Source organism: Medicago sativa, chromosome 5 (genome assembly GCF_051527215.1).
Source record: "Medicago sativa cultivar Bolivia chromosome 5, Bolivia_mono, whole genome shotgun sequence".
Lineage (NCBI taxonomy): Eukaryota > Viridiplantae > Streptophyta > Magnoliopsida > Fabales > Fabaceae > Medicago > Medicago sativa.
In genome coordinates, this window is record NC_140753.1 from 33,863,404 (window position 1) to 33,932,208 (window position 68,805).

At 37.4% G+C, this 68,805-nt stretch overlaps 1 protein-coding gene, 1 non-coding gene and 1 pseudogene across 3 annotated transcripts; 1 reads left to right on the forward strand and 2 right to left on the reverse strand.

Annotated features, from left to right (window-relative positions):
- Positions 1-31,574: 31,574 nt before the first annotated feature.
- On the reverse strand, positions 31,575-34,558 carry LOC146921936 (receptor-like protein kinase FERONIA pseudogene; annotated as a pseudogene). The gene has a single exon (XR_015012281.1). The product of XR_015012281.1 is annotated as a receptor-like protein kinase FERONIA pseudogene (transcript).
- Positions 34,559-36,165: 1,607 nt separating this feature from the next.
- On the reverse strand, positions 36,166-36,750 carry LOC146921937 (secreted RxLR effector protein 161-like). The gene has a single exon (XM_085711411.1). The coding sequence runs from the start codon at positions 36,748-36,750 to the stop codon at positions 36,166-36,168; it is 585 nt and encodes a 194-aa protein (XP_085567537.1).
- Positions 36,751-46,519: 9,769 nt separating this feature from the next.
- On the forward strand, positions 46,520-46,626 carry LOC146921938 (small nucleolar RNA R71). The gene has a single exon (XR_015012956.1). It is a non-coding gene; the product is annotated as a small nucleolar RNA R71 (small nucleolar RNA).
- Positions 46,627-68,805: the final 22,179 nt, after the last annotated feature.

A 68,805-nucleotide genomic window follows, 5' to 3' on the forward strand; every position in this document is an offset into this window, starting at 1 on the left:
CCGTCTTGTAGTCTCAAAATCGCACTTTTGTAACACCCCGTTTTCCCAACATAAAAATTTCACATATAAATCAGAGTCATTCAACCTAAACGGAATGCTTCACTTCTTAAAAATCATAAATGTAATAAATAACAATTCATCCTTCATAAATTGGTCAACATAAATATTCAAAAACTTCGCAGCGGATTTTAATTCAACAACATAATTAGTCTTGGCACGAAAGCCTCAATAAAACATTTTGTAATAATCTAAAAACTAAATCATAGTCATGTAAAATCATAAGCAGTGCGTAAGGAATAGAAAATAGCCACAAAAGTTCTCATCCCGTTACGTATCAGAGCACCTAAAGACACAGTGAGAGATAGCCACTCACGACAGCAATCAACAGCTACTTATTCTCGATCACCTGCAAGTTACTCATACGAAGAGCAACATTTCCAAGCAGAACGGGTGAGATTCACAAACAATAATGTTAAACATATAATTCAACAATTATATTTAACAACATAAACATCATCAACATATCATAACAATGGTCATGTAGCATCATTATCATCATCATAATCAACTTCATAATCAACATCAATATCAACTTCATAAATCAACTTAACAACTTGACTCGACAATGCAACTTAACTCGACTATGCAACTCTATCATTTTACTCATGCATGTGGTATCATTCTAGGGCATAAGCCCTCGTCGCTTTTGAGCATAAATATACTCCTAGGGCATGAGCCCTCGTCGCTATTGAGCAAAAGCTCCTAGGGCATGAGCCCTCGTCGCTATTGAGCAAAAGCTCCTAGGGCGTGAGCCCTCGTCTTTATTGAGCAAAAGCTCCTAGAGCATGAGCCCTCATATTTAAATGAGTATGCATGGACTCAACATGTAACACCCATACCAGACGTATCTAGAAAGTCTAGCACGTGCGTTAATATTAGTACTGGATACATTAAGAATTTACAACATAAAAACTTCGAATGAATTTATATACAACAAAACATGTTCGTACAAAAACATTACATCATATCTTATCTTAATTAAACATAAATACATCCTTGAGATCCATAATCTTCGTGCTTCGGGTATGAACGAGCTCTTGCTGAAAAATCCATCCGGCTACTACCTTGACGTCCAACCTGATATCTGAAACAAATAAGGATTGGGATGAGACATAATGTCTCAGTGAGTTCCCCTAAATCCTAGGCTATAGGTAACCTCAGGGGAAACCTACGGTCACCACGTGTCTACATTACAACCTGGCGGTTGATTATACGTGTGTGGGGACTTGCATGCTTAGACAGTAGTGCATACTATAGCCGTCATAATCTTATCTTAACTTGTTATAGGCTTCACTTCCTATACGTGTCATAGCGGTCGAGGGGGAACCTAAAACCGCATTGCCGAGAATACACTTTATGTATCGAGGCCTAAACCTAACATAATCATGGCACGATTCTAAACCGGACGATAAGGGGAAACCTAAGATCGTCATCGGTATCATATTCTTTACTTGCTCTTTTCCATGCCTTATACTTGTCATGTAGCATCTAGTGCTCTTGTTCTTAAACATAAACGTGCATGAGTTCATTCTTGCATAATCATGAAAAACATAATCATATTCATATCGTGCATAACGTATCTAAGTTCATTCATAGGTTAGCGTTGAACAAACAGTTATTATCTTGATTCATTTTACGGATAGTCCCGGGTGGAGTAACCCCGAGATCAATCCCATACATGACCGATGTACGTACATCAGACTCCCTCGGTGTCGTGCGGGTCCCTTGCGACTTGAACCGTTCCCCTTAGGTCGAGAACCTCCCGTATCCCCCTGGCGTGGATAACAAGAGACACGAGCACCTACGTCTTGTTTACTCAGTGACATGCGGGTCCCTTACGGCTTGAATCGTTCTCATAATGAGAACCCCTTGTATCCCCCTAATGTGGATAGCAAGAGACATGCCACCTACACTTATTAATCATGGTCTTGTCGTGCATATATGTTAAACTTAATCATACTTACATGTTTACCTCGGAACCTTGATCGATCCGATTAGCGGTAATATTATTCTAGGTCATGCTTGCACTATCTTAATCATGGTGGAGAGATAACTACCCTATCCACATCTTAACATATTTGTTCTATCATTCTTAATCATGTGCGAATATAATATACTTCGCGTCTTAACATCCTAGGAATTCCTGCTAAACTTGCTAGTTCTCGACTACTATGTCGAGGCTCTAGTTTTTCCCTTCCTTAGTGCTTACTACCCGAATGAATCAGCTTAAACTCTCTTATGCCTAGCTTGATGTACATGTTAAGTTACCATGATTCTTGATTCGATGTTGCTTGATGTTTTGTGCATTGATTAGATGTTGTTTTGGGGTTACAAAGTTATAAAACGTTGAAAGAGAAGCTTCAGAATGCGCCACGGACCCTGGAATGGACCAACAGGCCAAAGCATGCTGGCCCGTCCAGAAGGCCACGCTATTAGCGCAGCTGGGGCGTAGCCCTTGCTGAAGAATTTCGCTATTAGCGTAGATTTCGCTAATAGCATGGTTCTTCGGGTCTGTGGTACAAATATTGCAATTTTTGACCCAAAACTCATCCTAATGGTTCCTGCAATGCACCAAAACATCCAGCAACATATATATACATAATAAAACATCTTTCATAGCAATATTAACATGTACAAAGCAAGATCAAGGCAAGGGTATAAAAATCATATTTTCCCTAATCTTAACATAAATCATGCTTTGCTTGCAAATTAAGCACATAATCCCAATGGTGGGTTCTATCTAAGAACTCACATGATATTTACAGCATCTAACAAGCTTTGATCCATCTTGTTCAAGCTCAACCCTAACCCAAGAATCCTTGCTCAATCCTTTCTCTTTGTTGTTTCTTGTCCTTGAAGCTTCTATGATTCTTGTTTGGTTACCAATTGCATGATTTGGAAAGCCTTGGATGGGTTAGAAAGGGAAGGAGGGGCGCATACTTAGAGAGAAGGAGGAGAGAATTCTCTTCTCAAAAACCTAGAGAGAGAAAGTCATGAAAATAATGAAGATTTTGGCCCAAAACCACTTATATACCCCCTTGCGTGCAAATACCCAAGATACCATTCGCCTTAGTCGCGTTTACCTGACACTGATACATAAGTCCATGCTTGACTGATATCACATAATATTAGCTTCCCTCATACTTAACATTTTCCGTCATACTCGCTTTCCATGAATCTTAGTCCTCTGATACATTTAACAGATAAAATTTCCTTAAGCTGATGAGCGGGATATTACACAACATCTTACAACTTAGACAACATGAACGTCTTATATGACTCCAATAATTTGGATCAACATCTCATGTAACACCCCGCTTTCCCAACATAAAAATTTCATAATAAAAATCAGAGTAATTCAACATAAACGGAGTGTCACATTCTTTTCATAAAATCACAAACGGAATAAATAAATATTAATCCTGCAAAATCCAACAACGTAATATTTAAAAACTTCGCAGCGGAATAGTTCAACATCTAAAATAATCCTTGGCTCAAAGGCCTCAACATAAAGTCTCATGAAATCTCAGTTCAATAATAATTCTTGAAAAACTTCTTAAAATAACATGTAAGGAACAAAAAGCAACATCAAAATTCCCATCTCGTTACGTATCAGAGCACCTAGGACACACTTGTGAGAGAGTCCACTCACGACCGCGACTAATCTTGGTTACCTGCAAGTTACCCATACGAAGAGCAACATTTTCAAGCAGAAGGGGTGAGATTCACACACAACAATATTAAGCATGTAATTCATCAAATTATATTTAACAACATAAACATCATCAACATATCAAACAATAATCATATAGCATCATGTCATCATCATAAACAGTTTCACAATCAAACATCAACATCAACTTCATGTTCAACTTATAAATCAATCTTGACAACTCGACTCGACAATGCAACTTAACTCGACAAATGCAACTCTTATCATCTTAAATCATCTTGATATGCAAATGCATGTGGTACTAATTCAGGGCATCAAGCCCCCAACATATTTGAGCGTAAAAAGGGTCCAGGGCATCAAGCCCCCATCTAAATTGAGCAAAAGCTCCAGGGCATCAAGCCCCCAACGTAATTTTGAGCAATGGCTCCAAGGCATCAAGCCCTCAACTTGAATGAGTATGCAATAGACTCAGCTTCTTACAACTTGAACATCATGACATCACATATGACTCCAATAATTTTGACGAAAACTTACAACTTTACAACTTAGACCGACATTTACAACTTTATGATATTAATAGTCAACAACAGCAGAACAGCAACATAGGCAACACAGAAAAACAGAATTACAATATAACAATATCAAACGATGGTCAACAACATCTTAAACATCGAATATAATTCACATAATGCTTATATAACAATATCACATTAATATTAACATTAATCATCTTAATTCAGGCTCTCTGAACAACTTATAATATCATGAATAACTTTCATTCTTACTGTTTTATCTTGGTTTTTGGGTGTCAAACATTGATTAAGTTTGAACCTTTTTGACCTTTGATATCTCATTTTTTCTTGGGAAGGGAAAAATAAGCAAAACCCTTGAGAATCGAGGTCCGGGAGTTGTTTTCGCTACGAGAAGGTGTTAGGCACCCATAACGACTATAGTATCCTATAGGAACCGTCTTTACTTTCTACGCGCGCGCTTTATTTTTAAATGCTATTTGAAGAATGACATTTACACCTACGAGTTTACTAAGTGAAGAATTGGAGGGAGGAGAATGTTTGAATTTTGTTTTATTTGAATTGAAGGAATGGTTCCTTGCCTACTTACCCTTTTAAGGGATCAAATCCACCGTAGTTATCTTCCAAAAATGTTTTTGTTTTTGTTGGTTGATTTTAGGTTTGAAAATGGAATTTTGAAGAATGAGAGAGAGAGGCCTCAAGGGCATAAGGTTTTGAAAATGTGAGGTGGAATTAGTTATTTTGCAAAAGAAGTCTAAGTATGATTAAAAATTCATTAAAGTTTTTGTTTAAGAAAATAAAAGGAAAATTAATGGGATTTTGATCCCAAAGTTTATTCGGAAAAAGATTTGAGTGATGTTGTTCATGTTTTTTGGAGAAAAGAATTTTCTAAGTATCGGGATTCCTAAGCATACATCTAAGCATTCAATCACCTAAACATACATCTAGGCATGCATACCCTAAACATACATCTAAGTATCCATGTGACGTGTGTGCATGTGTCGGTGCTTGTGTCGGTGTACATCATTAGAGTCCATTGTCCTTTACATCATTGGCCTAAATACATGCTATGGTCTTGCAAGAATTTAAAAGCGTTAAGAAAAATTACAAAACCCCTAAGTTTTCTACATACTAAGTATTGCATGAATTTTAAATGGTAAGAAGTGGAATGGAGGTGAAATGCTTATAAGATGTATGAAACCAATAGATGAAATTGTTAGTAATATAAGGCACAAAAATATAGAGATATAGGTAAGTAAAACTATCATACAAAAGGTGAGAGAAATGACCTAAAAACAAGCAAAGACAATATGCAATAGACCTAAAAATTCATCACCAATGCAAGGCTTGAATATGACCTATAATTCTCATAACTCAACATACTTTCAAGGCACAAAATCCAGGTTTAAAAATGAGAATCAAAGTACCATTATGACCTTGTATTTTAATGTGAATTTTAGATTTATTTGCACTATTTATTCACAAAATAAAACTTGGAAAGCAAGCAACCAAACATCACATGCACATATTCAGTGGAAACACATGCAAACAACAGTAACAACTTCATAAAATCATATGCCAAGAACCACAACTATTTATCAAGGGTTGGCATTAAATGTTCATGGACTTTTAACATGGAATTCAAGTAATAAAGCAAGAAAGTATCACAATATTTTTTTGCCAGGTTTTGATATGTAATAATATCACAAAAAATGTCAAGAAAAACAACAAGAACACATAGAACAATTTTTAGGAATTTTATTATGAATTTTTAGGCTAAAGTAGGGGTGCAAACATCAAGCATCAGTATGTATATAGCAAGAAAATCATAAGAACACCAAGTCCACGCAGGAAAAAGGCCCAGGCCCAAGGGTGAATGGGTACTGGATCATCCAAACGCATCAGGAGCGTTGGATTGATCCAGAACAACTCTAACCTAGATCAAAGGGTGGAAAAGGAAGGGAGATTGAACCGGAAGTGAACTAGACCGGTTCAGAAGTTTATAAAAGGATTGGACAACCGGTCCAGTTCACTTCCTCTACTTCTTTCTCTCTCTATGTTGTTCTAGTGAGAGAAGCTCTCACTTCTCTCTTCCTTTCCGTCGTCTTCTCCGACGAACACAGCGGAGGAGGTGCGGTGGCTCGCTGGCGGCGCCGCCGCACCTGAACACTTTTTCTGAAAATCTTTACACCGTTGTGTTCGTCTTTGCTTCCTCTTCATGATTCTGAAACTTGTTTTTCGAAATAAGGCCTAGATACGAACAGATCTACGCTTGAATCTTACGGTTTCTAGGTTTTCAAATCTTTTTTGAAACTTCTTGAAACGAAACCCTAATCTACTCTACTTTCTTCACTGATCATGGATTTGAACTCAGATTTTGCAAATAAACGGTGAATCTTCATGGATTTTCATTTTAGGGTTTCGGTTTCAATCTTTTTCAAATCTTTTCAAAGTTTCTGCTTCGATTCACCGTTTATTTGTGTTTGTGGATCTTCGTTGAGCTTTTGCGATGAAAAACGAAGGAGTTTTGAGGAATACCTGGTTTTAATTCGGAGATTCGAACAAAAGATCCTTGCGAATGCTTCTGGTAAGTTCTTGAACTGAAAATAAATCAGTTATCCTCTTCTTCTTCTTCACTGCTATGATTCTGCTTCGATCTTCTTCTTCTCTCCTTAAATCCTTCGTGATCGCAAGGAATTCGTCTTTGTAATTGACGAATTCTTGCTTGAATTGCGAAGGTGAAAATTCAATGATGATAATTCTTCTGAGAATTTTCTGTAAATTCGAACCAATTTTGTGTAGTAATTGTTGAATTGAGTTTATTTGTGGTGAAATTGGTACGAATGTGTGATGAATTGAGGCGAATTTGTGATGAATTGAGGTTGAATTGAATTCTGGAAGGTTAGGGTTTATGATTTGGGGATGAAGGTTCTTGGTGTTCTTGAGAAATGGTTACGGTTTTGATCTTGATGGAAAGAGAGAGAAAATTGAAATGTGTTTGTGATGTGGCTTATTGTGATTGATGGTTGTTCCTGTGTTGATGAGTTGGCCATATTTATAGCTGACAAGTGTGATAATTGAGCCAATAGCTTGCTGACACCTGTTCTGGACTTGAGAAATTTTTCCTTGCTGAGTTTCTTGCTTTGGGGACCTCTTTGCAATTTTTGAAAGTTTGGGACCAATCTGTAATTTGAAAAAAAAGGACTATTCTGCAATTTGAAAAAAAGGACTGGACTGCAAACTCTTGGACTAAAGGACTTAACTGTAAATTAAAAAAACTTAAAGGACTGAAATAAAAAAAAATGGACCAAAATGCAAAATAAAAAACTTTAGGGACTAAAATGCAATTATTAGGAATTTGAGGACTAAAATGAAAATTAAAAATAAAATTGAATTAAAATTGGTAAATGGAAAATAACGTAAAGTGAAACGATTAAAAATAACAGAACGGACTAAAATGAACCAACTACTAAATGAGGTACTTTAAAGTAACCTCTCTCTGTCAAAATTTCGTGTGAAATGACCAAAATGCCCCTAGGGACTAAAATGACTCAAAATGATTCAGATGCAATTTTAAAATGGTTTTTTAACAGGGAATTAAAGCAAGAGTTTATACAAACAAATTAAAAGACTCGGAGACAATTTTTTAGGGATTAAAAGGAATTTTAACACAGGAAATGACTAAAATGCCCCTAGGGGCTAAACTGACTCAAAATGACTCAAGTGCAATTTTTGAAATGAATTTTAACATGAGATTGAAACAAGGACTTATACAAACCAAATGAAAAGACACAAACAATTTTCAAGGACTAAAATGAGTTTGAATGCAGGAAATGACTAAAATACCCTTCTTCATGAATTTTGCAAATAACATTGAAATAAGATGCAGAGAAAGATGCAATTGACTAGAGACAATTCAAATGACTTGAAATGCAAGAAAGATATTTTGGATGACTTGAAAATGCAATAAAACATACACAATTGAAAAGATTTTTTTTAAAGCTAAATTGGGAGATAAAGCAGAGTAAAACATTAGTGTAAACAATAGCAAATTGACAATTCTTCAAGAGTAACAGACATATATCAAAGATGAAAAATATTTTGAGCAAGTATCTTTAGGTCCAAAATTAGGGTATAACAGCTGCCCCTATTTAAGTTTCTTTGTCCGGAGAGTCAAGAGACGTAGTCTTTGATTTGACGGGACAAAGATACTTAAATATTAACATTTGAACTGTTTTTGGACATAAAAATACGCTTCTCACATTTTCAAAATATGAATGCCATGCAACATTTTAATTATGAATGCAAGACAAACAACTGGAGTCTACAGAGCATGTCATATCACTGGGGATCTAGGTAGACATTGACAAGGTAGACAAACCAGGGGTCAAAAGAGAGGTACAAGCTGTTCTTTGGATCGAACCTGCCACTTGACCAAGAGATACAAACAAGAGATGGGTACAAGCTGTTCTTTGGATCGAACTTGCTACTTGACCGGGGATAGGAATACAAGACAGGTACAAGCTGTTCTTTGGATCGAACTTGGCACTTGACCGGAAACATAGACATATAGGCAGATACAAGCTGGTCTTTGGATCGAACTTGTCACTTGATTGAAAACACAAACAGATAGGCAGGTACAAACTGTTCTTTGGATCGAACTCGCGTTTGACCTAGAGACATAGACAAAAGGCTGATACAAGCTGTTCTTTGGATCGAACTTGCTGCTTGATCACTATCACAACATGTAAGTAGGTTCAAACCGTTCTTTGGATCGAACTTGCCGTTTGACCGATAACAAAACATAAGCAGGGTACAAACTGTTCTTTGGATCGAACTTGTCGTTTGACCGGAAACATAGGCATGTAAGCAGGTACAAGCTGTTCTTTGGATCGAACTAGCCACTTGACCAACAACAAGACATATTGCAAGATACAAATTGGAAGTTTGATATAACAAGATACAAATTGAGAGTAAATTGACATTGACTTGATTTGAAAATAGACATGACCATTATCGTTGGCCCAAAAGCAAATTGAGAGTGAATTAGCATTGATTTGAATTGAATTGAAAGTTGACATTGGAAGAGACATTGAAAGTTGAAAAATGATCAGGGACATAGACATAGACATAGACATTGATTTGACTTGAGAATTTAACAGAGACATAGACATTGAATTGAGAGTTGAAATTGAATTGACTTTGAGATTGAGTTGAATTGAAATTGGTATTGAGTTGAAATGGAAATTGAAATTGAAAGTTGGGATTTGACTGAATTGAAAGTGGTATTGAGTTGAATTGGAAATTGGAGTTGGAAATGCAACATGTATGTATGGTATAACAATATTATCAAATGTATGAGCACATAGAATACATGATTATGCATGTAGGAATGCTTGAAATGTATAATTGGTTTGGAGTTTGACAGAGAAATCTTCACAGAGACAGACAAAACATTGGAAGATTGGGCACGTAGTGGTTCGTGCTATAACTTATACATAGGAATCCTCTTTGGAGAGACCGTCGTTGGGAGACGTATCGAAACCATGGCTGAGGGCAACATGTCATATCATATGCAGAAAACTCGCAGAAGAGGGAACTTTGGAAGATTCTTTGATACAGGTCGCCGTTTGCTAGGCGTGTCAGCGCTGGGTAAATATTGGATGTTCGCATCTGTGGTCAATGCTTTTTATATCATTTTCATTTCATTTTCATTTTTCAATCCCATTTTTGCCTGAACCGCCCTTTCGGGTTTTCGATTCACCGGGAATAAATTCTTTTCATTGCCCCATTTTTTGCCTGAATTGCCTTCACAGGTTGTCAATCAGCGGGGTGCTCATTTTTGCCTAAGCCGCCCCTTCGGGTTTTCGACTTAGTGAGCTTTTCATTTGCATTTTCATTTCTTTCATTTTTCCATTCTGTTTTTTTTCATTCTTGCCGTTGACCACAGATCATCCTGGGGAACAATCTGCTTGTAACATGTATTGAAATAGTCATTGACACTCATTTATTCATGCATGTTTCAATGGAATGTACCCTGTTGCTCAGGCTTGCTTTCAAAATAGACAGAGAAAGATTTTTTCAATTTTAAAAGATATTTGTTTCAGACATTAACATTATCAAATAGAAAGAAAATATTTTGTATATAGCATTGAAAGTAGAAAGGAAACAGAATTTCAAACAAAAGCACAGGCTCAAATTGATGTAGAAGAGTGAAAGTCAGCCAAAGGCATAACTCCACAGATTTACAAAGCTTGGAAAATGGTAATTTTATTGGTTGGTGGTACATTGAACACGATGACCGCTACATTTCATAGAAATTTTGAATTCACAAGTACAGAAGCTTCTGATGAAGATGATCATTGACAGTTGCAGATGCCCCAAGGGGTGATGGTGACTTGCCAGATATAGTTACTTGTCTTTTATTATCAACCTCATTTTTGCATGAACCACCCTTTCGGGTTTTTGGCTCATCGAGGCGCTCATTCTTGCCTGAGTTACGTACATTCTCAGCGAGCTTTTTCATATTCATTTTTTGTCCCTAACTTTTGCCTGGATCGCCCTGTCGGGTTTTCGATCCACCGGGAAGCGCATTTTTGCCCAGGCCGCCCTTTCGGGTTTTCGACCTACCACGCTGTTCTTTTCTTTTTAGACAAAGTATTTCTTGACTATATCGGCATTGACAGGATTCGGAAGTTCAACACCATCCATGTGTGTTAGGATCAAAGCACCACCAGAGAAAGCCTTCTTGACAACATAAGGACCTTCATAGTTAGGTGTCCACTTGCCCCTTGGGTCGGGTTGCTGGCTTATCCTTCTTTTCAATACAAGTTCGCCTTCCTTGAATTCTCGAGGTCGGACTTTCTTGTCAAAAGCATTCTTCATTCGTACTTGATACAACTGTCCATGAGCCATAGCATCCATGCGTTTCTCTTCAATCAAATTCAACTGATCATACCGACTTTGACACCATTCAGCCTCAGTCAACTTTGCTTCCATGATCACTCGAAGAGACGGAATCTCCACTTCCAGAGGGAGAACTGGTTCCATACCATATACCAGAGAGAAAGGAGTTGCCTCGGTTGAACTACGCACCGTAGTACGGTAACCATGCAAGGCAAAAGGTAGCATTTCATGCCAGTCTTTGTAAGTAGTGACCATCTTCTGAACAATCTTCTTGATGTTCTTGTTAGCGGCCTCAACTGCACCATTCATCTGAGGTCTATAAGGAGAAGAGTTGTGATGTTCAATCTTGAATTCTTCACATAAAGCTTGCATCATACTATTGTTCAAATTGGAACCATTGTCAGTGATGATCTTGTTGGGGACGCCATATCGACAGATGATGTTATTCTTGATAAACTTGACAACCACCTGCTTGGTCACATTTGCATAGGAAGCAGCCTCGACCCACTTGGTGAAATAGTCAATTGCCACTAAAATGAAACGGTGCCCATTGGAAGCTTTCGGTTCAATTATTCCGATCATGTCAATGCCCCACATGGAGAAAGGCCATGGGGAAGAGATAACATTGAGGGAATGTGGAGGCACATGAATCTTGTCAGCATAGATTTGGCATTTGTGGCATCTCTTGGCATATTTGTGACAGTCACGCTCCATAGTTATCTAGTAATAGCCGGCTCTTAACAGTTTTCTTGACATGGTATGTCCCGCGGCATGGGTCCCAAAAGTACCGTCATGTACATCATGCATCAATTTCTCAGCTTCTTGTTTATCAACACATCTAAGCAAGACCATATCATAGTTCCTCTTGTATAGGATTTCTCCGTCCAGAAGGAATCTACTGGCCCATCTCCTCAAGGTCTTTTTATCCCTGTTGGAAGCACCAGGTGGATATTCACGATTCTGCAAGAACTGTTTGATGTTATAATACCAAGGCTTTCTATCATTCACATCTTCATCAGCTTGATCTGGCATATTTTCAACAACAAACACATGAGCGGGTCTATCAAGACGTTGCACTTTGATCATTGGCACATCATTCCAGTGATTCACACGAAACATGGAAGATAGAGTGGCAAGAGCATCAGCCATCTGATTTTCATCTCGAGGGATATGGTGCAGCTCAACCTTTGTAAAGTATGTCAACAGACGTCTTGCATAGTCACGGTAAGGGATCAGCTTCTCATAATGAGTCTCCCATTCACCTTTTATCTGATTAATAACAAGTGCAGAATCTCCATAGATGTCAAGGTGCTTAATTCTCATATCAATGGCTTCTTCAATGCCCAAGATGCAAGCTTCATATTCAGCTATGTTGTTCGTGCATTCGAAAGTTATTTGTGCAGTAAAAGGAATGTGGTGCCCCTGTGCAGTTACAATGATAGCACCAATTCCTTTACCATAAGCGTTGACAGCACCATCAAATACCAATCCCCACTTGCTATTGGGATCCGGCCCTTCATTGATCAGTGGTTCCTCACAACCTTTTGCTTTCAGGTACATAATCACTTCATCTGGGAAATCAAACTTAATCGGCTGGTAATCATCAAGAGGTTGACAAGCGAGATGTTCAGCAAGGATGCTTCCTTTGATTGCTTTCTGAGCTTTGTACACAATATCATATTCAGACAACAACATTTGCCAACGTGCAATCTTTCCAGTAACAACAGGCTTTTCAAAGATGTACTTGATTGGATCCATTCGGGATATCAACCAAGTTGTATGATTCACCATATAATGACGCAGGCGTTTGGCAGCCCAAGCTAAAGCACAACAAGTCTTTTCAAGCATCGTATACCGAGTCTCACAGTCGGTGAATTTCTTGCTCAGATAGTAGATAGCATGTTCTTTCTTTCCAGTCTCGTCTTGTTGACCGAGGACACAACCCACAGATTCATCTAACACTGACAGATACATAATCAAAGGCCTTCCTCCCACTGGCGGGACAAGGATAGGTGGTTCCAACAAGTATTCTTTGATGCTATCAAAAGCTTCCTGACATTCATCATTCCATACAACAGGCTGATTCTTTCTGAGCAATTTGAAAATTGGTCCACAGGTAGTGGTCATGTGAGATATGAATCTTGAAATATAGTTCAGGCGTCCATGGAAACCTCTGACTTGCTTTTCAGTTTGAGGAGCCGACATCTCTCTGATGGCTCGGACTTTGTCAGGATCAACTTCAATGCCTCTTTGACTGACAATGAAGCCTAGCAACTTTCCGGATCTTACACCGAACGTACATTTGTTGGGATTCAAACGCAGCTTGTACTTTCTTAATCTTTCAAACATCTATTTCAAATACACGACATCCTGCTCTTCATCACTTGATTTCACAATCATGTCATCAACATATACTTCAATCTCTTTGTGAATCATATCTTGAAACAGAGTAGTCATACCTCTTTGATAGGTAGCACCAGCATTTATCAAGCCGAACGGCATCACTTTATAACAGAACGTTCCCTAGGGAGTGATGGAGGACGTCTTTTCTCTATCTTCAGGTGACATCTGTATCTGGTTATAGCCAGAGAAACCATCCATAAAGGAGAACACTTTGGATTGAGCAGTACTGTCAACAAGCACATCAATATGAGGCAATGGGAAGTTATCCTTTGGACTGGCTTTATTCAGATCTCTGTAATCAACACACATTCGAACTTTCCCATCTTTCTTTGGTACTGGTACAATGTTGGCAATCCACTCAGGATATTCAGCTGTCATAAGGAAACCTGCGTCAATTTGCTTTTGCACTTCAGCCTTAATCTTTAGAGCCATGTCTGGTCGAGACCTTCTCAATTTCTGTTTGACAGGAGGGCATTCAGGTCTTGTCGGTATCCGATGTTCCACAATCTTGGGATCTAGACCCGACATATCTTCATAGGACCATGCAAAGACATCTGGATAATCATGGAGAAGCTGAGTGATCTTCTTTTTTACTTCTGGCTCGAGCGCAGCACCAACTCTGATTTCCCACTTGTTCTCTTCAGTGCCCAGGTTGATAAGCTCAATTTCTTCCTGGTGAGACTGAATGGCTCTTCTTTCTTGCTCAAGCAGTCGAGTGATCTCATACGGTATCTCTTCGTTATCCTCTTCATCTTCGGCTTCATATACAGGGAATTCAAAATTTGGAGGAACCATAGGGTCACTGTGTTCAACGGGTTTATTATGGTTCAATCTGCATAATATGATTGGGATAATTTTAGAAAAATGTTTTTCATGCAGATTTTTGAAATTAATAAGAAAATACAGATGTTTTGGTTTTTTCTGGCATTGCCATTATTTCCAAGAAAAAGGCACTAAAAAGTAAAAAACAAGGAGTCACAGAAAAGACGACAACTTTTATTAATAACGACAATGCCGAAACAAACATGCCCTTACAAAGACATCACTTTCGCCTTGGGCAGAGCGAAAGGATTGTTATTTTGAAAACAAAGAAAAACATGAGCAACAAGACGCATTACATGGAAGCATGCATGACTAAAGGAATATCAATGGCCTCCCAATTTCTCACGGTGCCTCCTGGTACAACAAATGTAGGCACATAACTACTTCCAACAACATCTTCGACAATAGCATTGATAAACCCAACACTGTAGAAAGTTCCTGTTGAAACACCTGAGGTTGGGGAGAACCCAAGACCTTCTCTGCGCTTATTCTCTAAAATCTGTATCACTTTGCCCCAGCCAGCAGCTTGCCCTTCTTGAACAGCTTTCTGGGCGTCTTTCAATGAAGCCATAGTAGCACTACCCCTTCGGGGTTCTGCACCTTCAACAGTCAAGCCTTGAAATGATGTTCCTTCAGCGGTCCCTACTTCAAGACAAGAGAAAGATGACACTTGGCTAACCAGATACGCTTCTTCACCATGTACAGTGACAAGCTTACCGTTCCTCATGAACTTGAGCTTTTGATGCAGAGTAGAAGTTACTGCCCCAGCGTCATGAATCCACGGTCTTCCGAGGAGGCAACTGTAAGAGGCATTGATGTCCATGACCTGGAAAGTGATTTGGAATGTCTCAGGACCAATGGTAATTGGAAGATCTACTTCTCCAAGAACATCTTTGCGAGATCCCCTTAGGGAAATTCCGCGATGACTCAACTGTCTCAGTGTAGACTCGGGCATTACATTTAAGGACGATCCAGTGTCCACCAACACATTGGATATCATGTCAGACTTGCGGTGCACTGAGATATGTAAAGCTAAGTTGTGGTGCTTCCCTGCTTCGGGGAGTTCGTCATCGCCAAACCCCAAGTTATTGCAAGCAGTAATGTTACCCACTATTCCATCGAACTGATCCACGGAGACTTCATGATCAACATAGGCCTGTTCCAGTACTTTCATCAACACTTTCCTGTGAGCTTCTGAGCTCAGGAGCAAAGACAAGATAGATATCTTTGACAGAGTTTGCAGCAGCTGGTCTACAATCTTGTAATCGCTCTTTTTGATAAGCCTCAGAATTTCATCCAGGTTAGACTCTTCAATAAACTGGCCTGATGGGCTGGCATTCTGGTCAACAGGAGGAGCAACTGGTGGAGTTACTGTGACCATAGGTGTAACGACCTTCTTTTGGAACAAAGGTGGACGGATCTTTCCACTTCTCAGAGTTGTAACTTCTCCAGCAACGTTATCAACTGTAGTTGGGGATACCAGAGGCACTTCCACCCCATTCTCAATCATAGTTGCATCATACTTGTAAGGGATTGCCTTAGTAGAGGCATAAGATACCGGGCCAGGTAGTCTGATCACTAGGGGTTCCACTTCCCTTGTCTGAGGCACGCTTTTAGCGGGAGCATCATGAAACACTGGCAAAATCATACAAACATCGCTAACAACCAGATGCTTATTATCCATTAGGCCCTGTATATCATCTTGCACCACACAACAACCCATATGATTCTGAAGACAGTCCGAACAGGAGGCATGATCATGATTAAACAAGGAGGCTTGGCAAAGTTTGACATGCAGTGGCACCAAGGGAGTAGCAACATTACGGACGTCCAAAATGGGAGCCTCTCGAGGAACACGAACTCCTTCGAAAGCCTCGATCATGTTAACAGCAGCATGGTTTGGAAGCGGGTTGTCAAGAACGTGTGGAACACTATTTTCAAAAGTCAACCGTCCTCTGTCTATTAAATCCTTCACAACGTATTTCAGAGCATAGCAACCTTCAACATCGTGGCCTTGAGCGCCCTGATGGAATTCACATGTGAGATCCTGTCGGAACCTGGGAGGCAATGGCGTAGGCGGAGGCTTGCCTGGCCTGGTGACACAATGTCCTTTAGCAAGTAGAGTTGGGAGTATATCAGCATACCGCATCGGTATTGGTGGGAAATAAGTCCTGGGCCGAGGACCCTGTTGTTGCTGCTGTTGCTGTTGAGCAGGAGGTTGTTGTTGTACCTGCTGAGTAATGGCATTAACGGGCACTGGTGGTTGACCCGGTGGCAGAGGATATTGCTGGTAGAACGGTGGGAAGAAAGGATGTTGAGAGTACTACATATATTGGTAGGGCAGAGATAACTGAGTAGTATTGATAGGAGCGACAGCAGCTGCAGACCGGTTACCAGACACCATCCCTACTTCGGATTCTTTCTTCTTATGGTGGCCATTACCGTACTTTTTCGGTGCACCAGATGAGGATTCACCTTTTTCAAGAACAATGATACCTTCTCGGACAGCCTCCTCTAGATGAGTGCCCATAGTAACCATGTCGGAGAAATTGTTCGGTGCAAAGACTATCATTCTTTCAACATATTCCTTCTTCAAGGTTTTCAGAAATATCTGTGTCAGTTCTTCCTCATCGAGCCGAGGAGAAACACGGGCAGCTGCCCCTCTCCATCTCAGAGCATACTCACGGAAGGTTTCATCTGACTTCTGAGACAAAGACTTAAGGGAATCCCTATTTGGCTTCAAGCGAGTGTTAAACTCATAATGACTTTCAAAAGCAGCAGCGAGTTCCTTAAAAGTATGAATGTTGTCTTTGCTCAAACTAGTGTACCAATCTGTTGCATCGTCTGCCAAGCTATCTTGGAAGCAGTGGATCATCAGTGCATCATTATCTGCGTAGTTAGCAATCTTTCGGACATACCGAATGACATGGCTATGTGGACAAGAAGTTCCATTGTATTTGTCAAAATCTGGCTCTTTGAACTTCTTAGGAACTTCAAATCGGGATACCAAGCATAGATCACGGGCCTTAGCAGAAACACTGTTCCCACGGCTAGCTTTGACCTCCGGAGCTCTCCAGCTAGTTCTCTTAATTGTTCTCTCATAGCCTCCATTATAGGGTCCTGTCCACATGTAGTGTCAACATCGATCACCTGTCGTACAATGTGTACGACAGGATCGGTAACAGTAGTCACTTGAGGCATAGAGGTAGATGTCGAAGCAAAAGTTGTCACAGGCACCTGTCCTTGATTACCAATACCAGAGATACCAGCCGCAGTATTAGGGGCATAGAAAGCAGAGAGTCCATAGGGACGCCCGTTGGGCATGACAAACCGAGCATCAGAAGTCACAGTGGATAATGGGATGGATGGCACCACTTCAGTAAGGACCGGACCAGATGTGACCGGTTGTTCTTGTGCAGCCATCAGAGTAGACATAGTGTCATGAGCCTCAGCCAAGTCTTCTTTCATAGTAGCTAGTTCGGCACGGAGCTGAGCATTTTCTTCTTCAAAGTTAGCCATGTTTCTTCTCTTGTATAATCTTGTGTGATGAACTCTATCTGGTTGGTAAGTCTTACGAGCACGAGCCACCTTTCAGACTGCGGCAGGAGAACCAGGAGGTGATGAGCACAAGGGAAGTTTTTTGTGACCAATGAATGCATATGATGCATGAAATGTGTAAATGCATATGCAAAAAGACTCTTTTGTGTTATCGAAGGGTTTTAGACAAATTAGAAATTTGTAAACATTACTAAACAACTGAAACATTAACTAACATAAGCAGACGAAACACCGGAATATCACAAAGTTTTTACAAGATGATTCCCTTTGAAATACTAAGCCAAGGGATAGACTTTGAAATGTAAAACATCATAAACAATAACTAGAAACAAACAACAGAAATCCTCAGGCATAGGAAGTGGAAGGATCATCCTCAGACTCAGACTCAGACTCATAGCTGCAGTATCGGGCATAAAAGTCACGGGCTCCCCTAGCCCTCTTGGAATCCCTCATGAGCAGCCTATCCTTTTCTTCAATTTCTTTCCTAGCCTTAGCCAACTCCTTCTTCAATGTCAAAACCTCATGAGTCTTCTGCTCATCTTTTCCATCCAAAGTCATAATCAAATTTTCAGCCTCATAGTATCTAGTCTTCCACTGATGCTTCTCTCGGCTCTCCATAGCTAGATGCTCCTGATACATCTCCTGAGTAGGAGGTAGTAGAGGCAAAGGCATGGATGGAGTAGTTGCAGACACATATCTCATAGCGGGGTAAGGCATGCCAATCTTCTCAGCTTGGTTTATCACCCACTGAGTATAGGCCTCATGAGCAATACCGGATCTCACACCCATATGTTTCACCTCTTTCTTCCGAAGCTTAGACCAAGCATCTATGAAATCTTCCCTTATTCCTGTAGGAGCATTAGAGTAATGGAAGAAGTAAGGAGATGTAGCAAGATAGACGGGCTTCTCTTTCATCGGGAAACCAAACTGTCGCAAGGCGAGCTCCGGGTTATAGTTGATTCCACCCCGAGTACCAAGAAGAGGTACATTAAGAAACTTTCCACCACCGAAGATAATTTCCTTGACCTTAGCTGCGGGAGTGAGCCAAACAACTTCATTAGGGGTGAGAGCCATGATTCTCTGTGAAACACTCCAATTCTCCGGATTATCATGGAAAGACTTCGGAAGGTGCGAAATAAACCACCTATAGAGGAGAGGCACACAGCAGAGAATATACCCACGACCCTTGCCGGATCGATCATGAATATCATGGTATGTGTCAGCCAACAAAGTAGGAACCAGATTCTTGGAGCGGAAGATCATAATAGCATTCATATCTACGAAGTCATCAAGATTTGGAAAGAGGATAAGCCCATAGATGAGTAGTGCAAGAATAGCCTCAAGAGTGTCCTGACACGTGGTCTTAAGGTTGGCTTTCTCAAGTAGATACTTCGAAGTGAACCCTCGGATGCGAGCCTTAGTGACAAGATTCTTGGAGACATCGGTGGTCTTGAGATAGAGATCCTTAGCAATAACCAATGGAGTAAGGGGATGCTCAAGACCCGTGAAAGGTACCCCCTTAGCAATAGATAGACCCATCAAGCAAGAATAAGCTTCGAGTGTGGGCACCAACTGAAAGTCGGGAAAAGTGAAGCACTGATAGTCTCGATCATAGAATTGCACTAGAGTGTGCACAAGCTTCTCATCCACATTAGTCCGGAGAATAGTAAGTAAATCCCCATAACGATATCAGAAGCCGGTTGGATCCTTAATCCTGAGTGCCAAATCTCTCAAACTAGCCAAATCCACTTCCTTGAACTTGTAGGACTTAGTCTTCCCCATTCCTACAATGTTTACAAATTCAATTTGTCTAAGCCCTTCGATAAATGCATGGAAAAAGTTTATGCATGTATGCATGTATGTATGTTCACTTTCAAGTACGGAGAAAACATGGAGGGTTAAAATTCAAAGTCAAGGGGTCATGGGTGGACATGATGTCCGGTGAAACTAGGGCTTTAGGTAATAGTAACCGGGTTCTAAAAAGAGTTCCCAAGTTGCAACCTCTCTGACGTATATCATGGTGTCACGGGACAAACACTCGCTCCATGATTATCCGTAAGAAGGTCTAACTTGAGTGTAGCATCGCGTGACGACTAAAACTCGAGAAAAACACTCGGTTTAGCCCCCGCACTACATCCTAGAAAATGGCCATGGATGGGTTTGGTAATCTACGGTTCATAGCGTCATAGAACAATTAGAAGCAAAGTGCCTAAACGCGACAACACGCGCCGACAACATCACCCCCAAAATGCCTCAGCTATGTGGGATTGATCGCATAATCCAATACACGAGGCAACCCCCGGATTGAATTGTCGATTATATCCCCCCTAAATCCTAAGTTCACTCAGCCCGGGTGTATGGCTTTGATATCCTCACCCCCACACGTTTGCAAGAAAGTAAACATTTATTCACATAAGAAAGCAAGTAAAAGAAGCAAGCAAACATACAAGCGCAAGCGTAAAAAATAAAGACTAGGCGTAACTCTCGAATCTCCCCAGTGAAGTCGCCAGCTGTTTTATCTTGGTTTTTGGGTGTCAAACATTGATTAAGTTTGAACATTTTTGACCTTTGATATCTCATTTTTTCTTGGGAAGGGAAAAATAAGCAAAACCCTTGAGAATCGAGGTCCGGGAGTTGTTTTCGCTACGGGAAGGTGTTAGGCACCCATAACGACTATAGTATCCTATAGGAACCGTCTTTACTTTCTATGCGCGCGCTTTATTTTTAAATGCTATTTGAAGAATGACATTTACACCTACGAGTTTACTAAGTGAAGAATTGGAGGGAGGAGAATGTTTGAATTTTGTTTTATTTGAATTGAAGGAATGGTTCCTTGCCTACGTACCCTTTTAAGGGATCAAATCCACCGTAGTTCTCTTCCAAAAATGTTTTTGTTTTTGTTGGTTGATTTTAGGTTTGAAAATGGAATTTTGAAGAATGAGAGAGAGAGGCCTCAAGGGCATAAGGTTTTGAAAATGTGAGGTGGAATTAGTTATTTTGCAAAAGAAGTCTAAGTATGATTAAAAATTCATTAAAGTTTTTGTTTAAGAAAATAAAAGGAAAATTAATGGGATTTTGATCCCAAAGTTTATTGGGAGAAAGATTTGAGTGATGTTGTTCATGTTTTTTGGAGAAAAGAATTTTCTAAGTATCGGGATTCCTAAGCATACATCTAAGCATTCAATCACCTAAACATACATCTAGGCATGCATACCCTAAACATACATCTAAGTATCCATGTGACGTGTGTGGATGTATCGGTGCTTGTGTCGGTGTACATCATTAGAGTCCATTGTCCTTTACATCATTGGCCTAAATACATGCTATGGTCTTGCAAGAATTTAAAAGCGTTAAGAAAAATTACAAAACCCCTAAGTTTTCTACATACTAAGTATTGCATGAATTTTAAATGGTAAGAAGTGGAATGGAGGTGAAATGCTTATAAGATGTATGAAACCAATAGATGAATTTGTTAGTAATATAAGGCACAAAAATATAGAGATATAGGTAAGTTAAACTATCATACAAAAGGTGAGAGAAATGACCTAAAAACAAGCAAAGACAATATGCAATAGACCTAAAAATTCATCACCAATGCAAGGCTTGAATATGACCTATAATTCTCATAACTCAACATACTTTCAAGGCACAAAATCCAGGTTTAAAAATGAGAATCAAAGTACCATTATGACCTTGTATTTTAATGTGAATTTTAGATTTATTTGCACTATTTATTCACAAAATAAAACTTGGAAAGCAAGCAACCAAACATCACATGCACATATTCAGTGGAAACACATGCAAACAACAGTAACAACTTCATAAAATCATATGCCAAGAACCGCAACTATTTATCAAGGGTTGGCATTAAATGTTCATGGACTTTTAACATGGAATTCAAGTAATAAAGCAAGAAAGTATCACAATATTTTTCTGCCAGGTTTTGATATGTAATAATATCACAAAAAATGTCAAGAAAAACAACAAGAACACATAGAACAATTTTTAGGAATTTTATTATGAATTTTTAGGCTAAAGTAGGGGTGCAAACATCAAGCAGCAGTATGTATATAGCAAGAAAATCATAAGAACACCAACTCCACGCAGGAAAAAGGCCCAGGCCCAAGGGTGAATGGGTCCTGGATCATCCAAACGCATCAGGAGCGTTGGATTGATCCAGAACAACTCAAACCTAGATCAAAGGGTGGAAAAGGAAGGGAGATTGAACCGGAAGTGAACCAGACCGGTTCAGAAGTTTATAAAAGGATTGAACAACCGGTCCAGTTCACTTCCTCTACTTCTTTCTCTCTCTATGTTGTTCTAGTGAGAGAAGCTCTCACTTCTCTCTTCCTTTCCGTCGTCTTCTCCGACGAACACAGCGGAGGAGGTGCGGTGGCTCGCCGGCGGCGCCGCCGCACCTGAACACTTTTTCTGAAAATCTTTACACCGTTGTGTTCGTCTTTGCTTCCTCTTCATGATTCTGAAACTTGTTTTTCGAAATAAGGCCTAGATACGAACAGATCTACGCTTGAATCTTACGGTTTCTAGGTTTTCAAATCTTTTTTGTAACTTCTTGAAACGAAACCCTAATCTACTCTACTTTCTTCACTGATCATGGATTTGAACTCAGATTTTGCAAATAAAAGGTGAATCTTCATGGATTTACATTTTAGGGTTTCGGTTTCAATCTTTTTCAAATCTTTTCAAAGTTTCTGCTTCGATTCACCGTTTATTTGTGTTTGTGGATCTTCGTTGAGCTTTTGCGATGAAAAACGAAGGAGTTTTGAGGAATACCTGGTTTTAATTCGGAGATTCGAACAAAAGATCCTTGCAAATGCTTCTGGTAAGTTCTTGAACTAAAAATAAATCAGTTATCCTCTTCTTCTTCTTCACTGCTATGATTCTACTTCGATCTTCTTCTTCTCTCCTCAAATCCTTCGTGATCGCAAGGAATTCGTCTTTGTAATTGACGAATTCTTGCTTGAATTGCGAAGGTGAAAATTCAATGATGATAATTCTTCTGAGAATTTTCTGTAAATTCGAACCAATTTTGTGTAGTAATTGTTGAATTGAGTTTATTTGTGGTGAAATTGGTACGAATGCGTGATGGATTGAGGCGAATTTGTGATGAATTGAGGTTGAATTGAATTCTGGAAGGTTAGGGTTTATGATTTGGGGATGAAGGTTCTTGGTGTTCTTGAGAAACGGTTACGGTTTTGATCTTGATGGAAAGAGAGAGAAAATTGAAATGTGTTTGTGATGTGGCTTATTGTGATTGTTGGTTGTTCCTGTGTTGATGAGTTGGCCATATTTATAGCTGACAAGTGTGATAATTGAGCCAATAGCTTGCTGACACCTGTTCTGGACTTGAGAAATTCGGCCTTGCTGAGTTTCTTGCTTTGGGGACCTCTTTGCAATTTTTGAAAGTTTGGGACCAATCTGTAATTTGAAAAAAAAGGACTATTCTGCAATTTGAAAAAAAGGACTGGACTGGACTGCAAACTCTTGGACTAAAGGACTTAACTGTAAATTAAAAAAACTTAAAGGACTGAAATAAAAAAAATGGACCAAAATGCAAAATAAAAAACTTTAGGGACTAAAATGCAATTATTAGGAATTTGAGGACTAAAATGAAAATTAAAAATAAAATTGAATTAAAATTGGTAAATGGAAAATAACGTAAAGTGAAACGATTAAAAATAACAGAACGGACTAAAATGAACCAACTACTAAATGAGGTACTTTAAAGTAACCTCTCTTTGTCAAAATTTCGTGTGAAATGACCAAAATGCCCCTAAGGACTAAAATGACTCAAAATGATTCAGATGCAATTTTAAAATGGTTTTTTAACAGGGAATTAAAGCAAAAGTTTATACAAACAAATTAAAAGACTCGGAGACAATTTTTTAGGGATTAAAAGGAATTTTAACACAGGAAATGACTAAAATGCCCCTAGGGGCTAAACTGACTCAAAATGACTCAAGTGCAATTTTTGAAATGGATTTTAACATGAGATTGAAACAAGAACTTATACAAACCAAATGAAAAGACACAAACAATTTTCAAGGACTAAAATGAGTTTGAATGCAGGAAATGACTAAAATACCCTTCTTCATGAATTTTGCAAATAACATTGAAATAAGATGCAGAGAAAGATGCAATTGACTAGAGACAATTCAAATGACTTGAAATGCAAGAAAGATATTTTGGATGACTTGAAAATGCAATAAAACATACACAATTGAAAAGTTTTTTTTTTTAAAGCTAAATTGGGAGATAAAGCAGAGTAAAACATTAGTGTAAACAATAGCAAATTGACAATTCTTCAAGAGTAACAGACATATATCAAAGATGGACTACTCGCCATTCTTCAAGAGTAACAGACAATTCTGCAAGAGTAATAGCATATGTCACTGAGTTGCTCGCGAGGCTAGCTCAATTACTCGCGGTTGCAAGTTCATTATTGGACTACTCGCCATTGCGAGCTAAGGTACTCGCGAGACGAGCTAGGTTCTGATAGCTCTCGAATTCTTGACATTTTTCACCCAAAAATCCCATTTTTAACTTCCCTGTGCCCAAATTCAATCTAAAAACTTGCCTAATCATTTCTATTCTTATTAAGGCACTCAAAACCAGATAAAACCTGACCCAAAACATAATTTTATGAAATTAAGATTCTCGACAAGGTTGCTCGCGGTGGCGAGCGATATTGCTCGCGAGGCTAGCGATGAAGTTCATAGCTCGCGAGGCGAGTTAAGCTACTCGCGGTTGCGAGTGATGAATGTCAGCTCGGGCAGGATTCAGTTTTTCTCAAAATTTCACCTAATCTCATGGTTCTAACCTCAAAATTGCTTCTAATTATCACCCTAGGGATTATCTAAGGTCTGTACACAATTTCTACATCAATCTAACAACTTTTCATCATCGAATCATCAATTCCTCACTTTAAAACCCTAATTCTCAATCCTCACAGACTAATCCTACAGCGTGTTATTTGCAAATTCAGAATTACAGACTTAATATTACTGAGATTTAGTCTCACCCTTAGCTTAAGGAAGTGAAATCGCAGCTCTTCTTGTCTTCTCTTCTTCTCTTGACTTTTCTCCCTTTTTCACCAAAAACTGATCATACATTCTATGTCTTTCTAACCTAACTTCTCCTATTTATAACCCCTCATCTAATTTATCTTATTTCCTCTTTCTACCACCAATCTTTCTAATATTCACAAAATAACCCCACATCTCAACATTTATTTTATTTTCAAATCTTATTTTATTAAATAATAAAATAAGTCACAACATCTCAAATAAATCATATAAATCACATAAATCACTTAATTCGTATAAATCACGCCATTCATATAAATATATTCTAAAACTCATTAAAATAATTAATAATCGAAACGGGCGTTACATCTCACATCTTAGACCGACACATGTAGCTTTAATCAATAGTAAACAGCAACATGGCAGCACATCAATAATCTCAAGATATAACAATATCAAAATGTAATCATCGTCTCAAAACATCACTTATAATTCACATAATGCATATACGATTATATACATATCATCAGTAACAACATTAAATCATCTTATAACAACTTCACAGATCATCGATAATATTATATTCAAACACCAACAATTCATCATGCAATTTTGTAAAAACATAATAAATTATACATAACATATTCCCATGTCAAACCAAGGATACTAGAAAGATATCACAATTATCAACAACTTTCATGTTTATACCAAAGACCAATTTAAATCAGAGACGTGTGAAAAAGACGCAAAAACATAAAATAGAGAATGTTGTCACCGTACAATTTCGCTAAGATCTCATCGGAGTATTTTCATCATAACTCAAAAACTAAAAGTCATTTTCACGTCAAACTAAAGCCACTGGAAAGCTAACAAAATTATCTAAAATTTTCATGTTTACACCCAAGGCCAATTCTGTACCGATCAATATCAGTTTTCGTTTCAAATTTGAAAAAGTTGTGCAAAAAGTCCATAAAAATTCACTGTGACCTACGTGCAATAATTTGACCATAACTCAAGTTCTATAAATCGTTTTGACGTCAGACCAACGACATTAGAAAACTAACATCCATACCTACAACTTTCGTGTTTACACCTAACACTAATTCTGTACCGATCAATACCAGTTTTCGTTTCAAATTCAAAAAAGTTGTGCAAAAAGTACATAAAAATTCACTGTGACCTATGTGCAGTAATTTGACCATAACTCAAGTTCTATAAATGATTTTGACATCGGACCAATGGCATTAGAAAACTAACATCCATACCTACAACTTTCATGTTTACACCTAAGACAAATTTTGTACCGATCAATACCAGTTTTCGTTTCAAATTCGGAAAAGTTGCAGAAAGTCCATAAAAATTCACTGTGACCTACGTGCAGTAATTTGACCATAACTCAAGTTCTATAAATCATTTTGACAGACCAATGGCATTAGAAAACTAACATCCATACCTACAACTATCGTGTTTACATCTAAAACCAATTCTGTACCGATCAATACCAGTTTCTATTTCAAAATTCGGGACAGAGATAAGAAAAAAGCAGAAAAAGCAACTTATATTATTCAAACTTCACATTCATTCAAAATCATCACAATCAACAACAACAACTCAACATAATTCATACCCAATTCATAGTATGACATTAACAACAACAATCATCAATAACCACAAATCAACAACAACATAACATAAATCATCAATTATCACTCTTAACCCTAATTCTCCAATTCTCAAAAACTAAACCTACAACATGTTAAATGAAATTTTCAGAATCATAGACTCAAGATTATTGAATGATAGTCGCACCCTTACCTTAGATTGATTGATTGCAAGGATTCTACAGACTTCTCTTCTCTGGTTCTTCTCTTCTCTAGGTTTCTCCTCTTTCTCCCAAAAACAGTTTGCACGTAATCCTTATTTTTTTAACTCTAACTCTCCTCTTTATATAAACCTTAACCTATTTATTTTTTCTTAATTCCAATTCTGCCCCAAAACCTCATTATTCTAAATAATTATATTTCTCCACTAAATATATACTTCCACTAAATATATTCTTCCACTAAATATATTTCTCCACTAAATATATACTTCCACTAAATATATTTCTCCACTAAATAATAAAATCGGGGCTACTAATAAATATCAACACATAATAATAAAAATATCACTTATCAAACATATTAATTAAATTATAACGGAAAAGACTCTAAACTCAAATAAATAAATAAGTAATAAAAATAGGGCGTTACAACTTTGCTCTCTCCAAATCGTAACCCTTGTTTTCAGAATAGTCTTCAGCTTAAATATGCAACAATTGCTTCTAAAATCGTGGCACGTTTAAGTAAATAATGACACATTTATGCCTTGTGTAACAAACCACCCAAATTAGGGTTTCCATAATTGTGTCACGTTTTTGCCATCGTGATACTTTTTCACCAATGTCGAATGCATATTTCTTGAAAGCTCCAAATCGTGACATGTTTTTCAGTAATCGTGACACGATGCCCTTTTTCAGTTTCTTCAGTTTTGTCTTGCTTTTCTTGCTGCTTAATCTTGCTTGTGAACTCAAAAATATCATGAAAATGGCACTAAAAATAGCGAATGACTGACTGTCATCAGTGACGAAGCGTCTTCTGTGGTGGAACGAAAGGTGCTTGCAGGCACGTTAGCACTCCGACGACCAAGTCAGTAATGGAACTGAGAGAAAAGTCTTAAGAGAGTTGTGAAAAGTGATGTGTACCTTGAGGGTGAAGCAAGTTCACCCTTATATAGGAGCGATCTTGGCATAACTGTCTCTGGGTTATGCGGCATATGATTAGGAACGTGAGTGGACACGTGTAACGTGATCCCGACAGGGAGGCAATGATCCAGTGTAGCACGGCACAGGCGAGTTGGCGTGCTTCTTTGAGTGTGAGGCCTTCAGGCGGCGTAATATTGTACACGTGTAGTCGTGTGAGTGGTCCAGAACAGTTGCCCCCAAGCCGTTGATGTCTTTATAACTCAATGGCTTTTTGCAGAGAAAGAGGCGTTCAATCAAAGGCGTTCGTCGACGACTTAGCCTGTCGGCCCTCGATGCATTGTTTTAGGAACTGAAGCCCGTCCGCAAAGAGTGTGGCGTTCGTTGATGAGCTAAGTCGGACGACCCTTAAAGTGTTTGTTCGTGATCTTTGATTCCGTCCGTGAGTAGGAGGCGCCCCACTGTGAGTTAGTGGGAGTAGTTGGCAATTAAATGAATCATATAGAACGTTGGTGATGTGATGGCCGTTTAGTTTTTCTTTCTACATGTCTCGTTCGTGTATTGTACGCGTTTCGGGTTTCAGGCCACATGTGCGCGTTACTGGAGTCTTTTTCTCGATCTAATGGTTGAATCTTTACCGTTGCACTTCGGACCTTTGGTTTTCTTTATTCGTAGTCGTTTGATTTTCGGTTTTGGGACCTTATAAGAGGGGTCCTTCTCTTTCTGTTCATTTCGTTTATCATTTTTGTCTTCGAACGATTTTGCAACTGTCTTTGGTGAACTCATACTCCTAGAAGCGACTTTATTTCCTTCTTTATCTTTCCTTTCATGGATTGCACAACTTTCATAAGGTATCCCTCTCTCGCCTTGATCTGTTTGTTTCATCTTCTCTTCTAGTTTTGCTTTTGGGGTTGATAGTGAGAGATGAGTGATCATTTCAGTATTCCTGGACACTAAGTGGGTTTGTCGGTTGATGATTGTCCTATCCAGGCCGACGGTGTGGTAGAAGTTACGAGGGTGGGTACCCGTTTCACCTTCCCTTCCATTACTTTAGAGAACCTCACTGCAGTCAGTCATTTGAGGCATCTCCCCTCTCATAGAGAGATTGTGTGGTGGTTGGAGGAGTGTTCTAGGGCTCGTGGTCACGGTTTCCCTTATCTTTTCAGGAAGGGTGGCCCTTTGCCAATGGACGGACATGGTAGGAGTATTAGTTTCGATTCTGACTATAGTTGGGTGGATAGTGAGGTCACAAAAGTTGTCTCTTACTATCAGTCTGTCGACCAGTTGAACGAAATCTCTGAGTCTCCCCGGGTCCTGGGCTTTTGCAGGTCCAAAGGGGGCAAAAAGGGCGTGCAGCCACTTCCGTGGTTGTGGTTTTGTTACTTACAATATCCTGAATGGGGAACTGGATGCCTCTGCTCCCTTTAATCATTTTGAGTTAGGAGAACTTCGTCATTTGAAGGTCGCGCCTTCCCAGCTTCATCCTCTTTCTTGGGCTTTCCTGAAGGTTTACCAATTCTGTTGTGAGTATAAACACCGGCAGCCCAATTTTCGTCTCTTTTTCACTCTCTTTGGAGTTCGCCGTAATGATGTTGTAATTGCTCATAGTAAGGTGGAACTTTATCAGCATGTCAGACTATTTGAGGACAACGCGGATCCTCTTGATATTTGGAAGCACAGGTATCTGTTGGTCCGTCCTGTGAGTCGTCGGGCACACGAGAGTATTTGCCGCATTCCTTTAGATTTTCCAGACGAGTTTGACTCGGATGGTCCGAATCCAGGTGCCGCTCCTTCTGGAGATGTGGTGCATAGGACCCTTTTCCCTCATTTTTGGACCCGAGATCACTTTGGCAAACCATCCGCTAATTATTCTTTTGTAGAGGGGTACCTTACTCATTCCTGCCAGTGGTTGAAATCCTCCCTTGAGGACTTTGTTTCCGGCTTCGAATTAGAGCGGGTTTCAGATCCGCAGCATCCTGTGGTCCTTTAAAAAGGGTGCCCCGATTTATAAATACAATCTTGATCCTTAAGGCACGGGATGTCGCTTATCGTCGCAAAATTTTTGGTGAGGGAAAATCCTTGTTTCCCTTTTTATTTCTGCTTTTTGGTTGTCCCTTATTCTATTGGCTTATCATCTGTTTCTTGTTTTTGAAGATTCAATGTCTTCCATTAACAGTTTGAAGGATTTCGGGCGGAGTTGTGTTCCCCCTCCCATTCCAGGTTGTCCCTCAGACCTCTCTTCTCCTGGTAAAGATACGCTTCATACGTCTTCTGCGATCTGTTCCCCCCTACGCATGTCGTATGGGATTCTTTGAAAAGACTTAAGGTTGTTGTTGTACCTGGTGATTCTAGTAGGCCAATGATGGAGTCTCCTCCTTCCAAGGGCGTTAGCAAAGGTTTTGGGGTCCTTTTTCCATCCCCCTTGGCCAATTCCAGTGACATCAGTGGTTCGAAGAGGAACGGGGACCTGATTGATGAAGTGGGGTGGCCCAAAAGACTTCGAGTGGGTGAGCAGGATTAACGGGGGAATGAGCTCCCAAGCCGGGCTCTTGTTTCTGGTGTTCCGGCCATTACTCAAGTGGGTTCCGGTTCCGTGCGGGTTGTGGCCTCGTCATCTGTTTCTCAGTCGGTTTTGGAGCCTCTATTTCGGCTTTCAGTTGTTTTTTTCGGATACTTCATCCCTTCCTCGTTCCAGGCGAGACTATATGGAGGCCTTATTGCCTTGGGACCGGGCTTGGCTGGATGATCTGGACCTTAATCAGAAGAGAAAATTAGTGGCTGACAGTGCCATTAGTGCTTATAAAACGGTCGTTCTGGGTACCATGATGGCGGGTTATGAGATTGTTCCGGGGTACGCTCTTGAGAGCCCGGCAGATGATATGTCCCGTCTGCTGGAGGAAGGGGATAAATGGCTTTGGGACCTCAAGGCTTCCCACCAGGTTGCTTTGGAACGGGCTAAGGAGGCAGCTGCGAAGGAGGTCCGGGAGGCGGCTGAGAGGGAAAATCGCGAGCTTAACCAGAAATTTGCTGCTTCTGAGGAGAGAGTCAAGGAAGCTGTTGCCAAGCTTTTGGCCTCAGAGAAGGAGGACAGGGAGACGAAGGATTCTCTTTCTTCTTTCGACAAGCAGGTGACGGACCTGTATGGTGAGCTTGACAGTTTGAAACAGAAATTAATTGACGATTCTTTAGAGGCCGTCGCCTGGAAGGCCCGCACTGAGGTGGCCGGTGCCAAGGTATATTTGTTTGAAGAGGAGCTAAAGTCTTTCCAAACCTATTAACATTTTGATCAGGCCAAATTTTTGGACTTAATTCAAGCATGAATTATTTTCTCACACTCGACACTACAACAATTTCCTGTTTAAAAGCGAGTCAATCCATTCACCTAACATGCATCAAGAGACCACATCGCTGACCACCACATCATTAAGAATACTTTTCAGAGAAGTAGCCTGTCATCTCTAAGTTAAACTATTTAACCATCGACTCTGATATTACCGTTGGATCGCAAAGGGAGCCAAAAAACTAAAACATCTATTTTTTTATCACATAGACACGTCAAAAATAGCACTTTGAATCCATGTAAAAATGTTATGTTATGACTACCATGAGTTTTTGCAATAACTGAATGCAAGTAATATATTTTCAAGAATGTAAATTCAAAAGGCCTATATCAAATTCATCATTAACATCAGAAATCAATTTCACCATTGAAGAATCCTTGCTGCACAAACTTCAACATTATAAAATACTTGTTAATATCTTTATTAAGGAAGCTTCAAGCTCTAATTAAGTCAAAAGTCGACTGCTTAAAAAAACCAAAGTATAGAATTGAATTCACATATTATTCATTGATTTCTACTACACATTATGTACATGGCACTGCAGTCTACATTCAAAATATTATACATTGCTTTTGGCTCCTACTACTTACAAATTGAAATTCATTTCAAACAAACTATTACTTAAATTCAACCAACCATTTGAATAGCAAAGTCATAATAATATCTATCATCATCAACTCAATTTAGTTTCAAAAAATCACATTCACCTGCCAACAGGCATCATAATATCAGAGAACTCTATGCCAGGTGTCAAGTCTGAATAGTCCTGTAAATCATCTTGTACATTACCACCATTTTTTTGAATCTGCAATGCCATAAAAAGGTTCTGCAGAACATCACTAGTTGATGGCCTCTCCACTCCTCTTTCAGCCAAACATTTCATAGCAACACCTAAATATAACTCGAGGCACTCCTTAACTATGTTTCCTTCCAAATTTGGATCCACTATTTCTTCCACATTTCCATTCTCAAAGCAAAACTTAGCCCATTCAGCCAAGCTCAAATGCTCATCATCATCATCAGCATCATCACATGGACTTAAAGCTTGCCTTGCACTTAGCACTTCCAACAAAACCACACCAAGTGAGTATAAATCAGATTTCTCAGTCAACACGCGTCGTTGATAGTATTCCGGATCAAGGTAACCGGTGCTACCTTTGACGATAGTTGTGCCTAAGGAAGTGTAACTTTCCTTTGATAAACCAAAATCTGAAATTTTAGCAATCCAATTATGGTCTAAGAGTATGTTTGTTGTCTTGATATCACGGTGAATGATTGTAGGCTTTGTGCCGGTGTGTAAATAATGCAAACCTCTTGCAACTCCGATGCAAATTTCAAGTCTTTGAATCCATGACAAATGAGGCTGGTGCTGATCTTTTTGCTTCAAATGAAGTTGGTCATAAAGATTTCCATTGGACATGAAGTCATAAACAAGTATCATCTCATCATCTTCATTGCAATAGCCCACAAGTGAGACGAGGTTGTTATGCCGTACACGCGAGAGCAAATGAATCTCTGTCTCAAATTCTATAACACCTTGTTGAGACATAAGATCGGCGCGTTTTATAGCTACAAAAGATGCACCATCATCAAAGCTACCTTTGTAAACACTCCCAAATCCACCTGTTCCTATAAGCAAAGCCTCGTTGAAGTCATTTGTTGCTACTTTTATCTCTTTCAATGAAAATTGACAGCAAAATGATGATGACTTTTTTGCCTTTTCAGTTTGATTAGGGGAAAGGACACAACATGACATGATCTTTCTAGGCTTAATCACCTTAAATTTCAATAAAATTAAGCACAAAAGAATTGGTATTGCCACGACACCAAGGCCACATCCAATGACGATGAATTTTAGTTTCTTTGAGCTTTTAACCTTTTCAACAACATGCGGTGTAGCCGTTCCAGATGATCCAAACTTCTTTCCCGAAGGGTTATGGCTGGCAAGATTCTTATCAACACTGCTAAGTTTAAAGATCTCAACACCATTCAAGTAAGAACTGTAAAAATGAGGTTTTGAATACTCGTAAGGGTGAAGATCTAACCAAAGATCTTGCTTTGCATCACTATCGTTAGGAACCAACACAACATAGTCTCTGTAAATTGCAACTTCAGGTCCTCCACCTATATCAATTGGATCAAACTGTTCTTCAGCTGTCTGATTATTCAAAAAAACCGAAAACACCACCTCATTCACCTTAGTTATTTCATAAAAAGTTTCGCAGAAATGAAGCCTAATTAGATACAGGAAGCCAGAATCAACTTCAAAAAACCATGTTAGATTGAAATTTAAATTGATAAGTCCATCCCAATACCAAGGCATGGAACGCGACGTGCGGTAGACATCATCAGGAGCAATATATTCTGGAACATGATCAGTATACAAAACTTGCATGCTCTTATTGAGGAATTTGAAACCATATCCACGCCCAAAGATGTAACCATCATCCATATCCCAATTGCGAAACATACCGGTATCATATTTCGGTTGAATTTGTTCCCCTCCTACATTCAATCTATACAAATTTTCCATAGCTGAATCATTATAAATGTAAACAACTTCTGGATAGTGGCCAACTAAAGGAATAGGGGAATCATCACCACCAATGTATAAACCATTTGGTATTGAAACAACTTCAATACCATTCACAAATGCATAAACATCAGAATCATTTGATGATGGAGTGAAAGTAAGTTCTAGAGTGTTCTCTTCTACATGCACAATGAATTCTTTCATTAAATATGCTAAGTCAAAGTAATCTACATTTAGAGAAACACTAAAGTTATGCAGAAGAGTGAAGTTACCAGCAGTGACAGATAAGAAAGCTTTTGACATGTTGAAGTTCAAATAAGAAAAAGGGTAGAAATGCAGGCGTATGAATTTCGGACCTGAAGTTACATTAAATCTATATGTAAATTGAGATTGAAAGATTCTAGCTGTCATATACGGAACTTCAGGAATGGATTGAAGATTTGAAGTAGGTGCTATTGCTGTTAAGGACTTGTTGATGATGTCTTCATAGGATGGTACATATAGTGAATCAATGTCACCATTCCAGATTCTACCATCATATTGAACAAGTTCAGATGTGTTAGAACCACAATTGAGAACTATGTTTTCTGAGGGGACATAGCTAGTATTGTCAGCATTAACTACTATGTGTAAAATGTTTGAGAAAAAAATGTACACAATAAAACATGTAACAACATTCATGAATTTCTCCAACATTTTTGTACCTAAATGGTTTCTTTTCTGAGAATGGTAAATAAGACGAGCTTTGAAACTATTTATGTTTTGCTTCTTTATAACTTTGTTTGGCAAAAAGTAGCACATAGATGATTATTTGGTTGTTACATACAAAGGTCGGTCCAGTTGGTAAGGACTCGACTAATATTCTTCAAGCACCTAAGTTTGAATTCTACAGAGGATGTGAGGATCTCGTTGATAGGTAATTTTGTAGTTAACTTTTAGTCTTGAGGCTTTCTCTAACCTAACGATTCAAGCTGGTTCAATCAGCTTAAAAAACAATAAGCTTGTTGACTAATAGGATAAGAGCTTAAGTCAAACACGTTTACTTGAGTCATTAAAAAAGAAAGGAAGATGATAGAATCTTCATAAGAATTTTCTTTCACTCCTTTTTTTTAAAAGAATCTTTCACTCCTTTTGATGTTTTGGTTGTATATCCACTTAGATTTTTTATAATCTATTAACAATTTCGTGGAAGATGTATATACTTCCCTCACTTGTCGGTCATAAAATCGCACATATGTTTAATTTGATGCAGACACATAGGAATCCTATGAACTTATTGGCCCCTCAAAATACCGAATAATACATGAACCCCTTCTATTAGCCAATCCCAACCAATGGACGTAAGACTAACCATGCATGTTGTTATATTTTGTGTGTTATTCATTTTCTTTTTTCTTTTTTTATAAGATAATTATTGGAAACTTACACAAAAGAAAACTGAGGTTCGAATCCAGATTATACCGTCTGTCTAACAATAACAAGTTTGAGGTAGTAATAAGCATGGGCGGATCCAAGGCCCGGCAAACCTGGGCAGTTGTCCGGGCTCTGGCCCAAAACTTTTGCAATTTCTTATGTAAATTCCTTTGAATTTCTTATATAAACCTCTATAAATTTCTTATGTATATTTTTTGTTGGGCGTTTTCTTTAGATTTTTTTATTATTTGCTTGCAATTTCTTATGTAAACCCCATGAATGTTTTATTATTTGCTGCAAATGCAATATATCACAAACCCAAAGAGTGAAAGAGGCCTGCATCTCAAAAATTGCAAAGAAAAAAAATGTGTTAAAAATTATTTTTGCCCAAACTTTATAATAATTCTGGCTCTGCCACCGGTAGTAAGTGACACTGATCAAACCAGACCACATCAGTTGTTACCCATTTTGACGATTTCAACCATGAATATGGCATGACCGATCAATTATGCTGACCGGACCATTTATAGGCCTAGTTAGCTATTGTCCCTAAATAGTCTTTTATCTTAAAAAAATCGAAAGAAAAAAAAACCATGAATGCTAGAAAGTCTAGTAGTTGAACTTCACATTTTCTTAACATATTTCTCTTTCTGCTGCTGTCATAAATTTTTTAAAAATTCATTGTTGAGAAATATAATAATTTGTTTCAATATACTACAAAAAAAATTACATTGCTTGGGAATTAAGGTGTAGTTGCCCGACAACCAACTTTTTTGAAAATTCAAGTTGTCTGACCTCGTGTAACAACATTAGTTTCACGTTATTAGCGCAGCTATGGTTTCTTCATTCACAAGTAATCGAAAATTAGTGTTTCTAATGAAGGAGATGAAGTTAGTTATGGTGGTTAGGGTTTGTTATGGATTGATGAAAGAGAGAAGATAATATTGGAAAGTTGTTATTCTGATTGGATTGTGAAATTGAGTTACAAGCAAGTATTTATATGTAATGACTTAGAGAGAAAGTCTCTTGTAACTACCTAACAAGCTTATCCAAACAAAACAAACTAAACTCTTAAGCATTTATTAATCATGATTATGGATTAAAACACACAAACTAATACACCCCTCTTAATCCATAATCCTAACATTCTATGAGACCTAACTTGTCCCTTAAGAAAGTGAATCTGTCAATCTTCAATGCCTTTGTGAAGCCATATGCTAACTGTGCTTCAGTAGGACAATACACCACCTCAATCATGCCCTTTGTCACTTGTTCTCTTATGAAGTGAAACATGGTTTCTATGTGTTTACTCCTGCCATGTGTTATTGGATTCTTGGCCAGATTTATAGCTGATTTGTTGTCAATCTTCAGCTGCAGTGGTTTCTTTACTTCACAATTAAGTTCCTTTATTGCATTATCAAGCCAGATTGCTTGACATGCTGCAAATGTACTTGCAATGTACTTAGCCTCACACGATGATAAAGTAGTAACTGGTTGCTTCTTAGTGCACCATGAAATTGCAGCACCATTGATCTTGAATAGGTAGCCATAAGTGCTTCTCCTATCCATTCTATCTCCACACCAGTCTGAATTAGAGTATACCTCTAGTTCAGCTTCTCCTTCATTGTTAGCAGCTGGAAATATCAGGCCAAACTTCAGGGTACCTTTCACATAACTCACTATTCTTTTAGCTGTAGTGAGATGGGATTTTCTTGGATCATTCATGAATCTACTGATGATACTTACTGTAAATCATATATCTGGCCTGCTATTGCATAAGTACCTCAGTGATCCCACTATTTGTTTGAATTCAGTAGGTTCTACTCTTTCTTCATTACTGCATTCATCCAGCTTAGCATTTGTTTCAGATGGATTTGATGCAATATTGCAATCAATCATTTGAAACCTTTCAAGCAGTCCCCCAATGTACTTATGTTGATGCATTACTATGCCTACTTTGCTAGTTTTCAATTCTAATCCAAGGAAATATGATAGTCTTCCCAAATCAATCATTTTAAATTCACACTGCATAGTGAAGGTGAGAAAAACACAAGAAGGGGGGTTGAATTGTGTTTGCTTTTTCTTCGTTTTCTCCTAAGCTGAAAACATTGATCAGAAGCAAATAGAGTTCTGCTTCTAAAGTGATGTTCAGGACTAACTTGCAGCTGATAAAAACAGAGAGAGAGAGAGAGAGAGAGAAAGAAGAAAGACACAAAGCAATTATACAGGTTCCTTCCACAAACCGGAAGTAGTCATGTCCCCCTTGCACTTCCAAGGAGAGTTCACTATAATGTAGTATCTGATTACAACTGCTCACTGCTAAACTACTTCAAACTGCTCAAGCACAACTGCAAGAGACTTCTTATGCTCCTGAACACAATCAAGAAACTTCTAGTGCTCAAGCACAACTGCAAGAGACTTCTAATCAAACAGAATTACAAAGAAAAATGTTTGAGGTTGAACACTTGATATACAATCAGTGGTGTTCACAATACAAATCAAATACAGACTCTTAAGACTCTAGAATTTCTAAGATGTGAACTTTGAAACAGAAATTCTAAGTGAACTTTTGAATGCAGAACAATTTCAGCAGAGTTTTGGCACTTATAAATTGTTGTTGAGTCCTTGCCAATCTCCAAGTCTTCACTCCTTTATATAGAGGTGTGGAAGAGACGTTGTGAATTGCCAGCACATCAAAATAGAGTCGTTTGAAACTTTGATCAATCACCAATGATCTTTTGCCTGATATGGTTATTGTCCTATGAAGGATCAATTTCAAATCCATTCCCATTGTGAAGGAACATCGTTGCAGGCAGTGTAACGCCTTATTTCTATTAAAGCGATAAAACACGCGAATATAACAAATATTCAAGAAATAAACGCTACGTCATCAAATAACAACAGTCAAGCATATATATATATATAATGTCTCATTTGTCACAACGGATATAATCATACATCTCCAAATCAAAAACAATACATCTGCCATGGTCAATAATCAACACCAACATAAAATCCTCCAAAGTCTCAACAAAGAGTACATCTCAACATAAATAAAATCCAACAAATAAGGGACACCGACTCAACCTAATCAGAGCCCTAAACTAAACTCCAAAATGATAGTGGAGGTTAACTCCAGCTATCCAAGCACTCACTGCAAGCGAACTACTCCTGCACAGTGTCTACCCATCCATATAGACAGGTAGGCGGTCAAAACCACTGGAGGTTAGCATTACATTAATCATAATCAATATAATTAACTTGACATAAATAAACAGTTCAATTTTCAATTATTCATCATGAGCATTTAACCTCCACATCCACATTCATATAACAACTTCAATCATTGCAAGTGTATAATCATTTAGGACACTCATCATCATCATTCAATGCAACAATCCAGACTCATGCAATGTGATATGCCTAAACTCGACACATACATGCATGTGGTACCAAATCTCCTCAAGGTCGTCACCCATGATGCAACAAAAACATCATTATCAACAGCTATAGTCAACGGCAATATGGATATAACAACCGACACGACATATGATGCATGAACATCTGACTCAATCCACTATGCATATGTTCACAACGATTCAACGGCTATATTCAACGGCTATCATCAACGGCTATCATCAACATTTAGTATATATGCAATCAACAACAATTCACCACCACTTAACCTATATATAATCATCAACAACATTCACCATTCAATCAACATATAGTTGTCACATATATACACCATCAATCATCTCCACATAAGTTACATCAACTATCCATAAATGATTCATAAGGCAATCGACTAAAAATCATTTTCAACAAAGATCGTCTCTCAAAATCACAACATTAGAAATCATTGAGCAATTGAGAAAAACCAAGTATACAAGTTCCAATACCTCAACTAAGTATACCTCTAGGCCACATATGAGTGCAGTAGAGGATGCCTTGGTGTTTCATCGGCCAAATACGACGAAATCATGAAAATCACGAAGTTCGTCTCACTTTATCGTTTTCAAGAAATTTCCATTTTCAAATCAAAACTAGTTAGATCCATCACACCATAGTTTAAATACCATTAAACACCTTAATTGAACTTAGAGAACATAAGTTTGAAGTTAAGAAACATTCCATAAAGTTTGGGTTGACTTAGAAATAGTTATGCGGAATTTTCGTAAAATTTCCCTAAGACCTCCTTGGAGTATTTTCCTCATAACTCACAAAACAAAAATCATTTTCAAGTCAAACCAAAACCTCTGGAAAGCTAGAAAAATTATCTACAACTTTCATGTTTACGTCAAAAGCCAAATCAAAACAGAAATGTGAGAAAAAGAAGCAAGAACTCAAAACAGGGCGTGCTGTATGAACAGGAGCTTCTGAACAGTAGCTTCTGAACATTAGCTTCTGAACAGGAGCTTCTGAACAGGCTTGCTTCAGTTTAGAAATTAAACTTTCGGGTTCAACCCATTTTCACCCAAAAATCCCAATTTTGATCATTCCAAACCCCAAAACTTAATCCCAAAGATGTTTATAGGTCATATAACATTCAAAACACTTAAACATACACAAGTTTTGAGATTAAAACATCAACACAACAAAATTCATCAAATCACCAAACTTCCACAACTTTCAACAACAAAAATTCATCAACAACACATGTTAAAACAACAACAACAACATTTGAACATGAATTCATCAACAATTCAACAACCACAACTTCATTCATCATCAATTTCATACAATAACATATCATGTTCATATCTACCCATTTTGACATACAAATTCAACAACAACAACACAATTAACATTCAATTCATGTACATAGTCATGTCAACAAAATTAAGCACGAAATTCTACAACCAAAATCAAATTAAGCACTTAACCACAATTATGCAAAGAATTAGGGTAGAATTAAACTAAAGGATTATGATTAAAGCCTAGCCCCTTTACCTCAATTCTTCACAATCAACAATAAGGCTTCACTTTAGCTCCAATCCTTGAAGCTTGACCTCCCTCTAGCCTTCTCTAGATGTCCTCTTCAAACCCTTGTCTTCTCTGTATCTCTATCTCTATTGAAAATGAAAATGTTGGCAAAAACCCTATTTCCTCTACCAACTAGAGCTTACATAGGTTCACCTAATTGGGCTTAACTCACCACACCTTAATGGGCCTAACCCATTTCTATTCTAACCCACAAATGTTACTACTCACTTAACGGTAAAATGTAACACTAACGGTCAACTACCGATAATTAAAATAAATTACTACAACTCCCTAGCACTTAGTAAAATAACCACTCTTACTAAGTACTAAAAATAATCCTCAACAAAATTACAAAATTACCCCTACTCTCAAAATGACCAAAATACCCCCTAAGTACAAAATGACTAAAATACCCTTCTAACACTGAATTCTACAGTTCCCGACCAAAAATGCACACAGAGGCAATTAATCACATAAGAGCACATATGATAGGGCCAAACCGCAAGTGCACGGCCTATCGAAGTAATAGTAGTAAGTAGAGTATCGTTCCGCTAGGGAGTTGTTCAACTTAATTAACTTTTTAAAGAATGATTAGAAGAGGAGAAAATTTGTAAAAGGAGGTTTGATTGCTGAAAGTGATTAACAATAATAATAAAGAGCCTTGGGATTATTGGTTTGTCATAATAACAAACCCTTCACTAGACAAGACTTAAACATCTAATTTCATGGTTTACACACTAATTTCTAAAGACCGGTTTCCCTTAGCCCCTCACCTTTCCGATGAAAGTCCGGTGAGAGTTTACTTCTAGCAACCAAGCCTATTTCGCTGACTTGATTACTAGAAGATGCATAGAGGATTGAAACTACTCTTGTCTCAATAATTGCAAAGACTATTTCACTGTTTTGCAATTATTGTCTAGATTCACTTGTTCCAACATCAAAACTCCGCTCTCGCTTTATGAATTGATGTTTGGGATGATGGATTAATGATTATCAAACCCTCCGCTTTCGCTTCCACAGTTTGATAATTGTTAATCCACGTTAAGACGGTGAATCTAGATTAGAAATTAGGGTTACATAAAATTAGGGTTTAAGCTTGGTTTGTTTAGGATTATGTCATTAGACTCCCCAACAATCCCAAGACGAAGAAGTCTACTCACTCATGTTCATCGTAGACATGGGGGGAGAAGAGAGAAAATAACAGTAAAGTAAAATTGCGAGAAAGAAAGTAAAGAAATAAAGACTTTTATTGAAAATAGAAATATTCTAAGCAAAAGTAAGGTGTATGTTTATGGTGGAGAGCTACTCTATTTATAGCTTTACAATCGACTTAGAAACTAAGCAACTAAAAGGATAAAACGGTAAAGCTGCAACAGGGTAACTTGGGCTTGAAGAAAAGCAGCAAAAGTGGACTCTGGGGACGGGCACGGCCGTGCCACATGTTGGCACGGGCCGTGCCAAGCTTCTGGTAAGGGGGATTTGTATTTTTGCCCCGTATCTTCATATTCTTGCGTTGTATTTGCTCCAGTCCTCTTTCTTTCGCTCCAAGGCACCTTCCACCATATATTCATTCCTAAAATAAAATAAAAAGCAATTTAAAGTAAAATATTCTAAAAGGAAATAAAATGCAATAAAATAAAACTAAATCTTTAATAAAACTAAACTAAATAATGCATTAAATTAGACTAATCTATGACTCATCAAACTCCCCCACACTTGAATCTTTGCTTGTCCTCAAGCAAAAGGCAATAGACATAGCAGCAACAAAAGATTAACCATGGCAATATTAAGAACATATGTCTCAAAGAAAGGTTTTGCTTCAAGTACACTAATTACAATTTCAAACACTTCTCATGAACCTATTCTACCCAACATCAAGTCTCAAGTGAGTGTGTGTGCAGTCCAACCCTTTTCTTGCTCCTGTATGAGATAGATATTATGAGGAAAAGGTTCTATCCTTAGTGCTAAAGTAACCGAGAAAAGTCCTTTCTTCATTTCATATAAGAGTGATGGGAATTTAAATTAAAATTAGATTAGATTAACAATTAAGCACAAGGGGCTGCAGATGCTTAGGGGCTATCTATCCTCATAGGAAGTCTTCTCGGATGTAATTGTCCTTTCCTCCTAGATTCAAAATCACCCTAAGCAGTGCTGCAAAATTATTTGTTTCATCTCCGCGTAGGAAGTCTTTTTGGATGTAATTGTCCTTTCCCCCTAGCATTGATGAATTTGTTTCACTTTAAGTTCAAATTTAGGGAGTCACCACCACAATTAGGAAGTTAGGGATTGTCCTTTCCCCCCACATGTTGGTGCCATTCTCCCGCCCCATTATAACTTTAACAATTTAAGAATTTAACAATTAAGAACATTGATTAATTTCCCACACAAACTTATACTACTTTTACTCTTAAGACTTTAAAGGGTCTAAGTTAACACTAAAGATATAACGTGTTCCTTAAAATACCTATTCATACATTTGCTCAAGGATTGCAACCGGGTGCTTTTCTCATTGGAGAATTTTCACAATAAAACAAGACATGAGTATAGCAAGAACATAAGAAACACAAGAAACTACTTTCATGTACAAGAAGCAACCTAAAGAAGAGACAAAACAAAAAATTTCATGCCATTTTTTTACATTAAAAACAAGCTACTAGTCATGCCTTTCACTATAAAAACAAAACAAAAAGAATAAAGTTCAAGGGAGTTGGGAACAGTACGACTCTAGATACTTTATTAGACCCCCCCCCCCCCCCCACCCCCCCCCCCCCCCACCCACACTTAGGGGAAGAATTGTCCTCAATGATTCAAAAGAAAAAGAAATTAAAAGAGAAGAAGAAGAAGTAGAAGAAGAGAGTAGAAGAAGAGTAGGAGAAGAGAGAAGAGAGAAAGGAAGAGAGGAAGAGGAAAGCTCACATGTTCTCATTGAGGTCCATAAGGAGGACCTTGGAGTTGGAGGTGTTGCATCATCCGGCGGAGCATCTCATTGTTTTCATTATTCACACGGTTGCCTCTTTGGACATCGTTTCGAAGCCCGAATAACTCAACACCTTGCCTTTGTTGCTCGGTGCTCATCCTCTTTATCTCATTGTGAATCCATGCCCATCCTTGATTTTCATTAAGCTCACCGGCTTTATGGCCATGGTCTCCTTCTTGGTGTAAGGTAGCACCCTTTCCTATGTCATGGTGCAAGTTTGCACTGTCTCCTTCATCATCTTGTTGCTCAAGAACCTGCACATCATCAACATACAACCAATTTTGTTCCACCTCAGTGGTAGTCCGAGGTGGGTTAGGCAATAAAAACATGATTGACACATTAAGCTTGAGTTGGTAATGGAGTGGTGGATGTCTTTTAATGAAATTCATAGCAATGAGGGTTTCCATATTGAGCTTATTGTTTCCCTCAATTGGTTTGATCCCCTCATCCTCACTCACCCCAAAACATCTAGTTATGTATGTAATGATGCCACCCACCACTATGTCTCCTTTACCAGCTGGTTTAGAACCTACAGAGTCTAGGTAGTCAATCAAATAAAAGCAAGTGTTAACTGGGTGGTTGTAGAGCATTGCCCATAACATGAACAGCTCATCGGTTCTAGTGTTTCCTAGCTCGGTTCTACCCCAAATAGTGCAAGCCATGACCCTCTGAAGGTACCTAAGTACGGGGTTGTGAATGTTGCTAGCTTTGTTGGCTCTAGGGACATAGTCGTCAAGGCCGGTGATACGTTTCCAAAAGGCAGCTGGGTCATAGTCAACCGATTTTAGACTAGGATCCCAATGATCATGAATATATCCTTCATTTGCAAAACCTAAGGCCTCACAAAAGTGCTGAAGTGACATGTCATAATCAATATTCATCAAACGGAAAACAACTCTATGGTTAGGGTTATCAAAATCTAGCTTATCTTTGGTAAAAACGATAGAGCTCAAAAATTCATAAGTGAAATTTTCATAACCCCGCATAGGTGTTAACATATCAGTCCAACCTAACCTACTCATTAACCTAAGAACATCATCTCTAAGCCCTAGCACATTCAAATCATAAGAATCAGGATATCGAGAAGGATGCAAAGTTTTAGAAGTAAGATTTTTATACCTGGCCTTTTGGGTGTCATCCTTAAACTGGATTCCATGATTCTTGACCTATGCTTGCTTCTTTGAGGGAGGACCGGAAGAGCTTGCTGGTTCCTTACCACTTCTTCTTGAAGCCATTTGACCCTTGCTTGAATTGGTTTGGAGGTTTAGGGTTTGGGAAGATTTGGTGGAAAGGATTGGTTTAGGGTTGATGTGTAAGTAAGGTTTATGGGTTTAGTTATGGAGATTTGTTGAGAATTTGTGGTGTTTGGGTTAGGTTTTGAAAGATTAGGGTTTTGGTGAATTATGGGTTTGGGTGGATGAAAGTTGTTTTTGATTGGTGGTTTTTGTTTTGGATGAAGTTTGTGATTGATTGGTGAAAGAATTGAGTGATTTGGTTAAGTTTTGAGTGATATATGAAGGATTGAAGGTTTGAAGGTTATGGAGGTGTAAAGAGAAGTTTGAAGGTAGAGAGAGGAGAAGAAGAGAAAAATTGGTGATATAGGGCACAAGAGGTCGGGCACGGCCGTGCCAACCTTGGCACGGGCCGTGCCATCTTTCTGACTTCAGCCTTCATGTTTTTCTTTAAAAACTTGGCACGGCCGTGCCATGCCTAGCACGGGCCGTGCCACCTCTCTGGTCCTGGGGGCTTCAGAATTCTTTAATTTCTTGATTTTTTTCGAACAACACTTGGACAATTACCTACAAAACAACTGAAAACAAAGAAAAACAAAACAAAAGCAATTAAATGCGTGGGTTGCCTCCCACGAAGCGCTCTTTTAGTATCATTAGCTTGACGGTTAGAAAGAGTCCTTAGAATGGATCAAAGATATCATATTGTGTAGATGACGTTATAAAATGTTCTTTCACAACATGATCGTTAAGCATGCAACAAGAGTAAAGAGCGGGACCCTTCATAACATTTTCCAACTCAAATCCTACCATCTTATCACTCACTTGAAAAACTATCCTACCGTTTTTGACATCTATAAGAGCTCCCGCAGTGGCGAGGAAAGGTCTACCTAGGATTATAGGGACGTCTTCGTCCTCCGCAATGTCAACGACTACAAAATCAGTTGGGATGTATATCCCTTCTATCTTAACAGGTATGTCCTCGACAAATCCTACAAGTTTCATGGTAGAACGATCAGCTAGCTTCAATTCTATTTCGGTAGGTTTCAATTCTCCTATCCCTGTCCTTTTAAGAAGAGACAAAGGCAGCAAACTAACACTAGCTCCTAAGTCACATAAGGCTTTGTTTATGGTTTCATTCCCAATTTCACATGGTATGGCAAAGCTACCTGGATCTCTAAACTTAGGGGGTGCTTCTTGAATGATTGCACTAGTGTCCTTAGCCAAAGTTATTGTCTCACTATGCTCTATAGGCCTTTTCTTTGAAAGAATTTCCTTTAAAAACTTGGCATATAGAGGCATCCTAGACAAAGCTTCAGCAAAGGGAAGTTTAATGCAAATCTTCCTAAGTATGTTGATAAATTTTTCAAACTTACCCTCTAGTTTAAGCTTATCAAGATTTAAGGGGGATGGAGTTTTGTTTTCTTCAAGTGGTTTTGCTTCTTCTATCACAATTTTATCACCTAAAGGCTTGACACTTTCTTTCCCAATGTTTTTAACCTTAGCAAAAGTTTCGCCTAACTTACTACCCCCAAAAGATATGACATTAACTTGGGCTTTGGGATTGGCTTCGGTTTGACCAGGAAAGACTCCCGATGTTTGGGAAGAGGTAGCCACTTGTTGGGCTATTTGAGCGATTTGAGTTTCAAGCATTTTAGAGTGAGTAGCAATAGAATCAACCTTGGTATTGAGATTGGAAAGAGAATCATTCAGAAATCCAGTTTGGTTTTTAAGTTCTTGAAGTTGTTTGGTTTGGTTGGCAATAGAGTTTTCCAACAAAATTTCCAAATTGGATTTCTGAGTGAATCTTTGGTTGTTTGCATAACCAGGTGGTGCTACTTGTCCATAGGGATTTTGGTTTTTATAAAAATTTTGATGTTGTCTCATCCCTTGGTTGTATTGCGCATAATTCATTTGCTCAACACCATTAATAGCACTACCTAGTTGGCAATCAACACCAGCATGACCAGTTATACCACAAATTTCACAAGAAGTAGTAGAAGCAGAATTGATAGCACTAACATTGAGTTTTTCAAGTTTTTCGGTTAGTGCATCAATTTTAGAAGCAAGGTGGTCATAGTTAGAGACTTCGTACATACCTGCCTCCTTTTTGGAGAATGAAGAACTAGTGATGGCTCTCTCGTCGGTCCATTTGTAATGATTTTGAGCCATGTCTTCAATCAAGGCATACGCCTCCGTGTAGTTCTTGTTCATAAGTGCTCCACCTGCAGCTGCATCAACAGACATCTTAGTGGTATAAGACAAGCCATTATAAAAAGTGTGGACTATAAGCCACTTCTCTAGGCCATGGTGGGGACAAAGTCTTAGCATTTCTTTGAAACGCTCCCACGCATCATAGAGAGATTCCCCATCTTTTTTGTTGAACCGTGTGATTTGGTCTCTAAGTTTAGCGGTTTTAGATGGTGGAAAGAAACGGGCAAGGAATGCTTGCCTCATCTGATCCCATGAAGTAATGGAACCGACTTCGAGGGAATGGAACCAAGCGCTAGCTCTATCCCTTAAGGAAAAGGGAAAGAGATGAAGTCTTACGGCCTCTTGGTTCTCCTTCATGGTTCCACTAATTCGTAGGAAAACAGAGATGTGAAGATTGGGATCCTCAGTGGGGGATCCCGAGAATTGGTTTTGCTGCACCAAGTTAAGTAGGGCAGGCTTAATTTCAAAGTTGTCATCCTCAACCGTTGGGTACACAATAACAGCTTGTGGCTCAGCCGTAGACGGCGTTGCATACTCTTTGAGAGTGCGATTGGCCATGGCGGTGTTATTCCGTGCGTCTCTCTTTCGTTTATGCAAATACCTTTCGATCCCGTTGATTATTACAACTCTATTTCTGGTTTTTCGCATAAAAAATTGAGAACCCAAGAAGTTAACGATAACAGAAAAATAAAAAGTTAAAAATAAAAATAAAAAGAAAAGAGAAAGAAGAAGAGAGAATTCTAATCACTAAGAAAAAAGTTAATCAAATTAGTTAACTCCCCGGCAACGGCGCCAAAAACTTGATAGGGCCAAACCGCAAGTGCACGGCCTATCGAAGTAATAGTAGTAAGTACAGTATCATTCCACTAGGGAGTTGTTCAACTTAATTAACTTTTTAAAGAATGAATAGAAGAGGAGAAAGTTTGTAAAAGGAGGTTTGATTGCTGAAAGTGATTAACAATGATAATAAAGAGCCTTGGGATTATTGGTTTGTCATAATAACAAACCCTTCACTAGACAAGACTTAAACATCTAATTTCATGGTTTACACACTAATTTCTAAAGACCGGTTTCCCTTAGCCCCTCACCTTTCCGATGAAAGTCCGGTGAGAGTTTACTTCTAGCAACCAAGCCTATTTCGCTGACTTGATTACTAGAAGATGCATAGAGGATTGAAACTACTCTTGTCTCAATAATTGCAAAGACTATTTCACTGTTTTGCAATTATTGTCTAGATTCACTTGTTCCAACATCAAAACTCCGCTCTCGCTTTATGAATTGATGTTTGGGATGATGGATTAATGATTATCAAACCCTCCGCTTTCGCTTCCACAATTTGATAATTGTTAATCCACGTTAAGACGGTGAATCTAGATTAGAAATTAGGGTTACATAAAATTAGGGTTTAAGCTTGGTTTGTTTAGGATTATGTCATTAGACTCCCCAACAATCCCAAGACGAAGAAGTCTACTCACTCATGTTCATCGTAGACATGGGGGAAGAAGAGAGAAAATAACAGTAAAGTAAAATTGTGAGAAAGAAAGTAAAGAAATAAAGACTTTTATTGAAAATATAAATATTCTAAGCAAAAGTAAGGTGTATGTTTATGGTGGAGAGCTACTCTATTTATAGCTTTACAATCGACTTAGAAACTAAGCAACTAAAAGGATAAAACGGTAAAGCTGCAACAGGGTAACTTGGGCTTGAAGAAAAGCAGCAAAAGTGGACTCTGGGGACGGGCACGGCCGTGCCACATGTTGGCACGGGCCGTGCCAAGCTTCTGGTAAGGGGGATTTGTATTTTTGCCCCGTATCTTCGTATTCTTGCTCTGTATTTGCTCCAGTCCTCTTTCTTTCGCTCCAAGGCACCTTCCACCATATATTCATTCCTAAAATAAAATAAAAAGCAATTTAAAGTAAAATATTCTAAAAGGAAATAAAATGCAATAAAATAAAACTAAATCTTTAATAAAACTAAACTAAATAATGCATTAAATTAGACTAATCTATGACTCATCAACATATAACACACATAAATAAATAATAAAATAAATCTAGCAAAAAATCGGGCTGTTACAGGCAGAGCTGTTTTTCTTGTCTTGTAACAGAGACAAAAACAGAGTAGTGGAGGTAGTGGTTGTACACTTCATACAATTGTACTTGGTCAACGCTCTTTGAAGAATAAGCATCCATAGCCTTCAAATCATTTCAAAATGACCGTTGCTTCACTCTTCCAACCTTCTGCAATGCTTAGACGAGATTAAATCCATTGAACATCCCTTGAAGCTTTATGTCTTGCATCACCTGATGAACTTTGGCTTCCGGTGATGAACTTGCTTCTGATGAGATTCTTCTGATGAACTTACTTCTGATGACGTCATCAATTCAGGAGCACTTTGACTTCAGGAGCATTTCTCTTCAAATGCTTCAAGCTTCCTTTTTGTTGATTCCTTAGCTCTCTTTTGTTCATCCAAAACCTATTTAAGATGTCAAATTTTTGTCTATGGTCCTGTACACTTGAACAAATATTAGCTTATCCAATTGACAATTTTTAATACATTGTTATCATCAAAACTCTCAAAGGTTTATTGTTAAATACATTTTGTTCCAACAATCTCCCCCTTTTTAATGATGACAAACAATAGTATTTAAAATGTGCAATTGTTGTTAATCTAATTAACAAGTTTACTACAAGATTTTGAGTTTTGTAAGCTCCCCCTGAGTCTAATAGTACTTTAAGGTGAGGTTTGTAAGCTCCCACTGAGTTCTATCCATGTTAATTAAATTCATCATTAAGAACGAAATATCACTCAGAATATTCTCACATTAATAAACTAAGAGATAAGAAGAAGGTCCTATTAATTTAACTTGATTAAAAATTAAATTAATGGGGCTCAGAGCCTATAAATACTATACATCTACTCCCCCTTTTGTCATCAACAAAAAGTTTAAAAAACTAAAGACAAAAAGAAAGAAATAGGAAAAAGGTAGTGAGAAAAATTCTATAATTAGAGCATTAAACATATATATAAATATCAGAGAAAAACCACAAAATTAGGAGTATATCAGAGCAAGACAATTGAGTTCAGAAGCATAAATATTGATCAGTAGTGCAAAATATGTTCAGAAGCAAAAATTAGATTAGTAGCAAAAAATGAAGTCAGAAGCACAATAAATTTAAGAAGATTGTAAATAAGGAAACTTAAGACAAAAACTAAACAAGCTAAAATATTTGTGCAGCTAAGGGTTGGCTTGGTTGGCTTGTTTGTTAAACATTTCCATCATCTGCTTAAGCATCATGTTTGTTTCTTCTTGTTGCTTCTGCATAGCTTCTTGTTGTTGCTTCATTTCATTCTTGAAATCTTCATTGCTCTTGATCAGATTCTCTTCTCTGACCCTGGCTTCTTCTAGCTTTGCTTTAGTAGTAGTCTTATACTCACGCAAGAGTAGCTTCTGTTCCAAGAGTTCCTTCTGAAGCTTCTTATTTTCCCTTTCCAAAACAACATTTCTTTGTATCAAGTCCAAGCTAGTAGAGGCTGTTTGGAAGTTGATCTTGTTTAAGAAGGTTAAATCCAATTCCCTGGGATGCACACCAGTAGGAATGAAGTCAGTAACTTCTCTTCCTTTTAAGCTTGGAGGATTCTGCACCCAGGTTCTTAGAATCTTTACTTCCTGCAGATTGCTATTCACACCCTTCAGCCATTCTTGAAGCTTCTGTTCAGCCAAGTCTTGAGCATCAACACAAGTTCTTTGGAGTGCAGACAAGATGTAATCAACTCTTTCCTTCAGTCTTCTCCACTGCTTCTCATAGTTGTCATTGTGAATCAAGTCATTCCTAGCTTGAATGAGCCTGTTCAGCTCCTGAAAGATCTTCTCACACACATCTGTTAATAGAGTAGAATCTAGAAAGATGGTTGGTGGTGAGGGTACTTTTGATGGTAGGAGCAACAGGTTTTATAGCTAAGTGAGATAATGAAGGTTGGCTATTTATGGATGTTGGAGTTTGATTGCTGGTTGAGGGTTGATCAGGAATAGAGTTTATAATCACAGTAGAGGATGATTGCTCAACCTCAACATCGGGAGCATCTGATGTGATCATAAAGTCAGGTTCACTGACGGTTTTAGGGATAGCAGGTGATAAAGTTTGATCAGGAACAAGTTGTTCAGAAACAACAAGTTCAGAAACAACATGTTCATGTGTGGAGACATGTTCAGAGCAAGTTGTTGAGTCCATATGTAACTTTGGTGCTTGTTGCTGGGGGCTTTCTAAAGAAACTTCCATAGAAGCTACTTCAGAGGCTCTATGTAGGTTTGGCTCAACACCTGGTAGTTCACCAGAGTAGTGACTGACCAAGTTGTCTAACACAGAAGTTTCAGCAGTTTGGTTGGTTGAGGAGGGATAAGATGATGATTCAGCAATAGGGTTGGATGACTCAGAACCTATGTGTTCATTTAAGAACTCTGCATCAGCAGGAACAACACTTATAGGTTCAATCATTGGTGGTTTCAAAGGATGATTAGCAGGTAGTCTATTACAGAGATGTGATTTCCTTTGTGACAACCCAATGGTTCTTTCAACAATCTCTGAGGGTTTGTGGGGGATGTTATCAGCTGGCTTTTTGTGGTGTTTGGTTGAGTAAACTTGGCCTAAAGTTATATCATCTAAATCTAGAGATGATGAGGAGGTCGATTGGGTTGAATCTGATTCTACTTCTATAACAGTAGGCTTATTTCTTTACTTTCTTGTTATTTACTTTATGCTTTCTCTCTTCTTCTCTATGTCTACAATGAGCATGAGTGAGTAGACTTCTTTTGTCTTGGGATTGTTGGATAAGTCTAATGACATAATCCTAATCAAACCAAGCTTTAACCTTAATTTTATGTAACCCTAATTTCTAATCTAAACTCGCCGTTTTAACATGAATTAACCATTATCAAACTGTGGAAACGAAAGTGGAGGATTTGATAGTTGTTAATCCATTATCTCAAATATCAATTCATAATGCAAACGCGGAGCTTTGATATTGGAACAAGTGAATTTAGACAAGAATTGCAAAGGCAGCGAAATAGTCTTTGCAATTCTTAAGACATTGGTAGTTTCAATCCTTATAAGCTTCTTCTAGTAATCAAATCAGCAAAATAGGTTTGATTACTAGAGGTAAACTCTCACTGGACTTGTTCGGAAAGGTGAGGGGCTAAAGGGAAACCGGTCTTTAGAAATTAGGTCCAACATAACATTATAAGTTAAGGTTTTGGTTTGAGAGGGACTTGTCATTACGATGAAACAACAATCCCAAGGCTCCTTTTACTATTATATTACTTTCAAATCAACTAAAAATCTCAACTTTACAACTTGCTTCTCTTCTAATCATCAAATTAAAGTTAATTGAATTGAACAACTCCATGTCGGAACGATACTCTCTTTTATTACTACTTCGATAGACCGTGCACTTGCGGTCTGTCCCATCAAGGTGCATCTAAAACTGGTAAGCCAGATACTAAATTCTTAGTGCTCAGATATGATAAGCTCCTAAAATTTAGATGACCATACCTCATATGCCATAACCACTTTGAATCTTCATCAGTAGCAGCTGACATAGACACATTTCTAGCATTTTGAATGCTGCACAAGAAGATTCTGCTCTTTGTTAGCTTAGACTTCAACACCAGTTTATCTTTCTTATCATATAGATACAAGATATTGCCTTGCATAGTAACTGAAAACCCCTTTTCAATCAGTTGTCCAATACTCAATAGATTGCATGTCATTCCTGGAACAATTAACACCTTCTCAATTAGTGTGATTCTTCCATCCTTCATTTTGATAGCAATATCACCAATACCTTCTGACTCAAGGTTCCTGCTATCTGCAAGCCTAACATTTGTTTTCTTGTAGAATCAAAATTAATCAGCCATTCTCTATGACCAGTCATATGATTTGAACACCCTGAATCAAGGTACCAATCTTCACACAGTGGATTTCCTTCGCATGTAGTAGCCATTAGTAAAACTACTTTAGAGTCTGAACCATCTTGTGCTATGTTTGCCTTCTTTAATTTTTCTAATTTCTTTTTACATCTTTCTTGTGCCAACGCTCATCATCATAGTGCCCAAATTTCTCACAGTTGTAGCACTGAATCTTTCTCTTATCAAAATCTTTCTTTTTGTTCTGGTTATTGCCAGAAACTGCACCAGACTTTGAGTTTTCACCTTTTTCATCAGGCTTACCTCAATTTCCCTTTGTGAACTTTCCTTTCCCTCTCTTCTTTGAATACTTGTCATAACCATCCTTCTTGATGGTTTGAGTTTGCAAGGCTTGTTGAGCACTTCTTTTTGAACTTTTTTCAATCACTAATATCTCATGAGCCTCAAGTGATGATTGAAGTTCCTTAATCTTCACTCTTTACATCTTTGGATTCTTGTAAAACTACTATGAAATCAAATTTAGATGTGAGGGACCTCATTATCTTACCCACAACTTGTTGATCTGATACTTCTTCTCCACAAGCCTTCATCTGATTCACTACAGATAACAACTTGGAGATGTAATCACTGATCCTTTGATCATCCTCCATCAACATCAACTCATACTTTCTCCTTAGTGATTGCAGCTTCACTTGCTTCACATTATCACTACCTTCATAGTACTTTGCTAAGATATCCCATGCTTCTTTGGATCTTGTTATAACAGCCCGATTTTCGTAGAATTGTTTTTAATTATTTTAATATGTGTTATATGTGCTCATATGTGATTAATTGCCTATGTGTGTATTTTAATGGGTTTCAGTGTTAGAAGGGTATTTTAGTCATTTTGGACTTAGGGGTATTTTGGTCATTTTGCGGAAAGGGTAATCTAGTAATTTCATGGTGAGAATTATTTTTTTAATGTTTCAAGTGGGAATCATTAATTACTAAGTTAATAGTGTGATAATTAGTTGTGAGCCGGTAAGTGACCGTTATTATTATTTTACCGTTAAGTGAGTAGAACATTTCGTGAGTGGTTTAGTAAATGGGTTAGGCCCATTAAGAGGCTAAGGGTTAAGCCCAATTGTGAGTGGACTATATAATCTCTAGCCTTTAAGAAAAATAGGTTTTCATATCATTTCACAACAATTTTGAAAGAGGTAGAGAGAAGGAGCTAGAAGAGAAGAAAAGGGTTTTGAAGAGGAAGAGCTAGGAGAGCTAGAGGAGAGTAGAGATTCAAGGAATTGGAGCTAAAGTGAAGCACTAGCTTAGATTTGTGAAGAATTAAGGTAAGGGAGTTAGATTTCAAGCATAATCACTTAGTTAATTTCTTCCCTCTTTCCATATGCATAAGTGCTTACTTGAATAAGTGATTGTTTTGAGCTTAGTTGTTAAAATTCATGCTCTTGTTAAGATATGTTTGGGTACATGAATTTGATGATATTTGAATTGTTGTTGTTGAAATTACATGTTCATGATGTATATAAATGGGTAGTTTGTGAATTACGCTCAATTGATGAATTATGACTTGTTGTTGTTGATTTGTGGTTGGATTCAAGATTATGAGTTGTGGTTGTTGATAATTGTTGTTGTTAATGTCATATCATGGATTGGGTATGAATTATGTTGAGTTGTTGTTGTTGAATTGTGTTGAATTGGAAGAAATGAATTGTTGTTGTTGTTAAGACTTGTTGTTTTAAGAAAAACCATTTTAAATCAATTTCAAAACTTATTCAAATGCCGCATAACGAGTGTGTTCAACATGTTAGATCCTCGTGTTATGCCTCGGATTATTTTTGACAATTGAGGGTTTCAAATATTCGATTTTGGGGCGAAAATGGCGAAAACCCGTGGCCGAAACATGCGAAAACGCGCGTTACGGAGCGCTGCGCCTATGCAAGGGCGCTAGGCGCCCATAGTCAGAGAGCTAGCGCTGGGCGCAGCACCCATGGCGCCAGGTGCCCAGGACAGGGCAACACGCTTGTTGCTCCGTGTCTGGGTGCTTGGGGACAGTCGTGTGGGGGCCCGTGGAGACCGTTTAAAAGTGTATTTTTACTGTTTTCAATCACTTTTCTACTGGAACATGATTGGCTTTATCGAAACTTCAATTTTCCAAATGGTTTGAAACTTGGATTTGTGCCATTTCGGTTTTTCGGAATATGTCGAAAAATGATCTTTTGTGAACATAAAGGATTGCAAGCTTAGTCTACAGTTTATATGGACTTAGGTAAGGCTTGTAAAGTTGGTGCAATGTCTTAATCGTGTCAAACTTGATTTTCGGGTGGGATTGTGGAATGTGTAAAATTGGGATTTTCTCATACGAACTTAGGCTAATCTTTGAACTAATGCATGATAGTTTGTAAGTGGCCTAGGCTCATGTTTATATGATTTTTTGAAATGGAGTTGTAACTTTTCAAACTTAGTTCAGTCACTTTGTTTTGAAAAATGCCAAGGTTGGCCGTTTTTACAACTTGATACGGACTTTGCCGAAAATGGTTCTTGGAAGCCAATTATCTTATAACTCTTTCGTGAATAGCTTTATATGATTTAATTGAAGATATGAGGATGATTGGTAGGTGTTGAATATGATGTTATCATAATGTATTGAATTTTCTCCTTACTTGGATGGTGAGGAATTGTTGTGAAGTTGTTGGATTAAATGATATAATTGATGTTGAATATAGCCGTTGATTATAGCCGTTGAATTATTGTGAACATATGCATGGTGGATTGAGTCATATTTTCATGCATCATATGTCGTGTCGGATGTTATATCCATATAGCCGTTGATTGTAACACCCTATTTCTAATAAGCGGTAAAATGCGCGAATATACAAACATATTCTAGAAATAGATGCTACGTCCTCGAATTCAAACATACATGCATAAAGATCATGTTACATAACATAGCAGCGGAACATACATATAATTCTTAAACATCTTCAAATCTCAACATAATACAAATGTATTCTCCAAATCTCAATTAACAAGTACCATCTCAACTCCAAAATACATAGTCAAATGAAACAACATGCAAGAACTACCCTAGATCAGAGCCCTAATCTAGACACTTGCATAAAAAGAGGACTCCACTGCTCGGCATCATCAAGCAAACAAACTAAGCGTCCTGCACTCCATCTACCCGTCCATACAGAAAGGTAGGTGGTAAACCACTGAGGGTTAGCATTACATCATCATAATCCAAAAGAAATAATAAGCACATTGGAAATGAAAGAAACATTCAAGTATGATGATTAAAAAATTATACACATACTCACAAGTATTCACAACATTCATATCATTCATTACCATCATTCCAAGTTCATATTAATAAGTGTATCATACACATATTACAAATTCACCTTGACAATTAACAATTAACAATTAACAATTCAATTCACCATTACAATTAGTAATGCAACCATCATGCACATCTCAATACAATTCAATTCACCAACAATTTATGCAATGGCTCTAGACTCATCTAGATGCATGTGGTACCAAAACACCTCCAGGTCGTCACCTTCGATGCAACAAAAACATCTTAATCACCTCAATTGGATATAAAATCCACCACCATCAGTCATGTATGCATGAACATATGACTCAACTACAATGCATATGTTCACACAAACAATTCACCTCAACATCAACAATACTTGTATATATGCAATCAACAACAATCCACCACATAACATATATACAATCACCAACACATTCACAACACAAGCAACATGTAGTTGTCACATAAGTACACCAACAATCATCTTCACATAAATCAACATATAGTTGCCACATTTCCACATAATTCCTTATAATCCAAATAAAGGAACAAATACAACACATGATCACAAACATCATATTCCTCACTCAACAACCATTCATACATCATCTCATAATCATATTAATCCATTCATAAAAGGTTGATAAGCAATAGGTTCTCAAAAATCATTTTTAATCAAATTCGTCTCTCAAAGTCAAAATATTTCAAGTAATTGAGCATTTAAGTCAAAACCAAGTAAACAAGCTCAATTGCTTATGCCATGTGTTCTCACAAGTCGCATATATGTGCAGTAGAGGTTACATAAGCATTTCATCGGCCAAATACGATTAATTCATGAAAAACTCAAATTTCGTCTCACTTTATCACTTTTCACAAAAATTCTGATTTTCAAAGAAAAACAAATTACTACTTGATGAAACCAATCACAACCAATTTTAGAAATCATATGAACAATATACAACTTTAATCCCACCTCAAACTCCGGAGAAAAACGAGTTTTCAGAAAAATCGACGTTTGGACCGTTTTTATAAAAGTTAGACGATTTTCACAAATTCAAGTCCAAACTAATTCAAAGAATCTCTTACCTCTAGAACCAAGAATCTCTAACCCAAGCTTCAATTTAGCTCCTAGATGATGAATCCCCTCTTCTAGCTCTAACCCTTGTTCTTGTTCTTCTATCTAGCCTCTATCTCTTCTCTTCTCAAATGAACAAATGTGGTAAAACTCTATTCCTCTACTAACATTAGTATTCTAACACCCAAAAATGGGCCTAACCCATTTCTATTCTAACACCCAAAAATGGTTTAACTCACTTAACTGTAAAACATCACACTAACGGTCACTTACTGGTAAATAAAATAATTACTACGCCCTCTCTAGTAACTTGGTGAAATAATAACTCTCACTAAGCACTAAAAATAATCCTCAACCAAAATTACGAAATTACCCTTACTCTCAAAATGACCAAAATGCCCCCAAGTCCAAAATGACTAAAATACCCTTCTAACACTGAATTCTACAATTCCCAACCAAAAATACACACAGAGGTAAATAATCACACATGAGTACATATAACACACATAAATAAATAATAAAATAAAACTAGCAAAAATCGGGTTGTTACAACTCTCCCCCACTAAAAAGAATTTTCGCACTCGAAAATTACCTGAAGGAAACAACTCTGGGTACGCAACCCTCATCCTACTCTCCGATTCCCAAGTGGCACTCTCACCAGTCGGTCCAACCCAAATCACTTTAACCAAAACGATCTCTTTGCCACGCAAACGCTTCATCTCCCGATCCTCAATCCTTACTGGCCAAGTCTCAACAGTCAAATTATCTCTTGCTTCTAATTCATCCACTTGAATCACATGAGACGCATCATACACATACTTCCTCAACTGAGACACATGAAACACATCATGAAGATTCGACAAAGATGGTGGTAACGCAATCCGATATGCTACAACCCCTACCTTCTCAACAATCTCAAACGGTCCAACAAAACGAGGAGTCAACTTCCGACACTTTAAAGCGCGTACAACACCGGTTACAGGATTCAGTCTCAAAAACACATGATCACCAACCTGAAATTCAATGTCCTTCCTCCTCTTATCATGATAACTCTTCTGCCTACTCTGAGATGCTCTCATCTTCTCTTGGATCATCTTTACCTTCTCGGTCGTCTCTTGCACAACTTCCGGTCCTAACAAAGCACTTTCACCTGATTCATACTGTAACAGCCCGATTTTTCGATTAGATTTATTTTTATTATTCTTAATTGTGTTATATGTGCTTCTATGTGATTATTTGCCTCTGTGTGTATTTTTGGTTGGGAATTGTAGAATTCGGTGTTAGAAGGGTATTTTAGTCATTTTGGACTTAGGGGCATTTTGGTCATTTTGAGAGCAGGGGTAATTTTGTAATTTTTGCTGAAGGTTATTGTTAGTGCTTAGCGAGGGTTACTATTTTACTAAGTGTTGGAGAGTGGGGTAATTATTTAGTTTACCGTTAAGTGACCGTTAGAGTTATATTTTACCGTTAAGTGAGTAGTAACAATTTTGAGGTTAGAATAGAAATGGGTTAGGCCCATTAATGTTGGTGAGATAAGCCCAATTAAGTGAGCCTATATATAACTAATGTTAGTAGAGGGATAGGGTTTTACCACATTTTTCATTTGAGAAGAGATAGAGATAGCGATAGAGAAGAAAAAGGGTTTGGAGAGGAAGAACAAGAGGAAGGCTAGAGCTAGAAGAGGGATTCATCATCTAGAAGCTAAATTGAAGCTTGTGTCAGAGATTCTTGGTGCTAGAGGTAAGAGGGTTATAATTCAACCATAATTCATAACTTTTTCTTTCTTACCCATTTTTGTGAAATTGATGAATTGAATCTAATTGTTGTAAAATTCGTGCATGATTGTTGTTGTTATGTTTGAGAACATGATTTACATGATAATTGTATGTTAGTATGTGAATTAACATGTTTAAATGCATAGTTGTTGGTGTTTTGTGTTCTTGAGCAAGTTTGATGAGAATTGAAGTTGTAGTGTTGAATTGTGCATGAATTTATTTTCAAATGTTGTTGTTGTTGTTATCTTGCCATATGTTGTTGTTGGATTGATGCAATGGGTATCATTGAAATGGTGAATTGGTGATGAATATGTTGTTGTTGTTGAAAGTTGTGGAAATTGATGAATTGGTGAATTTTGATGAGATTAAGTTGAATTGTAGTGTCAATGATTTTTAATGAATGAAACAAGTTGATTATGATGAGTTATGGTATAATGATTTTCTGTTTTTGGTTGTTGTTTGGTAATGAGGAATGGTTTGGGAGAAATCGGGATTTTCATATGAAATTGAGCGTTAACCGTTTTGAAAAATGAGTGTGATGTGAGGTTATGGAAAATGATTTTTGGGATGGTTGAAACTTGAATTTTTCTATACATTATGATAGAGCTAAGTGTTAGGAGAATATAAGCGAAAACGGAATTGAATTTGGGTTAACGGTCGAGATTTTACGAACGAAATGGTGAAACCGGAAAACCAAGACTGCACAGAACCGCAGCTCAGGACACTGGATGCTGCCCATTTGCGCCTAGGCGCAGGAAGCCATGCCTGAGCGTGGCTTGGCAGCCCCTCATGGGTGCCTGCCCTGTTGTGTTGTGCTGGGGTGCTTTGGGGCCAATTCCGGACTTCCAAAACCGATTCTTTCGATGTTTTCACTATTTTCTAGACTTTCCAAACCTATGGAAACATCAAAAGAATTGAGTTTAATTTGACTCCTTGGATTTAATCAAGCTTATTGTTGATTGTTCAAGGAATGTTCAAGAACGCTGATTTTCTGAAAACTTGTTTTCTCAAAAGAATGAAGTAGGGTTAAGTATGTATGATGTTTATATGACTTCTAAAAATGGTTGTGAATGGTTCCCTTAAGTTTGGACTTGTTTTGCTTGGAAATGGAAAATTTTGTGAAAAGTGATAAAGTGAGACAAACTTTGGGTTTTTCATGATTTCGTCACATTTGGCCGGTGAACGCCAAGGCATCCTCTACTGCACTCATATGTGGCCTAGGGGTATGCTTAGTTGAGGCATTGAAACTTGTTTACTCGATTTTGGCTTCAATGCCCAATTATTTTTAATGTTGTGATTTTGAGAGACGAACTTGATTGAGAACAATTTTTGAGAACCAATTGTTTATGAACCCTTATGAATAGATTAATATGATTATGAGATGATGTATGAATGGTTGTTGAGTGATGAATATGATGTTTGTGATCATATGTTGTATTTGTCCCTTTATTGGGATTGTAAGGAATTATGTGAAAATGTGGCAACTATATGTTGATTTACGTGGAGGTGATTAATGATGTATATATGTGACAACTGTATGTTGATTGAATTGTGGATGTTGTGGTGATTGTATATATATGTCAACTGGTGGTGAATTGTTGTCGATGCATATATACTAATTGAATGGTGATGAACATGTTTATGTTATGTTATTTGTTGAACATGTTAAATGTTGATTGTTGATGGTGAATTCATACATGCTAATATTGATGGTGATCTTGTTGGTGAACGCATGTATGCAAACTGATGGTGATGGTGAGGTGATTATTGTTTGTGTGAACATATGCATTGAGTTGAGTCATATGTTCATGCATTCATGACTGATGGTGGTGGATTTTATATCCAATTGAGGTGATTACGATGTTTTTGTTGCATCGAAGGTGACGACCTTGAGGTGATTTGGTACCACATGCATCTAGAAGAGTCTAGAGCATCATATGCATTTGATTAGTTGATGAGTCGTGTCATAATCGAATATATGACTTGGTGAATTTGTGGATTGGTGAAATTTGGTGAATGTTGTGATTATGTGGATTGGTGTATATGAACATTGGTGGATTTTGTTGATGGTTGTGAATAATTGAATTATGCTCTAATTGCATGTCTTATTCGTTTGTGCTTATACACTTGGTGAATCTATTGATGATAATTAATTTGATAATAATGATAAAGTGAGAGTTGTATATGTATATGCATATGATGTGGTGATTTCCTTGATGATGATGATTACTTGCTTATAACTTTGAAATGTTGAATTGTACCTTTGAATTAAGTATGCTAAGTGTGTGAAGAAGATTTCCTTCTTAGACTTGGCTGGGTTTTGATGATAACAACACCACATCATAAAAAGAAGAAAGCTTATGGAGGGTAAAGTTGAAGAATGAAGATAATGGGACTTAGGCTTCATTGTTATATTTTTGTAAGTATGGTCCTTATCTTTGATTTATCAGTCTTAACTTATGGAACAACTTAGAATGCTCAGAAAATAATTACAAACATTTTTTCTAAGTCTCCAAATGAAGCAATGCTAAAGCTCTCATAAAAATTAATCACACACCAACAATGATTTACAAATATAAGTGATTTTGCATGAAAAATGTTTTTGCATAAAAGCCATAATTATTTTTGGAAAATTTCATAAATAGTTTTTTACATTAAAAGCTATAGTTAGCATGACTTGTTCTTAGACTTGATTATATATTAAAAATCAGTTTTGCATTCGCTATGGTTTCAAGTTTTTCTATCCGTTGCAATTGAATTAGTTTTGAATTCATTTAACTTATTTTTTGTTGGCAATTAAACTTGTACCGTTGGAATTGAAATCAAGTTTTATATCATTACAATTGAATGACTTTGATTCATAAAAGGATTACATATTGCCCAACTGGTTTATATGTATTCAATGGGTAATTTTTTATGTCCAACGGCTACTTGATTTTATATTGCTACGGCTAGTTATTTCTTTGAAACATTTCATACACAATTTTATGAATAGGTGTCTTTTCAAATATGTTTCTATTCATTGGTAATTCTTTTTTGAAAAGTAGTATTGCTTCATAAACATCTTTTTAGTCTCTATAAATTCAATTGAGAATCAAAGCAATTTACACACAACAACTTTCATTATCTCAATTGACATTTTCAATATCACTTGCTTTTAAACTTTCATTCAAATTGTTTGGAAAACTTTGCATACACTTTAACATTTATTAAAAAGATTTCTGAGCACTAAGTCCATTTGTTAGAGTGATATTGATAAAGATATACAACCATACATTTGTTATTCTTCAATTACTTTGTTGTAAAGTTTCTTGCCATTGTTGGTGAGAATTATTGTTAAAGATAGTGGGGTGCTATCTTGTGATTGTTGTAAAAGGTTCTTTGATTCGGGAAGATTCAAAGTCCACCAAAAGTATTTGGTGTTTGTGTTGTAATCAAGAGAGAGGGTTTCTTTCTTGTGTTTATGTTAGAAAGATTGTTAGGGGGTCTTGGGGTGAGATTGCTTGTAACAAAGATTCTAACATAGTGAATTCCTTCGCGGGGTGTGAAGGGAGTGGACTGACCCTAAGGTTTAGAGGGGAACCACTATAAACTCTCTTGTGTCTTTTCTTCTTCCCTTGCTCTTTTATTTTTCCACATTTGTACCTTCATCATTATTTACCGGAAAAATTATCAAGAACACTAAACTCTGAAAAATTGACCAATATTCCTAGAAACCTAATTCACCCCCCCTCTTAGGTTACAATCTGAATTTACAATTGGTATCAGAGCAAGAGTAAAGATAACTTGTTTCTTTGATCCATAAAATGGCTTCCGCTAAACTGTTTTTAGGAGAAGGTCATGACTCAAACCGACCATCATGTTTCACCGGAGATTATTATGATTTCTGGAAAATTAGGATGACAACGTATCTAGAATCCCAAGGTGAAGAAATTTGGGATGCTGTCAAGAATGGTCCTTATGTTCCCACTACAATTGTAAATGGTGTGACGGGTATCAAACCACAAACATCATGGAATGATGATGACCGTAAAAAGGTGCTATTTGACAAAAAGGCGAAGAACATTCTTCAATCCTCTCCTGGGATGAATGAGTTTTTCAGAATTTCTAAATGCAAAACGACCAAAGAAATATGGGACACTTTGGAAACAACACATGAAGAATGTGAAAACTTGACACTAATGATGTCTCATCATTCTGATGATGAAGAAAATGAGGTTAGTGATTCTGAATTATATTATAAATATTCTTATGAAGATTTGCAAAAAGCATTTAATGAATTGTATGAAGAATGCATTAATCTCTCTAAAACTTGTGCAAAGCAAAAGAAACAAATTGTATCTCTTGAAAGAAATGCTTTTGATGCACAAGTTGAATTAGAAAAGGTTAAAAGTTCTTCATATAATAAATGTAAAGAAAATGAAACAAAAATTGTTGAATTAAACCAAGTGATCAAAAATTTTGAAAAAGGTCACAATGGTTTGGAAGAAGTGCTTAGTAAACAAAGATATTCAAATAACAAAACCGGACTTGGTTTTTCAAATTTTAATAAACCAAGCACAAATAAAACGGTTTTTGTTAAAACAAGCACAAATCCCAACAACATAGAAACCAAGAAAATGCATGTTGTTAATTCTTCCAAGAATGTTAATCAAAGAATTAATTCTAAAAGAGGAAATTATTCTTACAATTCTTTTAAGAAAAATAATTCAAATGTTAAGAATAATTTCTCTAAAGGAAATAATTTTGGTTCACATCATGTTCATAATTTAACATGTTTTTATTGCAATACAAAAGGTCATACTCCGAATATTTGTTACATAAGAAACTTTGGTGTTCCTTATGGTGAATTTATTTGGGTAAAGAAAGGTATTAACCCACAAGGACCCAAATCACAATGGGTACCTAGAAAGTACTATTAATTGTTTTGTAGGTACTTGAAGACCATGTGCTAAAATTGTCATATTTTGATTGGGTTCTATAAGATACAAGATCATACGATACGATTCGATTTATGAGTTATTTGTGGTTAAATAATGCTATAACTTTGATAAAAAGATGGACACTCATACATGTTGATGATGATGGTTAAAGGTACACATTTCGTTCAAATAAATACATGATATGCCTATGAAATTTGATAGTTGATTCTCATTATCGGTTGAATTTTATGTGTGCATGAGTAGTAGCACTTTTTCAATTTTAATTGGAAGTAATAATCAACACATGCTGTGTTTGTTCAGGGCTATAACAATGTTAATAATATCAAGTGATGCATGTGTTTGATGCTTCGTTTTTTTCTTAAGAAAAATTGAAAAATTCTTTATTTTACCGTTTAAAATCTTTTTAGAAAATTACTGTAAACAAAAAGAATATACAAAGTTGATTCATATACATAGCTATGATATTTCAACAATCTATGTGAATCATTGAATATTCATTGTGAAGAAGATCAATTATTTTTACATAAAAATTATTATTTCCCTATATTTCGACCCTTTGGATTTTACCCTTTTTTCTTCTTTTTGATGATGTCAAAAGGGGGAGAAAGTGTATGTTTGTGTTTTGTGTTTAAATTGTTTCAGGTTATCCAATTGCAAAATAAAGGGGGAGATATACAAGATAGGGAGAGTTTTTGTTAAGCAAACATTATCAAAAGGATATGGTTTGTCATCATCAAAAAGGGAGAGATTGTGAAGAAAATTTCCTTCTTAGACTTGGCTGGGTTTTGATGATAACAACACCACATCATAAAAAGAAGAAAGCTTATGGAGGGTAAAGTTGAAGAATGAAGATAATTGGACTTAGGCTTCATTGTTATATTTTTGTAAGTATGGTCCTTATCTTTGATTTATCTGTCTTAACTTATGGAACAACTTAGAATGCTCAGAAAATAATTACAAACATTTTTTCTAAGTCTCCAAATGAAGCAATGCTAAAGCTCTCATAAAAATTAATCACACACTCACAATCTCTATAAATTCAATTGAGAATCAAGGCAATTTACACACAACAACTTTCATTATCTCAATTGACATTTTCAATATCACTTGCTTTTAAACTTTCATTCAAATTGTTTGGAAAACTTTGCATACACTTTAACATATATTAAAAAGATTTCTGAGCACTAAGTCCATTTGTTAGAGTGATATTGATAAAGATATACAACCATACATTTGTTATTCTTCAATTACTTTGTTGTAAAGTTTCTTGCCATTGTTGGTGAGAATTATTGTTAAAGATAGTGGGGTGCTATCTTGTGATTGTTGTAAAAGGTTCTTTGATTCAGGAACATTCAAAGTCCACCAAAAGTGTTTGGTGTTTGTGTTGTAATCAAGAGAGAGGGTTTCTTTCTTGTATTTATGTTAGAAAGATTGTTAGGGGGTCTTGGGGTGAGATTGCTTGTAACAAAGATTCTAACATAGTGAATTCCTTCGCGGGGTGTGAAGGGAGTGGACTGACCCTAAGGTTTAGAGGGGAACCACTATAAACTGTCTTGTGTCTTTTCTTCTTCCCTTGCTCTTTTATTTTTCCACATTTATACCTTCATCATTATTTACCGGAAAAATTATCAAGAACGCTAAACTCTGAAAAATTGACCAATATTCCTAGAAACCTAATTCACCCCCTCTCTTAGGTTACAATCTGAATTTACAAAGTGGAGAATAAGGTGAGTAATCCTTTCTGTGATTGATAATTGATGAACTTATGTCGATGATTTGTTTAGAGAGTGGATATGCTTGCTATGCCATGTTAATAATGTGATAGCTTGAAATGTAAGTGATGGGGGATAATAATCATGTGATGCTAGTATTCTAAGAGGGATGATTTTGTATATGTGATATGTATGATTCCTTGAATGATATGTTTTCATATGGATTATGATGATGTAATGCTAACCCTCAGTGGTTTACCACCTACCTTTCCGTATGGACGGGTAGATGGAGTGCAGGGTGCTTAGATTTGTGTTGATGTTGCCGAGGAGCGGGATTCCTCTTTTTATGTGCAAGTGTCTAGATTAGGGCTCTGATCTAGGGTAGTTCTTGCACGTTGGATTTCCATTTGATTATGTAGTTTTGGTGTTGAGACTTTATTATGATGAGATTTGGGATATTATTGTATCTGAGATTGGAGGATGTTATTTTTGTATCTTTATTCTGAGATTTGCAGTTGTTTTGGATTATGTATGTGTTCCGCTGCTATGTGATGTAACATGATCTTTATGCATGTATGTTTTTATTTGGAAGACGTAGCATCTATTTCTAGAATATATTTGTATATTCGCGCGTTTTACCGCTTAATAGAAGTAGGGGAAGGCGTAGCATCTATTTCTAGAATATATTTGTATATACGGTTCTCTTGATTCAAGTTCACCATAGCACGAAAGATCCTCTCCATGGCTTGCACTCATGTCTGAGCTCCATCCGGGTCATATCTACCCTTGAACGTCGGCGGACTATTTCGCAAGAAACGGTCAAGCCTCCGCTCCTCCGCCTCACCAGGATCACGATGACCAACCGCCGCCTGCTCGTTAGCCTGAGCCAACACCTGAGCCATCGAAGCCAAAGCCTGAGCAATCGCTGCATCATCTCTACCACCAGCCATCTCAAAACTACACAAAGCCAAACCAACCAACAGATAAGAACAACAACGCGACAACACAAGAACAAGTACCGAAGGTAACTCATTACCATTCGCATACTAACAGGGAGTATCAACATATACTAGCCTACTAGTCCAATAGTCTATTAGTCCGGACAAAACTGACCACGACTCTGATACCAACTTGTAACACCCTATTTCCAATAAGCGGTAAAACGCGCGAATATACAAACATATTCTAGAAATAGATGCTACGTCTTTGAATTCAAACATACATGCATAAAGATCATGTTACATAACATAGCAGCGGAACATACATATAATTCTTAAACATCTTCAAATCTCAACATAATACAAATGTATTCTCCAAATCTCAATTAACAAGTACCATCTCAACTCCAAAATACATAGTCAAATGAAACAACATGCAAGAACCACTCTAGATCAGAGCCCTAATCTAGACACTTGCATAAAAAGAGGACCCCAAATCTCAAACAAACTAAGCATCCTGCACTCCATCTACCCGTCCATACAGAAAGGTAGGTGGTAAACCACCGAGGGTTAGCATTACATCATCATAATCCAAAAGAAATAATAAGCACATTGGAAATGAAAGATACATTCAAGTATGATGATTAACAAATTATACACATACTCACAAGTATTCACAACATTCATATCATTCATTACCATCATTCCAAGTTCATATTAATAAGTGTATCATACACATATTACAAATTCACCTTGACAATTAACAATTAACAATTCAATTCACCATTACAATTAGTAATGCAACCATCAAGCACATCTCAATACAATTCAATTCACCAACAATTTATGCAATGGCTCTAGACTCATCTAGATGCATGTGGTACCAAAACACCTCCAGGTCGTCACCTTCGATGCAACAAAAACATCGTAATCACCTCAATTGGATATAAAATCCACCACCATCAGTCATGTATGCATGAACATATGACTCAACTACAATGCATATGTTCACACAAACAATTCACCACAACATCAACAATACTTGTATATATGCAATCAACAACAATCCACCACATAACATATATACAATCACCAACACATTCACAACACAAGCAACATATAGTTGTCACATAAGTACACCAACAATCATCTTCACATAAATCAACATATAGTTGCCACATTTCCACATAATTCCTTACAATCCAAATAAAGGAACAAATACAATACATGATTGATGAGTCTATATCTAGTCTATTTTTATGCATTATTTAGTTTCATTTTAATTAGATTTAGTTTTATTTTATTTAAATATTATTTCCTTTTCGAGATAGTTTACTACAAATTGCATATTTAATATTTTAGGAACGAATATATGATGGAAGGTGTCTTGGAGCAAAAGAAAGGAGTCTGGAGCTGATTTGGAACGAAAATACAAAAGATTCAGAACAAAAATATAAAGCCCCCAAGTCAGAAGCTTGGCACAGCCCGTGCCAACATGTGGCACGGCCGTGCCACCTCTCAGGATGCCTTTTGCTGCTTTTGCTTGAAGCCCAAGTTACCCTGTTTTAGTTTTACCGAATAGCCCTTGTAGTTGCTTAGATTTTTGATAGAGCCAAACCGCAAGTGCACGGCCTATCGAAGTAATAGTAGTAAGAAGAATATCGTTCCGCTAGGGAGTTGTGAATTCAATTAACTTTTAGAGAACGATTAGAAGAGAAGAAAGATTATGAAATAGGGGGTTAATTGCTGAAGATAAATAACAATAATAATAAAAGAGCCTTGAGATTATTGGTTTATCATAATAACAAACCCTTCACTAAACAAGACTTAAACATCTAATTTCATGGTTTACCCCTTAATTTCTAAAGACCGATTTCCCTTAGCCCCTCACCTTTTCGATGAAAGTCCGATGAGAGTTTACTTCTAGTAACCAAGCCTATTTCGCTGACATGATTACTAGAAGATGCATAGAGGATTGAAACTACTCTTTGTCTCAATAATTGCAAAGACTATTTCACTGTTTTGCAATTATTGTCTAGGTTCACTTGTTCCAACATCAAGACTCCGCTCTCGCTTTATGAATTGATGTTTGGGATGATGGATTAACGATTATCAAACCCTCCGCTTTCGCTTCCACAGTTTGATAATTGTTAATCCACGTTAAGACGGTGAATCTAGATTAGAAATTAGGGTTACATAGAAATTAGGGTTTAAGCTTGGTTTGTTTAGGATTATGTCATTAGACTTACCAACAATCCCAAGACAAAGAAGTGTCTACTCACTAACGTTCATTGTAGACATAGGGGAAGAAGAGAGAAAGCAATAAAGTAAAAGAACAATAATATAAAAGTGAACTTTTATTCCAAGAACAAAAGATGAATGTTTATGATGGAGTGCTACTCTATTTATAGCTTTACAATTGACTTAGAAACTAAGCTACTATAAGGGCAAAACAGTAAAGCTGCAACGGAGTAACTTGGGCTTGAAGAAAAGCGGCAAAAGTGGTCCTGGAGGGTGGCACGGCCGTACCACATGTTGGCACGGGCCGTGCCAAGCTTCTGACTTGGTAGAGACATATTTTTGTCTCATATCTTCGTATTCTTGTATTGTATTTGCTCCAGTCCTCTTTCTTTTGCTCCAAGACACCTTCCACCATATATTTGTTCCTAAAATATAATAAAATGC

Bases quoted from the DNA above. Each gene is read 5' to 3' on its own strand.
- LOC146921937 (XM_085711411.1), bottom strand. From the start codon at position 36,750: ATGAATGATCCAAGAAAATCCCATCTCACTACAGCTAAAAGAATAGTG.